The following is a 72,089-nucleotide window of genomic DNA, read 5'->3' on the forward strand; positions in this document are numbered from 1 at the left end:
TTGAAATTCTTAAGACAGCAGAACATTTAAATCATTTCAAAATATCCTAAAACATGTTTCAAAATAAAATAAAATAAAATAAAATAAAATAAATAAAATAAAATAAATAGATAAGCAGTCTTTAAATAAAGAAAATGAAAAATAATATTTCTTTTTGGATACAGAAATACTTACATAGACATGCACACCCTTTAAAAATATAAAAAAAAATTTAATTCATTTTCTTCATTGTTCAAACTGTGGGCACTAAAATTTCAAATGAACCCCTAATTAGACTTATTATCTTAAAACTTCAGTAGAACAGTTCTCATTTATATTAAAGAAGATTTGTGTTCAAAAGAAAACTCTTTGCAGTGAAAGTCATGGTCATTTCTGTCTCTTGTCAGAAATCAATCATATTTTACCATCATTAAGAACAGGCGGCCTTTTCAAGATAAAGGATGCAAACACCTTGTCAAGAAATACCACTACTGAATTAAAATACCCCTAACAATAGGATTTTATTTTAAATAGTCAAAAAACAGTCTTCCTTATGTTTCAATTTTACCAGAAGACAATGGCAATCAAGGGAAAATAAGACATACAAAGAAAATGAAACAATGGAAAAATATGGATATAATTTCTGACATCTCAATATTTTTTATGATGTGCATGGCAGAAAATGGGAGGTGATAATTTTAATGTAGGCAAAATTTATCACCATATAAAAAAATAATAATATCCCACCCTATAGTGGACAATATAAGTTTTTGAATTCATTTATTAAAGTCAAGAGGTCATGCACCTACATTTCCCTACAAATATGGATTTATCAGTAATCCAAGGACCCAGTGTCACCATGTGCTAAGATCATGAAGTCAACACATAATTCAGGTTGAGCAGGTGAACCTTGGGAGGTCTCTAGTCCAATATCATGCTCACATCAGGGCCAGCTCTGAGGTTAAACCTAGTTGCTCAGGGCTTTGCTAGATGGGTCTTAAAAACCTCCAAGGATGGAGACCACACAGCTTCACTGAGCAGCCTGTCCCACTGCTGGCCTGTCTGCAGAGTGAGGAAGTTTTTCCTTATATCCAACTGGAACCTTCCCTCTTTCAGTTTATGAGCATTGTGTCTCATTCGTGTACTACCAGAAAGAGCTTGTTTCCATCTTCCTAACAACCTTCTCTTGTCTACTAGTACACATAGGAAAGCTGCTGTGAGTGTCCTTGAAGCTCACATCCCTTCAGGCCAAACAAGGCCTGTCCATTTTGCCTCCCTTGGGAGGACACCCACCCACCCCTTGAGAATCCCCTCCCCAGGTCTCACACCACTGAGATAGTGTTTTTTTTCGTACCAGGGAGCCCAACACTGGGTGTCCTCCACATGTACTCTGTTGAGTGCTGAACAGAAGGGTATAATCATTTCCCTTGGTCAGCTGACTATGAGCTTCTGGCCGCTTTTGCTAGCTCAGGTGCAACTTGCTGCCCACCAGGTCCCAGGGCTTATTCCACAGGGCCAGTCCCAGCCTGTCAGTCAGGGCCCAGCCTGTGCTATTGCAGGGACTCCTCTATCCCAGGAGCACTTGGCACTTGCCCTTGCTCTATTTCACAAAGTGATTGTTGGTCCATTCCTCCAGTCTGTCCTTTCCTGCTCTCCTCCCGGACCCTTTTTTTTTTTTTTTTTTTTTTTATGGCAGCCTTTCCCCTAAGATTATCAGTTCCTACCAGTTTGAGATCATTCTTAAACCTGGCAAGGGTACTTTCTGCTTCCTGCAGGTCGGTGTTAAAGGTATGAAACAGGACAGCTCCCAGGAGAAACCCTGTCATTTCTCCAATTTTTTACTGATCTCCAGGCAGTGGCACGAGCCACTAACCACATCCCACTTTGCTGACAACCCAGACAGTTTTTCACTCATCCTGTATTAACTGCTTCCAGACTCTTTCTTCCCAAGAAACACACAATATGCTGTGGGAAAACATGTACAAAGCCTTGCTAAAGGCAAAGTAAACAACCTTAAAGATTTCATCCTTTATGGGATTTTTTCTTCTTATTTCACATTACAGCAACAAAACAGTATGCTAGACAGAACTTATTAGCTGTTGTGATATACAGCCAGAAAAAAATAATACAATGGTCTTTCAACAGAATATTGCTTCCAAAGCATCAGCAATGATGCAATGATACTAATGATACTGCTTTTGTTTCTTTTGCTTGGGGTTCTTCTTTTTTTTTTTTTTTTTTTTTTTTAAATAGCTAAAGCAGATACCATCTTCTCTTGTCCTTTTATTTTATTTTATTTATTTTATTTTATTATTTTATTTTATTTTATTTTTTTATTTTATTTTATTTTTAACTTAGGTAGATAGAACTATAGACATCACCCACCCATGCCTTTCCAACAGTGTTTCTTTTGGCTTTTTTCAGATGAACAGATGAAGTTATTAGAGGCAATATAAAAATCTGATAAAATTAAGTTATTCACTGAAGTGTATTGAAAAATGCTCATCTCTCTACATCTCTCTAGGCAAAATCTGTTCCTTTACAAAAACAGGAATCCACTGGAACTAGAACAAATTATTTTCTGATATAACACCAATTACTTTACTAACGTTTCACTAATTATGCTTATCCTATGAATTGTACTTCATGGCCCTTTCAGAATCTTGATTATTAAAATGGAAACAAAACAAAAATCTAATATGTAATGATATGTAGATTTGCATGAAACCAAAGAAACTTTAACTGCAGACTTCTTTTGCCCTCTGATGTTCCATCTGCAACATATTTCCGGGCTTCCAATAAGTAAATTGCCTGTTCTGAGCTGTAACCCAAGGTCTGAAACAGCTGGCTGTTTGTCTTTTGGTACCAATGGACTTAGGCCTAGATCTTAGACACGGAAAATCAGGTTACTAAATAAATGCTCTTTCTATCTTGCCCTGAAGGAGAACTCTACTTCCCCAGTTTGGTATCATAAATAAGAAAGTCAGTTATAAATAAGAAAGAGCACATAGAATATACTCAGTAAGTAAACTAAACTTATTTATATATACAGATATAGGTGGGAAATTCCCCTTCACGTCTCGTGTAGCAGTCTACATATGCTGCATTTATATACATCAGGAAAATACATCAGTAAGATGTTGGATGGACAGAAACATACATCTGAAACATACATCTGCACACACAGAACATGGAAAAAAGGTGTGTGCACAGTGTGCAACGCAGGAAGACCTCACAGCCCTTTGGCATGTGTCTGCTCCTTTCAATCTATATTATCTGCTTTGTGAACAAAACAAAAAGTCGGGGTAAATTCAAACGAGAGCAGATAAAATCCTAAATAAAGAAAGCAATGATTTTGCCCTTGATTTCCCAGGAAAATTGTCATTATCATTATCATTATTAACAAGCTCTAAAATGTTTTTAAAACTTCTGTCTTTATCTCTCTGTTGTTCTTTTTGTTGTTGGTGGTGGTGGTTTTTTCCTTTTTTTTTTTTCTTCCCAGGAGGAGGGGATTTTTTTTTATTATTTTTTTTACTATTTACTTAATAATTTTACCAATATAATTATAGATTTAACCCATGGTAAAAGGAAAATATAAGCCAGAGTGAACTGTATTCCCGTTTTCAGTATATCATTGACAACATTTCAAACTCATTATTTTCCCAGATATATACAGACTGGATGAAACAAACAAACCACATCTTAAGAATCCAAAGGGAGAACTGTTTAGGCAATGATATCCTATCTCCATAATAACTTGCGGTGAATGAATCTGTATCTATAAAACACTTTTTCTAATTAACAACACTTTGTAAGAGTATTTGGAGATTGTCTGTTCCTTTAAAGGTGTACAGTCAAAGGAACTATATACAAGAACATAAAGACAAAACTGATTGACAAACTATATGAATTTGTTGCAGTGATGTGAATAAACATGGTCATTAGTAGGTGTATGTGGAGCAACAGAAAGCTATTTTTTAATTTAATTTTATCTGTTTTAAGGAAGATTATAGAAACATAGAAGCATACAAGCATACAACCATTAAGGTTGGAAAAGACCTCCAAGATCATCTGGTCCAACCATCCGACTACGACCAATATCACCCACTAAACCATGTCCCTAAGCACCAGGTCCAACCTTTCCTTGAACACCCCCAGGGACGGTGACTCCACCACCTCCCTGGGCAACCTGTTACAATGCCCGACTACTCTTTCTGAGAAGAAATGTCTCCTCATTTCCAGCCTAAACCTCCCCTGGTGCAACCTGAGGCCATTCCCTCTAGTCCTATCACTAGTTATCTGTGAAAAGAGGCCGACCCCCAGCTCCCCACACCTTTCTTTCAGGTAGATATACAGAGCAATAAGGTCTCCCCTGAGCCTCCTCCTCTCCAGAGGGGAGGACAACCCCAGTTCTCTCAGCTGCTTGTGTTTCAGACTTGTGTTTCAGACCTTTCACCAGCTTCTCAAGTTCCAGGCACGGTCCAGGGCCAGTGCCCTTCTTGTACTGAGGAGCACAGAACTGAACACAGTACTTGAGGTGCGGCTTCACAAGAGCTGAGTACAGGGGGACAATCACCTCCCTGGTCCTGATGGCTACACTGTTCCTGATACAAGCCAGGATGCCGTTGGCCTTCTTGGCCACCTGGGCACACTGCCGGCTCATGTTCAGGCAAGCATCAACCAGCGTCCCCAAGTCCTTTTCCTCTGCACAGCGTTTCAGCCGCTCTCCCCCTAGCCTGTAGCGCTGCATGGGGTTGTTGTGGCCAAACTGCAGGACCCAGCACATAGCCATGTTGAACCTCATCCAATTGGCCTCTGCTCATTGACATATCCTGTCTAAGTCCCTCTGCAGAACCTTCCTACCGTCCAGCAGATAAACACTTCCCCCCAGCTTGGTGTCGTCTGCAAACTTACTGAGGTTACACTCAATTCCCTCGTCCAAATCATCATTAAAGGTATTAAAGAAGTTGGGCCCCAACACCGACCCCTGGGGAACACCACTCATGACTGGTTGCCAGCTGGATTTCACCCCATTCACCACTACTCTCTGGGCCCAGCCGTCCAGCCAGTTTTTAACCCAGCAAAGAGTGTACCTGTCCAAGCCATGGGCTGCCAGCTTCTCCAGGAGAATACTGTGGGAGACCGTGTCAAAGGTCTTGCTGATGTGTAGGCAAACCACGTCAACAGCCTTTCCCTCATCCACCAGAGGGGTCACCCAGTCACAGAAGGAGATGAGGTTGGTCAGGCAGGACTTGCCTTTCATGAACCCATGCTGACTGGGCCTGATGCCCTTGTTGCCCTGCATGTACTGCTTGATTGCATTTAAGACAAACTGTTCCATCACCCTTCTTGAAACCAAGGTCAGGCTGACAGACTTGTAGTTCCTTGGTCCTCCTTATGACCCCTATAGATGGGTGTCACATTAGCAAGTCTCCAGTCATCCAGGACCTCTTTGCATGACCATGACCGCTGATGGAAAGCAGCCCAGCAATCACATCTGCCTACTCCCTCAGCACCCTCAGCTGGATCTCATCTGGCCCCATGGACTTGTGACAGTCCAGGTGGAGCAGCAGGTCTCTAACTCTTTCCACCTGAACTGTGGTGGTTTATTCTGCTCCCTATCTCAGACTTCCTAGTCAGGAGGCTGAGTACTCCAAGGATAAGTGGTCTGGCTAGTAAAGACAGATGCAAAGAAGGTGCTAAGAACCTCAGCCTTTTCCTTATCCTCTGTAGTCATGTTCCATCCTGTGTCCAGTAAAAGATGAAGATTCTCCTTGGCCCTCCTTTTACCATTAATATATTTGTAAAAACATTTTTTGTTATCCTTAATCATAGTGGCTAAGTTGAGCTCGTGCTGGGCTTTAGTCTTCCTGATTTTTTCTCTTCATATGCTGGCAACTTCCTTGTACTCGGCCTGAGTTGCCTGCCCTTTCTTTCACTGGACATAAATTCTCTTTTTCTCCTGGACACTCAGCAAATGCTCCCTGTTCAGGCACGCCAGTCTTCTTCCCTGCCAGCTCATCTTATGGCATAAGGGGCAGTCTCCTTCTGCATCTCTAGGACTTCCTTCCTGAGGAGCATCCAGCCTTCCTGGACCCCTCTGCCCTTCAGGGCTGACTCCCAAAAGACCCTCCATAGCAGCATCCTGAATAATTCAAAGTCTGCCGTCCAGAAATCCAAGGTAGCAGTTTTACTGCTCGCCCTCCCCCTCACCCCCCCAACCTGACTTCACCAAGAATAGAGAACTCTACCATTTCATGGTCACTTTGCCCAACACAACTCCCAGTCACCACATCTCTCACCAGTCCTTCTCTGTGAACAGTAGGTCTAGCAGGGTATCCTCCTGGTAGGCTCACTCACCATCACTAATTATCTAAGAACCTTGCCAAATTGGATGATAAGAAAAGAGAGAAAGAACAACACACAGACCTAAAACCTGACCTGTTTTATTCTGTTAAAAAAAAATGCAGTAATGAAAACCTGGAAATAAAATATACCTATTGTGCATTTTAAATATAGCATCTCACTGTATGCAGTCTAACAGCTAGTGAAGGCTTAAAGGATCTAATATAAACAAATGTCCCTCAAATTGAACTCATTACTCCAGTTCTGATTCATTCACTTACATTAACAGAAATGTCAAGCTTTCATACAAAATTTTAAAGGCTGCTTCTGCTTGGTTTTTAAGGCCAAAGGTGATGACAGAAGTGACTAATGAGCTGATAAAAGTAACTGTTCAAACACTAACAGGGAAAAATATTCAAATACTACCCCTCCTGAATTAAAGGTATGCTTTTCTCAACATGGCCTCCAACATGAGCTTTTCTTTCACATGCACTCAAACATTGAGGAATACAACAGAGAGAACAAGAGCAATCAAGGAACATCTACAAGCACTGCAAGAAACAGATTTGTCATGTCCAAAATATCAAGGAATCAAAATTTTAATGTACCTTACAATACATCTTTGGCTAAAGGAAAAAATATATATTTCTCTTGGTATTTCTCTGAGTCTGATCATAGGCAACCCAGAGAAGAATCACAATATTACCTGAATTTTCCATACTTGAAAGTATTTTCTTGTTATTCTGAGATATCTCACAGAGAGGTTGAAGAAGACACAGGAGATGGGAGAAAAAAAGAAAAAAAAAAAGAAAAAAAAAAGACAACTATAAACAAAACCAGAAACAAAACAAAATAAAACTGAAATAATATGTTCTCAGTGTTATCAAGAATAGGATATTCTTTTTAGATTCATCCTTCTCATTTCAGTTCTATGTATAATTCAATTAATGTTTCGACTAGCTCTGATCTCATCTTCTGGGTGACAGGAAGTGCAAGTGCCTGAGAGCATTTATTTTTCACATTAAACACCATATTAACCATATTAACGTATTAACCATATTAACCAGGCACACCAGAGTGAGAAGAGGGAGGTGGAAGGGGGGATGTGTTACAGCTATAGAAAGCTTGAAGTATTTCATCCTTTTGGCCTTACACCCTTCTGCTTCTTCATCTGTTATCTCACTGACAGCATCTTTGAATCATCACTCTTAGTAGTCTCATATTTGAATGCCCTTCTCTAATTACAAGCAAACTGTTTCCCTCTGTCAAACTTTAAGAATAAAACGGACTTTTTTTTTCAGTCTTTCTCAAAATAAGTTTTTTGAACAAAACAACACGGATTTAACTGTCTAGGGAAATTTCCAGCTTTAGCATCTTGCAAGAAATTAGATTAAAACAATTAAAAACAAAAAACAAAAAACAAAAAAAACAACCCTTCCTTCTCTTTGAGAAATAGAATATCTTTTCTTTACAACACAAGTGTTCAATCTTATTGCACAATGTGTTCTTTGCCTTTGACATTTAGCAGCATGAATGATTGATAACTTAGCATTACTTAGGTAGGAGATTAATCTCTATGTAGATTCGAGAGTAGGAAGAAAGAAACATTCAAATTGTGAGTCTTTATACCTGCACTACTGTAAATTAGAAATGTCAAAAATGTAATTCATCAATCTATGTGCATTTTTTTTTCTTTAAAGGTATTACCAGAAAATGAAAGGACTCTTTAAGCCCAAATACAGACATATTGTTTGTATTTAAAATATATGCAATGTTCCTCATTATTAAAAACAAATAAATAAATAAATAAATAAAAATCTGCCATTTTCTGAAGAAATTTAATAAAACATGGGAATAGCCACTAGTATCCCAGGTAACACAGGAAATACAGAATATATTATGGTCATAATATCCAAAATGTGTGTGGCCAATTTAAAGCAATTCTATATCAAAAGATTGTTAGCTATTGTAGGAAAAAAAAAAATACATATAACAATATCAAGAAACTGAATGAAAATTTTTACTTGTTTTTGAAAGGGCTGAAATGGATACATCTCTATAGGCTATACTTGTGTCTCAAAACTGCTGATGAAAAGAACGACGGCAAAATGTCCACACTAGCTCAGCGTAATAGTGGTCATATCCTTTCAGCCAGACATGGTCTTCTAGTATAAGTAAGGGTTGAAAAGGGCAAGACTTCACATGCCATATGGCAAAATTGGACATACAGAAAGCTTTGTGGCACACATTTACATTTTTATTAAGATTTATTTTCTGCTTTCAAGGTGCTCCAGCAGGTCCAGAGGAGGCTCATTGCTTCATCTTTTGTCCATCTTCATTCAGGTGTTGAGGGATTTCTTCATTAGCAGGATCCCTGCACAGCATTCAAGAGCCAAACCAAATGAGGCCCTAAATGTGTACTTCTTGAGTATCCCTTCACATAAATAAAAAGAATATTTTAATTAAAAAGGGCAATGAACTTTCACATAAAATACATTTTAAAGACTGCCTGTTCTTTATACAAAACTGGGACAATAGTTAACTACCGTGTTACGGTCATCTAAATTTTATCTTCCACGCAGTTTAGCACTATAGAAAACAAACAAATTATTTTAAATTAAATTAAAACAAATAAATACAAATAGAAAGAATAAACTGATTAAAGCAATTCAAATTTCTAATTAAGACTTCAGAAGTACACTGTAGCTAGAAAACAAATTCTTACACTTAGAATGAAAAGCAGTCAAACAAAAACTGAATGTACTTATGTTCTTCACATGCATTACTCAGTAAATTAGTATATTTCCTTACAAATTCAACATTTTCACACACACAAAAAAGCTTGTAAAATAGTTATATACAATTCTGCTTAATAACTTTTTTTTGCAGATGAAAGTGTGCTCAGAGAGTTATTGTTTAAAACAAAAATTCAAAAGAATTGCTCCATTGTATCCTTTGAAAGGATACTTTACTGCTGTCTTGTGACAGCAATCTCTGAGAACAGGGATACTGAATCATAGAACATTTATAATTATTCAGAGTATCTTGATGCATCACTTCATCTTCGTTACTATGAAACAGTTTGGAAAGCCTTGCCATAATATAACTGTGATCCACTGAGTTAAGAATATAGTGAATTATCTCTTTTGAGAGCTGGAAAAAGACTGGTTACTGCAAATGATGGTCTCTTATTCCCAAATATGTAATGTTATATGTTCTATAACTAGAACATAACTATCTTTTAATATGCACAGGAAAACTATGTTAGAAATCGTAACTATCTCCAAAAAGTTGAGAGCTAGAGAATGACAGAATTGTACTCTGCCTTTTAATAGCTATGCTTTATGATGAAAGATTCAATTCAATAATTGAATACTATGTCACCAATATACTGCCCATAGTTAATTCTGTTCCTTGGATGGATAATACTCACCATGGACCTATTCAGTACTGTGTTTTTGTTTAGTTTTTGTTTGTTTTTTAATCAATCACAGTGTGGATCCATGCATAATATACTGCATATTATCCAAACTCTATACTGAATATAGAATCATTAATTATCATGGGGCTTTCATGTGGTTCTGCTACCACTATATTTGCCGCCACAATTCACATCTGAGACAAAGACTTCCTGTGATCATTACTAACTTTATTTTATGTATCGGGAGCTGACATAAATAAATAGGTGCTAAAATTGTTGAATATGTCTATACCTTTGAGCCCCCTGATTTTTTAAAGTTCTCAACAATATAAGAGATTTACAATATTCATAACACAGATCCTAAAATAGATTAATTATTTGTGCATTTTAGGCTCTAAGCTCCATAAAGAGAAATGTGGAAGACGTTACTGGCTAAATGCAGACACTTTGCTTAATTAATTTGCTTAACAACACACAGTAAATTCCCAGACACAGAATATAAGCAGTGATCCACCATTACAACCACAAGAACTTTTTAAATTCACTACATGACTTTTTGAACAGACCGAACAACATTGTTACTTCAGCAACCGTACTTATTACAAGTTATAGTTCATTTTCAGAGCCTTACTTATTCAGCAACAGTGTGAGACATAGATTCAAAGGAACAAGTAATGTGGCAATGTGGCAGACCCCTGTTTTCAATGTCTGTATTTGGTATCAATATTTGTATTTGTTCTCAGCTAAAAACAAACAAACAAACAAACAAACAAACAAAAAACATAATCAAAGCCCATAGTCTGATATTCTGCCTGCATGCTATATATTGCTATGTATTGCTTCTTTCAGTGCTTGCTGCCTTTCTGTCACTAGTGCAGTAGTGCACAAATATAAATTGTTGGAATCTACCTAAATATTATTTCTTCTAATTGCATTTACTGTCCATTATCACAAGTATGTTCCCTAATTTCTACTCAGACATTCATGTGAGATGGTGACTTCTATTGCTTCACAAAGCACTGTACAAAAGGTTGTTTAAAAATAAAATAAATTAAAATAAAATAAAATAAATTAAAATTAAATTAAATTAAATTAAATTAAATAAATAAAATACATTTCTTCTTTATTTAGCAAGTAGGAAATGTTATCAGGGTTGACCAAGTCTGTAAATTATGGAAGCCATGAAAATAATTCAACTGTACAATATTATTATAAATTTAAGAACATAATTACCCTAAATAACATAGCTACAGCTAAACTGGTACAAAGAACTAAGAAGGTTATCTGTAGGATGGCTATTCTTAGTTTCTGAACATCTGATTGTTATACAATTGAATTTTCATAGAACATCGGTTATAATTGGTTGTGGAATAATGTAATAATCACATTCAACAAGTCACGCTTACTCAGAAAAGAGACTATAACATGAGCAAACATCTGAGCCAACTTTATCACAAGGAGCTGGAAGAACCTACGTGCCCCTGAATCAGGTATTTTAGAAAACTCTTACAAACTAAAATTGATTCTAATAATATTACCACTTACATATCTCCACGAATAAGAAATTAAACATCTGAGCTTTCTTCAACAAAATTGAAACATTTATAGACCAAACACAGTGTTCAGGCACTGATAAAGACAATATAAATTGGTAAATAATAAGATAGCGGATATACTATAAAGAAACGGTAGATGAAATTGAATTTAAAGGTAAACATCCCTTAGTTCTTAGATAAAATAGATGGCTACTGAAATTTGCTACAAAAAAAAAAAAAAAGATTTATTTCCATAAATGTACATAAAAGTTACAACATTATTCTTTACTATTTTCCACTTCAACTACAAGAACATTTTTATGTTTTTAAATATAAAATAATACAATAACAACACAATAAATATAAATATAATTTATCTCATGCCCTTAGAATCCAGAACAACCCCTTTCAGAGAGTCGTGTACAGAAAATATTGTTTAAAGCCCAAAGTTTGGGATTTTGAAAAGCCTAATCTGTCTCTCTACCAGTAATAAATCTTTTAAGTCTTTGCTAAAACCATTTTGAAAGGATTACAGATGGTTAGAATCTTATAAAATAGGATTTGACAAGTTGGAAGAAGAAAATTTCTCCTTCTGCTGGAATAGTAACATAAGATATGTGAGTTGGACAAGGAATCACCTTCTTTAATGGCTCGATGAAGAAGTTTAGCAAACATTTTCCAGAGATAGATGTTTATGCTTGATCCTGACTTTCAAAACTAAGAAATGCAGTCATTTCTTGGCCACACTCTGTAAGAGTGTGTGTTCTATAACAGTCAGGGATCCAGAGAGCTTTTTCAGGAAAGGCACTTCAGCTCCAGCAAATAGTTTAAATACTTTGAATCAAGCCTACCCAAGTCATAAGTAAATGCAGAACATATATATATGAGTGTTTATTTTTATTTTATGCTTATCTTTTGTAGACAAAGAAAATAAAATCTTGATTCACTATATATACTAGCCTGAGCTTAACTTGGAAGTAAATCAACCATGCAATATGACATTCTCAACTTGCTCAGTAAGGATGATTATTAAATGGGACTAATACAGTCTGAAGATACAAGAAGGATAATGTAAGTATTGTGTACTAGGATTCTTGATTCAGCTATAGATTTGACGTATGATGTGGTGCCGTGTGTGATGAGAGATTCCCATGCAAAAATCAAAGGTGAGATGTATAATGTCAGTATACCAATGTATTCTTAAACTGCAGTTCCATTTCTGAGCTAATTCACAGAAACAGAATTACAAAGCACTGAAATATGCTATATAAATAACATTTGAACTGAGCAGGAGAGACTTTATGTATCACAATAAACTGGTTAGTCCAGGTTTCAGAGAGCATGGGAAGAAAATTAAACTGAACTTGAGGCTGCAAATCCTTTTCCTCCATAGCTATTATTGTTTTCAAGAAGCTAAGACAAAGCTTCTTTCTGGTATATATACATATCTAATATATATATATATATAAAATAATAATTTTTTTTAAAAAAAAACAGTGTTTGAAAAGTTCACCACACAATGTAAAGTACAACTGCAAAGAGATATGCAGATAAGAGGATACAAAGGGCAGTTCCAAAAGCTCATTAGCTTCTCTCAATAAGTAGGTCATAATTTATTTCAGTGTTTACAATGAGACTTTAACTCCTAGAACTAAGTATTTCATTTTAAAAATACAGTTTTATCTCCTACGTTATAACAATGTATTTGCCCATCTTACATACCAAATTTGAAATGTTTAAAACCTGACAAAGTCATACAAAATATAGTGTAGGAGACACAAGAAAAGTGTCAAGCACAAACATGAAAAACCAGTTGTCTGTTTGTACATACATCTACTGAATCTGCCTCAAAACAGTAACACATAGAAACCTGTAAAAGTCATCACACCACAGCACTGCCACAGTGGTGTGTTCTGTAAGCTGACTGCAAAAACTACAATACCCAAGTCATTTAATACAGATAAAGAGGAGGGAATGGTGAAAATGCTATTTCTCAGACCAAACTGACCAAAGAATGGGGAAAGTTGTATCTAAGTCTGCAGGTTCATAAAAAGAGCAACAATGCCAAAGCCTCCACAGGAACGTTCTCAGACGTTAGAAGTAAGGGCACACAAAGTATAGCTGCATCCCTGGGATGCTTATGTTGGCAATATCAGGTAGCACCTGGCTAACACAGGAGCATTGCCACTCTAGAGTGAATATTGCTAGCAGCTGGGGTATGAGAAAACCAAACAGATACAAGACAAGAAGGAAAAATAAAAACACCGACTAATCAGTAACTTTGTAAGATTCTTAAAAATCCATTCAATACTTACTTTTTTTGTTGTTGTTGTTAAAGCTTAAAAGTGCTTTAGAAAACTTAGACTTGTTACAAGAGGGGAGTAAGCAGATAGGTCCTGATTTACTACTTACATGAAGAGACTACTGCTCTGCCTGTTTGTTTCATTTGTGATTTGAAATGACCAAAGAAATTAGATCCATAGTGCTCCATACTGGCTATGGGATGCATGTTCAGCCGAGTGCCTGAGAACCTCTGCCTGTAGCCCTGCCAAGCACAGGAGCTGGCTGCATGGATCCACAGCTCTGTTTGAGGAAGAGAGGACTCAGAGGAGGATGAAGTCTCATCTCCAACACAGGGAGGACGTGTCAGCAATACGCCAGATATAAAGGCTGGTTTCCTGACTTATAAGAATAAGCAAAAGCATGTCCCCAAGCATGCAGAGTCTGCAATCCAGTAACAGCTTACTAAAGGGAGGTCTGTGAATAATGGAGGAGTTTGCAACATCAAGTAGACCTTATTACACCAAGCAAGGAGCTGAGCAGCAGTCAGTCAGAAAGACCTGAGAGAAATGGTATGAATCAAAATAAATCAAGATGTTTGTGATTTATGTTGGGCTGGAGACCAATATTTCTCTCAAATTGGGATCTATATTAATTCGCATGAAGAGTTAGCGATATAAAGCCCCCCCTGCAGCTTTTTTTGTTTTGTTTTGTTTTGTTAAAAAAAGTCTTGAAATATAAATTGCTGCTTAGCTTTGCTGCCATTTCATTAGTTAAGTAGTCAAGTGCTCAGGAGCTGAGGACAGTATTGCATATCTGTTTTTAACTTCATACATTTGAAAAAAAAAAAGCTCAAAAATTCTTGAAGCAACTCCTTAACACCCTTCTTCTTATCAAAAGCAAAGATTCTTTCAAGACATACTAGTTGATTTCAACTGTGAAATAATGAATGATCATAATTTCTCATCTTCAGAATTCATTTGAATACAAATTCCAACCATCCAGTTATGTACTGTGTATTTTCAGGGCTGCTAATAACTCTCATTGTTTGCATTTGTTGTTGTTTGTTTGTTTGTTTTCCTACTCTAAACAAAATGGAAATTTTTACTAATATTTAACAGAATTCTTTCCAACCAAAAACAATATTCCTGATTCTGTATCAATGTCCTGTGGTAAATGGAGCTGGAATTTATTAATATTACCCCAGGTATCTCAAAATATATGCGGTATCTATTTAATATAATATTGATTAAATATACCCATGCAAATTTTATATTTCACTATTTTGTTTTTCTTGTAGAGACCCAGTTAACAAACAGATAAATTATCTTATTGAAATGGAGAGTAATTTACATCTAAGAAAGTATATTTAGTGATATTCATAACAATCTGCAGGTTAAGATGCGTATCTCTTTCCTAATAAAACCCTGACTGTATTACTTTGGGAATTCTGAAAATATGTAGGATATATCTACAATGCATCTACCAGCAAAAATACAATAGAGGGCCCTTTGGCCACAGCAGAACTGATCTTTTTGAAGAAGTGCATACTGCAGGACATGGGATGAGGTCACAGAGATGGGAAGATATCTAAAGACACCCTAAAAGACATACAAATTGTTCTCTTTGCCTTTAGTTGCATACCTGGAGCAGTGCTGAGTATGAATAGCATACAAATAGGAGTATGAAGCATATGAATAGGAACATACATCACAAACATGAACATAAAAATTAGTTCCTAGGTCATGTATTCTCTCATGTTTTTCTTTGTCCATACTATATCCAAAAGGATATATCCCCCACCTTTTCTTTCCTTCCCTGTTTACTGCAGATAGGAAATGTGCTTGTGTTTCAGATGGGAATAATTGTATGGTTGGTGCTCAGCTGAGTTTACCAGCAACCAACACCTGCTTGAAAAGCAAACCGGAGCCCCCAGCTAGAGGAACTTTTTTCAAACAGAACCTCTCATATTTTAACTTTGGAAGCGATATCTCTATAGGTTACTCAAGACAAGTTTTTCATACCTCATCTCTAGTACAATTCTTTCAAAGGGACAAAGGCATACATTTTCTCAAGGCACTGAGTACCTAAACAGAGCAAGTTGAACATTGGAATTGGTCTGTTATGTGTGAATATGCCACTACTGAGAATGCACTCTTATATGCAATAGGACAATTTTACTCTCTTCTAGGGAATACTATCCATTGACATAAGACAGCATTTGCAGATCTATTTCTAATATTTCTAGACACAATCCTAATACTTCTGAACAAAATAGATTCTGTTCTCTAAGTTCATATCTAGTGGACATTGGGCTACATCTATCTTACTCAAGTAAAACCTGCAGTACTAAATTAATTGTACTTTCTTGAGCTCAACAAAGTATCTAGTGAACAGTAGGTCTTCCCAGAAAGGCACTACACATAAATCATCATAATTCAATGGAAAAAAAGAAATGTTATTGAATGAGGTGTTCTAAATTAATGGTGAGTCTGAACTTCTTTTAACGTCTAGAATAAATGGACATTTGGTCAACGCCCATGTTATTGTCAATACAATAGCAGAAGCTCTTTAAAAGTACATAAATTAAATGTTAAAGTCATTTAAAAGCAAGAGATCTCAAACTGATTTTGTATGTAAATTTTATTTCTCTTCCATCAAAAATATAAGCTCCAGTATAATTTTTGAATGAACTGAAAGCTATGATATTATTTTTATTAACATTATAGTTTTATTCATTTAGTAGAGCTTAGATATTAGACTTATTTATAGATCATAAGCTTTCCCAGGAGAGGAGATAATCCAAGCTTTGAAATTCTGTTCACAAAAACAAAGCTCATATGCTTGATCCCACTGTATCTAGTCTGTATACAGAAATATGTATTTTGTGATTACTACCGGATCCACCAAAAATAGTAAAATGAAATGTTTCTTTCTTTCAAATAAACAAATAAATGTAGCTATCAAAACGTTTTGTTCAAAAAGGCTTCTGAATAGCCAGTGAAAGGCAATAGGTAGCAGAATATGTAGGAAATAAATAAATAAATAAATAGATTCAAGTGCTGTTTGGCTGAAAAGGTGCCTTGATCTTTCTTGTCTTTTTGACTTCTGCAGAGGCACCTAGTACATGTGATGAGGGAATCTCACAAGCTGGAGGAATGCCAGCCCTACCCTAAAGCCTAAGGGTAGAGAGTCTCTTCAGCTCATCTCTTTACAGCCTTCACAGTTCAGTGCTGTGTGTGCTTTTCTGCCCAGTGGGCCACAACCAACTTCAGAAGACATCAGTCTGAACTTAAATGATGAGATAGAGTTGGAATCATTATGAGGACACATGTCTGTGTTCCGGGCTAGTGCATTGCTGGAAGTGTATGCAGTTTTGGACCTCCATAGGATTTCTCAGAAATGAAGGACCTCATTAGTGGTACGCAGGTGCTCCCTTGCTCAGTTCACCACCACCATCTCAATTAGTTTACCAATCTGATGACTATACTAGCCAAGGGAGTCTATGCTAATTCAACTAGTTTTCTCTCTGCTGGAACTGACCTTGGGCATTGTTGTAGTTTTTGTCTGTTTGTAGAAAACACTAATCAATTCAATAGACTTCTAATGAAGAATTTTAGCTTAAAATCTTACTTCTGACACAATATGCGCTCACCTACATTATTAAAATATTCTGTATAACAATATTATATTACATGTTGCATTAGAGTTATAATGAGGATAATGGAATTTATAAGCTAATAAATTCAAGAGTTAAAACTTTAAGAGTTTAAACTGAAACGTTTTTATTTCTTTTTCTATTAGTTCTTAATTTTACAAAGTTAATGCACTGTTTCAGTGTGGTACTCAAAGACCTTTGCAGCAATCTTCTACATAATTGTTCAGTCCTCCTAAATTTTGCTAATAGATTGCATTGGTTAGTAAGAACAGCAGTAATGTGGACTGTTCAGTACAATGATCATATCAAGAACAACAGTGAGGTAAGAGAATTCCCTTTGGACACGAATAACATAGGTATTAACCTTATATTAACAAGAAGTATCGATATAAACAACTGAATGAGAGCAAAAAATACTCTAATCTTGAACGACAGTCATTTATAACAAGGAAGAGCTTCTAAAGGGAAATCAAAGTCATTGCTTGGACAGGAGAGAAGCTATTCACAGAATCACAGAATTGTAGGGGTTGGTAGGGACCTCGAAAGATCATCGGGTCCAATCCCCCTGCCAAATCAGGTTCCCTAGAGCAGGTTGCTCAGGTAGGCTTCCAGACGGGCCTTGAATATCTCCAGAGAAGGAGACTTCACAACCTCCCTGGCAGCCTGTTCCAGTGCTCCGTCACCCTCACCGTGAAGTTCTTTCGCATATTGGTGCGGAACTTCCTGTGATCCATTTTTTGGCCATTGCCCCTTGTCCTGTCCCCACAAACCACTGAAAAAAAGTTGGCCAAACCCCACAGTCTCCCATACTTAAGATATTTGTAAACATTGATAAGATCCCCTCTCAGTCCTCTCTTCTCAAAAGAGGAAAATTTGTGACCTCCTCAACTGAGTGTCAGTATTAATCAGTTCAAATAACATTCGTGCCCCTTTTCTCATATGTGTAGTTTGATATGCTCTGCTTTACTAAAAGCCCATCCCCTTTTGAAAGAGACTGATCAAGATCTGGTCAAGATGCACACACTGGCCTTCATTTTTCTTGCATCTTCTCTAACCTAGAATGTCTGCATATAGTACATAGGTTTTTGCTTTTTTCCCTGCCATTAACAATTATATTCCAGCTGTAGAAATGTAAATATTGATACTTGGTACAAAGATGTGATACAAATGCATGTGTGCATTACATGTATATACATATATGTATATACATACATATGTGGTAGTGGATCTCTAAGCCTTTAAAACACTAAGGGACACTTCAAGGTCACTGGTTAATAAAGTTGGTCATTGTCAGATGTTTCTCTGTAACTGAAATACAATCTGTGGTACATCTTTACTGTACAAAGAGGCTCAATTAATTTCAGTGAAGTTAAAAGGAAAGCCCTCATTGTGACAATAGGATTAAGAACATTTCATTGCTAATGCAAGATTCACTTAGCACAAACACCTTCTTTGAAAAAGTACATGCGTCCAAAAAAACCCATATTAATCAGATGGCAGGCTTCACATAACAACCAATTTTAATTAAAAGTCTATCTCATCTGCATTCATTTTACCACTGATAGCCACCTATGAACCAACCAAGCAAGCAAACAACCACCAACCAACCTGATTTTTCCAGAAAGTTAGAGAAAGTTTGCCTAACCATTCATTACAGAATTTAACAGAAAAAAAACATACCTGCTATTAATGTGAAATCTGTGTTATATTTTGGGCAAACATTATATTACTATAGATTAAAATCATAACCAGTGTTGGATGACTTTTCATAAGAAGTGTTTGCTTGATTTGTGAAGCTGGCTGAGTGCATCTATGATGCTTCCCTCTATTATATACAGACTGGATTTCAATAAAATCCATGTAGTTTGTAAAACATTTTTGAACAGAACAACAGTTCCTGTCCAAATATTGTATGATAGACAGACATTTTTTATCCAATCAACAAAGGAATTCAATTTCATCACTGTAGTTGACTAACATTTTGACAAAGAAATATTGCCAGATGCTAAACAATCTGTCTGAAAAGGACAATGTGAAAAACAAGAATTCCATGTACTGTATAGTTGGTCAAATTTAATGGAGTGGAAGGAGATCCTTTTAATTACTATGACTACATCTATTCCAAACAGCTCCAGGTTGGTGGGATTTTTTAATATTTTCTTAGAATATCATAGTCAGTGCGTTGATTATGAGTGCTTTTGGAATTTTCTCCGAACAGCTCTGAGGATTTCATGAACTAATACCAAATAATCAGAACACTGAATGCATTATATATGTCAAAGGATGTTAGACTTGTGGTTTTATAGGAAGAAACTCCATTCAGTGAGAGATATTGACATCCTGTCTCAGAAGGAGATTAGTAGTTCAGAAAACCAAGTAAAACATGAACAGGACAATTAAAAATATCAACAATGAGACTGCTTGCCAACCAGGAAATTTACTATAATAAAAAATATAGTAAGAAATTTATGTATACATATATAAAGAAATGTAGTAATAAACATAGTAAAAAATTCTCCCCAGGTTGATTACTGAGTACAACTTTAATATCTTTAGCATGACTTATTTATAAACATTGTAAAGCTATGATAAGTGGAAGTGGTGCAAGTTAGAGTTAGTAGCTGTCATTATTTTTATTTTAGAATTTTTGAATTTTTGTTTGGGGATTATGGATCTTTCAGAGCTTGGTGATATTGAATGTAAATAAATATCTAAGAAGAATTCTAGCTGATAGCATTTTTTTTTTCCCAAACCATTTTCAGGATTTCCTGTGAAGTATCAAGTAACTAACAAGAAGAAAAAGTAAGCACTGAAACTTTCGATACAAGACATGTTTCTGAGAACCTTATGCTCACAGAATGAAAAAAAATAAAAAAAAAATAAAATCTTAGTAAGGGGATAATTTCAGTACAGGGTGGATGACAGGTTGACCATGAGCCAGCAGTGTGCCCTGGTGGCCAAGAAGGCCAATGGGATCCTGGCATGTGTAAAAAGGAGCGTGGCCAGCAGGTCAAGGGAGGTGATCCTCCCCTTCTACTCTGCCCTGGTCAGGCCTCACCTGGAGTACTGTGTCCACTTCTGGGCTCCCCGGTACAAAAAGGACAGGGATCTCCTGGAAAGAGTCCAGCGGAGGGCCACAAAGATGATACAGGGCCTGGAGCATCTTCCCTATGAAGAAAGGCTGAGAGACCTGGGTCTGTTCAGCCTGGAGAAAAGAAGACTGAGAGGGGATCTTATCAATGTTTACAAATATCTTAAGTATGGGAGACTGTGGGGTTTGGCCAACTTCTTTTCAGTGGTTTGTGGGGACAGGACAAGGGGCAATGGCCAAAAAATGGATCACAGGAAGTTCCGCACCAATATGCGAAAGAACTTCTTCACGGTGAGGGTGACGGAGCACTGGAACATGCTGCCAGGGAAGTTGTGAAGTCTCCTTCTCTGGAGATATTCAAGGCCCGTCTGGAAGCCTACCTGAGCAACCTGCTCTAGGGAACCTGATTTGGCAGGGGGATTGGACCCGATGATCTTTCGAGGTCCCTACCAACCCCTACAATTCTGTGATTCTGTGATAACAGCAACCTAGAGTACTCCTTGCATGATCTAATAAACACTTTTTAATATCCTTCCAAGCTTTGTACAATAAAAGTTATTTATTTACCTCAAAGGCTGTTTTGTTTCTAGAATATTTTTTTTTCATTTTAGTTCTTCAGCATCAATTTAATTTTATTTCTTTTTCACTTTTTCAAGTTTTACAAACAGATTTTTCCTCATTGGTGTACTCTGTCAAACTTAAAAAAAATGGAGCATTTACATCTGACCACTCTACTACACAGTTTGACTCCTAAATATGGTATCAATAATATAAAAGATCCTGAGATGAAGAAAAATAAAATAAAATCATTATATTGTTCATCACTGAAAAAAATGTAGATTTTTTTATAGTCTAGTTTATTTATCATTGTTTATTTCTACATAAAAGTGGTAATTATCTTCATAAACTAAAAAACTGAAATCACCTGAATTCTATGGCTTTTATCCACAGGAGTACCAGCATAAGTTATACTTAATTTTACTGTGATTTTACTCAAAGGAGGATGAATTGTGCAGTAATAGAGAGCCCAGTGCTACAGTTTCCATGTTGTCTCTTGTATTATCTACAGAGTGCTAGAGGAGCCTCCAAGTTTGCCAGAATCTGGAAGAATCTCTAGAAGATGTCTTTAACATAAACATAAGTCCAATAAATCTGGGGGCTACTTCAGACATCACTAGAAACTAGTTTCCAGCCACCTCATGCTCCTCTACATTAATACTAACAGCTTTTCAGCCAGATCAAATATGGGACCCTGAACTTAGAATCAGCTCTGTGTTTTTATCAGTTGCCAGGCTCTATTCTGAAACAGCTAAAACCAGCTCTATTCTGAGCTGAAAGACAGCATGCAGAACACCAGAGATAAATTTGTGTTGAGACTGCTGAAGGAAGGATTTTGAAAACAAAGCTCCCAACAGAAAAGTTATGTGACAGTTAAGTAAGAAACAGGTGTCTCTGTTCCATAACACAGTAATTAGCAGATGGGATATTTAATGGGAACATTGGATATTTAACATCATGAACCAACTTATAAAATTGATTAATTGAATATTCTGAAAAGGCTCTTGGAAGTACTCTCATAGTACTGAAATAATGATTAAATTCCTGGTTAATTCACACTGTCACTGAAGTTTAAACAATACTTGAAATTGTTAACTTGTAAATTAAACCTAAATATAAAAAGGTTGTTCATAGCTGTCTGACTTCTGTTTACTTCTGTTTTGTTTCTCATGAGCAGCATATGTAAAGATTAGATGATCTTGTTTGTTTGTTTTGCTACTCAATTCTAAACAAAATGAAAATTTTTACTGGTATTTAACAAAATTCTTTCCAAAACAAAACAAAACAAAAATATTCTTGAGGCTGTATCAATGTCATCAGAGTTATGGATAGACTCAGGAGAGAAAGAACAACAGGCCACATTAAGCCCCAGATGACTCCCTTTGTCACTGGCCTGGGTTACTGTAATTTGAAGACATAAGAGATATGTCAACTTTACCCAATACAAAGATTTCCAAAGTCATTCCAGAACCAGAAGATTCTGCATGTGGGTCCAGTTCCACATTAATATAGTTACCTGGTTTTCAGGCTGCAGAGTGATCATACCTAAGCAATGCAGCAAAGTTTGTTTTGAGAAAACCTGGGAATTTCTGCATGATAATGCATCACGCAGAAATAGATATATCTGAGGGAAACTGTAAACAGACTTATTGCAAAATTTGGACTCTTTATTTTCGTTGTCTCATTTGCCATTGGCAGCTAGCATGCTTGCATGAGAAATGATTTTGCTATCTTGTGAGAAATATTGATATTATAAAGGAAAATAATAATTAAAAAGAACTCCTCAAAAAAAAATATTTTAAAGATTTTTACTGATTTCAAGAAAAAAATAGTTCTAATAGTGTCAGTTTACCATTTCCTTTTAATAATTTCCTCCTTGTATTTACTATTTGAATATAAATGCATTTTAAAAAATGTATTTTGCATTTAATTAAATAATTGAAAAAAATAAAAGGGATATATATTTTTTTAAGTTTAGAAAAATACTGAAATTAATTCTATCATTAAAAAAATTAAGTTTGATGAATAACATGATAGCAACATGATATTAATTATAATAAAAAATAGTTTAGCCTGGAGAATAGTACGTTTATTAATCTTAATCACCTATGCTTAATATTTATCAAATTAATAAACAATTGAAAACATGTAGTAGCAATGGGAACAATTGAAAACGTTGTAGCAATGGGAACTATATCATATACATAACAATAACTGGTGGTATTTGTGAGCATATGTATTGTTATCTGTCTTTGTGTGTCTCAGAAATCAAGACCAACATTTACCCTCCAAATATATCATCTGCTCTCATTTAAGTTATATATTCTACCCGTCAAATTTTAATTCATTGGATACACATATGTGGCTGAAAGATCAGTTTCTGCTTTAAATAACATACTAATTATCAGATTATTTCAGGTCAGTTAAACAAACGTGAAAATGAAGCAAAGAAAAATGGGAAAAAATTGTAATGTTAGAAATAGAAAATCATAGCTGAAAGGGACAAAAAACCAAGTTGGCTTCTAAACCTTGTTGCAAATATTTTTAAGCACACATATCTAAACAAACAGGAGTTAAAATTTTAACAGATTTCTCTGAGAAGGTTTGCTAATATACTGTTCCAGATGGCAGTTTCCTAATAAGCTTAAAAGCTTTATGGATAAAACCTTGGACATCAGAACAGATAAATGAATTGTTTTAAAAAAGAGAATAAAAAAATTAAAGTTGCTGAGGTCATTCAGTACTCTGAACTCTGAGGTTTTAATCTATCTAAAGCACTGAGGACCATCTGCAAGCTAATTCAATTTAGAGATGGATGTGTAAAACTAATTTCTTGCTAGAGGCAGGAAAAGGTTTCAGTTTTCTATCTATGAAATAACTTGCTTTGTTCTTGAAAACAAAACAAATATTAAAAAAAAATGTAGAAGGGTACTTGGAAAGACTAAGATATAAAGAGAGTTAAGTAAAAAGATCACTTTTCCATTTCTGAGATAATAAATGAATTTGATGGACAAAATAAAAACAAGAAAATGGGTATTTTAAAGTGAACAGCATTCTGACATACTTACTGATGTACTATACTTTTGTACTATACTGATGTATAAGAAAAAATGCAATATATTTTCACCATAATTTTTTTTTCAGATAAATATGTTGAGAGCTAGATAGGATTAAAAAAATAATAAAAAAATCCTACTGAGTACACTAAGATAAAAACTAACATCAGTGTGGAGAGTAGAACTTGAAATCTTTTTGATGAACAAACAATATTTCTAAAATGAGGATGAAACTGAAGTAATGGCAGAGATCTAACATGAATTGTGATGACTGGAAACAAAAGACAGTTTACAGTGTTTTGGGGGGAGTAGGAGCCCCCTGTATTCTTGATATGACACTTGCTCATTTCATCAGAGATCATAATTGTGAGAGAAATATTTTATACATAATTCCGCCTGAATATATCTATTCCACAGATTTCCCTAGAAAGCTCACTGGAACACCACCAAATAAGGAATAATTTGGCATATGGCAGTTCTTGAATAACTGAAAAGAGTATGCTGCATTGAATCTATACCAAGAGAGCTCTCAACATTTAAAAAATATTCTCTGAAATCTTCAGTTTTTCTCTTGGTCACACTTAAATCACATTTCAGTCCATAAACACTTACTAATTAAGACCTCGACTTTTTAAATTGTTATTTATTATTTTTCATGAGATTATGCTTGTTTCCTGAATTACATGGCAATTAGAAACCACGTCCCCCCTGTATCATATGATCAAGATTAATAGGTATGCCTACAAATGATGACCATGGCAATTTCACAGATTTAATGAAAGTAGATTAGAGATTAGAAAGGTGTTTAAGCATTACAGAAAATTGTACATTTATGTGTAAATGTATAAGTATTTGTAGATTATTTCATCCTTACCCACAACCAATAATGTTTTTATAGCATAATTAAATTAACTGGGATTATGAATAATTCAGTTATACAGAGTGCTGCTGTAAAAAGTAGCATACCTGTTAAAATAAAATAAATAGGATGGAGAATGAGTGCTTAGGAATTATGAGATGTTCTTTATCTTTAAGATTCTGCAACAGCAACTCAGATGAAGCTTGTTTAATTGATGGCTACAGGCATTTTCCTTTAAAAAAAATATGAAATTAGAAAGTAAACCATTTGTAAGCAGCAAGAATTACACCTAAATAACCTTTTGCTTTCAAATACAATTTAAAAATGCATGAAATTTGGCTTTGAAGCTAATCATATAGCTGAGGTGAAACAAAAACTCTGTACTTACAAAGCAATCTTAATGTATTGAGGAATCTCTAAGTGTTTTTCCCATCAAAAACATAGGCCTACTATTGGTCCATATTTACTGCTAGTAGGGCAATAGATTGGGTTGATTATCCAACCTAACCCAATACAAGCAGCGACATCCTTCTGACTGAAACTTGTAATCAGAAGAAATCAGCACAGCTCTACGAACAACAGTGGATATAGATTTAAGACATAGAAGGTTCAGTCCATTCATCACTTATGTTTAGACTCCATCAGGATGGAACTCAGATGTTGTAGAGCATAGTTTGCTTCTCTCTTTTTTTTTTTTTTTTTAAATCCAAATTATCAGAGTCTAACAACCTTTTAAATTACAAGAATTATTCAATTCGCAAAAAGAGAATAATAGTGGAGGAATATTTCACAGGGCTTGTAATCTGCTTAATTCCACTTTGCACAGTTTGAGCTTATTTATTTGATATCTGAGCTACTGCTTTTTTCTTTTTACCAAGGTCATTAAAATTTTCTTCTAGGAAAATTATTTCAGAGAATCAAATTTTTGATAATGTAAAGCAAAGAAACTGTTCTCCATTTTAGACCATTTCTCTAAAGTGTTCATAACTCCCATTAGACATTGAAGAATGTTGAGTAGAAAAATCAACAAAAACTTTCTCCTGTTTAGAAAACAGCTGAAGAGATCCATGTTGCAGAAATGGCAGGAAGAATCCAACCAGTGTTAAACACTATGAAGGACTTACTGTTCAGGCAGGCAATTTTCTCTGCATGAATGTAATGTGATTACAATGGGAACTGCTGTAGGCTAATGAGCTCCTATTCACTGTTTTTATGGCATGAAACTCACGAAAGTGTTCAGCATTTCCCCCAGCACTTTCAAGCAGATGGCACTGTAGTAAGGCAGTGCCTTTCCGCAATACCCCTCACAGCCCGTGTACTGCAGCAACACTAAAAGCCCAGAGGTCTCTTCTGTATGTGGTTGTATGACATTTAAGATAGACTAGCAGAAACTCCAGCAGTGCAAATTGGTTTTATCGAACACATTTAATTAATGGGATTTGAAATACGTATTACCATAGTTAGCAGACATTTAGAACAACTTTGTTTTCTACTATGAACTAAATCACTTTTTTTCTTTCTTTGTTTTTGTTTGTGTGTGTGTTTGTGTGTGTGTTTGTTTGTTTGTTTCAAGTGTTGGTGGACAGGTGTCACCTTAAAAAGCTCATCAACAAAAATAACCAATCTTGGTTGTATGAAAAAAAAATAATCTTTTTATTTAATACAAAAATTGTGTTAAAGAAAATTCTGACTGAAGAAAAAAAAAGTGATTCATTTGTTAAAGAAAGATAATTAAATCTTTCAGATAATATTAAATTGAATTTGAAATAGAAATAGAGTCTCCTTTTGCATCTACTTTTCAATATATCATTCATTATTTGTATCATCAGGTATTGAGCATTTTAGGACTAAATACCATTAAATATTGGTAGTATAGCACTGTTGTTATAACTTTCAAATTTAGACATTAGACTATTTTTGACTATAGGGTACGAAGCATTTAGATTTTAAAATACTTTGCCCAAATGTCATCTAGCAATTTAAATGTTTATAAGATACCTTGGCAAGTGTTTTGTGATTCAAAACCAGGACATTCAAACCCTACAAGCTAAAATTATTTTGAAGAGAATTATCACAGTACAGAAATTACCTCTTACCCTAAACTGATTAGTTGAGAAATTTTCCCTAGCTCTGACCCATTGCTGTTCAAGGCCATCAACTGTAGGGAAAATAAATAAACAAGTAAAATCTATTTTCAAGTTATATTGAAGTAAACATCAGGCTCAAAAACTTTGAACTGATCGCAGGTATTAACTGACAGTGCAAATAAAGCACAGGGTCTCAGTACTGTGAATGGCATTACTGTACTGAAATCAGCAGAATCATTCAAGTTTACACAGGTGGACAACCAGATACAACCAGACACAAGATAAGGAGATCACCCTGTCTGTGCTAGCAATCATTTTCAGACTCTTCAGATCAGGACTTACCTGTTTTGTAAGACTAGGTATTGTCACTTTGGCTCAGAGACGAAGCCCAGATAACCTATACAAGGATCACATATGAAAGAGCACAGTGTAGTCTTTTTGCCAAATACACTCCTGAAAAAGATTTTTCTTGTTTGATTGTTTTGTTGTAGTTGCTGTTCATTCTTGAACCAGGTTTCCTTTGCCAGTTTGAGCAAAACAATAACAATCTTTCCTTATTTGTTGTTTGGCCACAGAACTAAAGAATAATTGACTACCTCGAGTTCAGTGTGAAAGTCTTATTTAATATTGAAGAAACATGTTTTCTTCTATTTCTCAAGTCAACACTGAAGCTCACTAGAGATGCATTTATTTCCTCTCTATGGAGCTTTTATTCTGTTTTCATTACAAATGCTGCGGGTGATCATTAAACTCTATTTGAAGCTCTGTGCAAAGAAATTACACAAGAGCAGAGCAGGTGTTCAGACTGGCTCAGAAACCACAGAAAGCAAACTGACTTCTGCACTGCTTATCTTTCATGGCTGCTGCTCTCCCAAGAGATATCGTTATGGTAGAAAAATGAAAGAAAGATTAGTACGTCTTACAAATCTTGCTTTTATTCTTGATTATATAGCTTGTCAAGACTGATCCATTAGCTCTTTGAATATTACAGAGTTGTGTTTTAATTAACAGTATTACATGCAACTTGTTGATGGGAATGTGGGTATACAAACAAGACATCTGCTGTTTAGCTTGTTCTCATTTCAGACAGTGGTTGTGATGCAGACACCTTTCTCACTTCAAGAGCATAGCACTGAATGTAATTACTTGTTTAGAGAGAGTTATTACAGCAAGTTATTCTTCAGATAGTAGATAAGAGAAAAAAAAAAGGACCAATCTACATTCTGGGAATTGGTAAAAGTTGCCCTTGACAAGCTAGGTAACCATGCTTTTGAACAAATCCAATATGATATTTTTGTGCCCTGCACCTATCAAAATTTGTTTCTGAAAGAACAAAAATGCTAAATATCTGTTCACACTCTGAATTACATTTTCATATGAACCCTTTGATTATATCCAGGACACAAAGAAAAGATAAGAAGTTTGTGAATAACAGCTTTTTACCCCGATTGTGCCAGTAAGTCTCTGTCTTTCCTCATAGAGAAAAATTAGCTCTGGTTTCACTAATTTGCAGTCTGCTATTAATCTAAAAGGAACTTGGGGTTGTAAAGCAAAATTTGGTTTCCAAAGTAGTTCTTTTCCTAACTTGAAAAATCAACATGGAAGAACACCATGACTACAGCTTTTAGGAGTAAAAGCATTTTAATCTCAAAGAGCATTTTGTCAATGCACAGATCCATATAAAACATGTGCTTGCTCTTTCAGTTTACAGTTACTACAACACAATTTCCTTTTCATTTTTTCAAGAAACATGTTTATGAATCCATGGCAATACTGCTAGCCTGTTTCAAACAGTTCTATTTCCATTCCATGATGCCTACATTATAAAGAACAATATTTCCGTCATTTCAAGCAGTAAGAGGAACAGTGAGTGTTGATTAGAAGATGCACTGATGAACCATTTTCTTGCTCTTAAATATTTTTAAATGATGAAAAGCATAAAAAAAAAGATGACTTCTCATTCTCAATAATAAGGTTTTATTGCTTTTCTTGAAGAAATCTCAATAATTTTTCAAAATGTAAGGCAGTAATGTTGGGGAAGAATCCACCACATTAGTCTATCCACATCTGAAGAGTTTTAAGGGTTGTCTCCATCCTTCAGACTGAATTAGTGTTAGCCCTCAGTAGATTGACAGTAACCATACCTGATACTCTTTAGTCACCAGTGATAGGACCCGGGAATGGTGTCAAGCTGAGGCAGGGGAGTTTCAGGCTAGACATCAGGAAGAGCTTCTTCACTGAGAGGGTTGTCACACACTGGAACAGGCTCCCCAGGGAAGTAGTCACTGCACCAAGCCTGTCGGAGTTTAAGAAATGTTTGGACTGTGCACTTAGTCACATGGTCTGAATTTTTGGGTAGACCTGTGTGGTGCCAGGAGTTGGACCTTATGGGTCCCTTCCAACTCGGGATATTCTATGATTCTATGATTCTGATTGTCATGATCATGTCACTAACTTCAGAAGTCCCAACTGTTTTGACTGAAGTAGGGATTAACACAGTGTTATCCTAAACAGCTGATGAGAATGCTATCATTTATTGAGATAATTCAATTCTCTTGTGATTGTTTGGAGAATGTGTTAAACTAAGCAAATAAGGCACTATATTTGAAACTTTGCAATATGTCAACACCTGGATACAAACAGTGTTTAAATGCCTCCAGGGGCTCATTTGTGTTGAACGAAGTTAGACATAAGAGATGAGGTTCTCCTTCACTATCATGCAGTATTGTTGCTTAGATACAAAGAGTGCATTTTAATTTGTATTATGCAGAAGAGCTGCAGCACTACCTTTAGCTTTGCTCCTACACTCATGCAGCTCTGCAATTGCCCAGCATGGCACAATCTGTCCCTTAACGTGACAAAACAAACAAGCAAGCAAGCAAGCAAACAAACATTAAAAAAACAAAAGCAACAACAATAAAAACAAACAAACAAACAAAAACCACCATGCAAAAGGTCTAAACACCCTGGGGTTTGGTATATAGTAATGTAATAAAGTTGAAATTACTTCTCCAAAAACAAAAGATAACTTTAACAAAAGAGACAATGCATTCTGTCATGCTGTTAAAGAAATATACTCAAAGGCAAATGAATATTTCAAGACCTTATTTTCCTGATTTCAGGTGGGTCATGGTTTCATTATTTTGTTTCAAAGACACATACAAAAACAGACTTATACATTGGAACAGTAACATCAAAAGCTACATCCACACAAGCAAATAGCTTTGGCTAAGACCTATTTTTCAGTGTTAAGGCAAATTTTCCACTTCAAAACAAGGTGGCTTTATCTTGTCCTGACTTGTGGATGTCCCAAACTATGCCTGGTGCTCATCTAGAATAATAGTAGCTTAGTTATCACACACCAAGACTATGTCGATGACTGTGCTAAAAATAAGCCTTTTCAGTGACCACAGTACTATGTCTGTAAAGTTTACTAGTAAATGAATGATGGTAGCTTTCAAGGACTGTGATTAGGAGTACAGAAAGAACATACCATCAAAAGTTAAAAACTATCGTGCAGTTCAGAACTGGTATGTAATGCTACAACACACATGGTTTCTTGTATAAAAGCAAATGTAGTAATTGTCAGCATTCATTGAACATACAAAGAGAAATACTATAAACACCTGGAAATTAAGAATCTCTAAAAGTCATTTCTTTAGCACAATGGTAATTTTGAGGTGAAAAAGGAAGTTTTAAGAGATTTTAAAAAGTAGAAAATGTCAGAATCATACTCTACAACTCATATAATAATAATAGTAATATCTCCCTACTACATTTTATTGCACAGGATTTCAGTCAATCATCTGGAGTTGATTCAGGATTAAAATGTTCCAGAAAAACTACCCGTTAAACACAAAATATAATGTCTTATCATTTGCACATTCATGCAGTGCCAAGGAGTCACCATTACAGTCAAAATCTGCATGATGATTTTGATGTAAACACACAACCAAAAATAAATAAATAAAAGTCTTTGGATTCCCAACTTCAATTTAAGATTTTCATTGAGATTTCAAAATCTGTTTCATTATATATCTATACAGCTAGCAACAAGACAGTTGTTTAACACTATTATTTTAACATTTTAAAATCTATCTCCCCAACTTTTGTTTTTTTACCTATACTTTATTTCGTGTGTGTGTGTAAGATTTTTAAAAAACTTTGAAAAAGGTCCTTACTATAGTAAAGTTATTTCCATCCTTTCCATACAAACTGCTACATTTTAGTCATTTAAATTCAACTTTTGAGTGAATACTTTCTTGCCTTGAAATGACTGTTTCTCACTTTTTTTCTGCACCAGTGTAATCAAACAAATATAACATATATCTATCAAGTCCACTCTGTCAGCAGGTATTTATTTCCTCTGAAATGCTCTTTTTGCAAATTGCAATTTAATAATTTTGACATTTCTTTGAAGTTTAGGAAAAAATATGCTTTAATGAGACCTTCTGGGTAATTTTATTTTCTTATGTCTGCAAAGATTCACAATTGCATCTCTCAAATTGAGCTTGCACCAGTATTGACAATAAACAAATCCATGAAATATTATTTTATTTGTTTGGGGGTTACTAGTTGTTACACTGTAAATTAAGGAGTCTTTAAAACAGTGTATATTTGATATATGCCAGAATGGCAAAAGTTGGAAGAACTGAAGTAGAACTACATAATTCTAAAAGAGAAAGCATTGCTCTTGAGATTACTGACAGAACCAACTACTTTTGATCCAAGTAAAATGGTATCTTTTTCATAGACCATGATGCATTTCCTCATTGAAAAAAAAGAATGTATGTTCACTATTCTACTAGTGACAAGTAATTACTTGCATTATAAAAGGTGAAAGAAGTATCTTGCTATCATGAAAGTAACTGCAATATAACAACATTCATTTGTTAGGAGTGGCTGAAGAATATTCTGAGATTTATTATTATTAATAATTATTGAAACAGTTGCAATCAGTAGGACAAACTCAAACCCAACTTCAGAAGGTAAAATATCCAGGTTCATATTCCTACCACCTGGATTGTTACAACAGTAAATACTAATTAAACTGCAAGTCTAATAAAGACTTGTTCTTAGAGCTATATTGTGCTGTAATCTGAAGAAAATAACATAAAGCAAATATATCATCCTTTCCAAAGACAGATATATTTGTGTATCAATGAAACGTGTGTCATTTCTGCCCTTACGCAAGCAATACTCTCACTGACATCTAGTTTGACTCCATCATCTGAATTATGTTATTCACTATTCTGCCCCAGTGATTCTCTAGATATGGACTTTGTTAAGTCCAAGAAAAAAGCACAAAGATAAGTAAGTCAAAACACTTATTAAACATATCCCATTCTTGCAATTAATGACAGGAAAGAAATAATACATGTAAGAGTCTATTAAGACAGAGGCTATAACTGCAATGAAGTGAATTTATTTGTAGCATGTTGCACTCTATTTCAATATAAGCAATCATGTACATTACCATTTGTAGATAGATGGTCAGTACTCAAGACTGCAAGTTCAAGGAGTGACTCACAATGAGGATCTTCTCTTAGGATTGATTTTCAAACTGGAGAAGAACAGCTTGGATCTGTAGAGTAGTAGAAAATAAGAATGTGAAAGAAGATGGATCTATCATTGTATTTCATATGTATGTCATAAAATACCCTTCTCCTCTTCCTTTAAGAGGTAGATTGCTCTGCTGCTTCTCTATACCAAAATGCATTTCATCTATCACAATAACCAACTGAAAGGCTAAAAGACTATATACTTGGTCATCAGTGTGCACTGAACTTCAGTGTGCACTGAACTACAAATACTGTTATAATTCTTCTATGTCTAAAATCCTATACATTTCTGGTATGTAAAAGAAGTGAAAGGAAGAGAGAGAACAAGCCATTTCATTTCTAACAAAGAATTACAGACACTCTTACAAAACTAGATATCAAACGAGTCAGGTTCTAGAGGAAGAAGTACTTCTCTCTTTCCTGTCCTATTACACTGAACTCAAACCATCATCTCTTGGTCAGAGATGCAAGACACCTGACAAATTCTGAAAACTAATTTTCTATTACACTATAAAACCCTTAAACTGTTTAAACTCTTTAAGCAGCCAAGGTTTTCAAATTGTAATTGCCATCCAAATGGAGATCTGATATTGGTCCCTTCTTGTTAATTGCAAATGTGTTACAGATGTGGAGAATTCTGTTAAGGTTGTGCTGCGCTTGATGAAGATATGCTCTGTTTGATTTAGAGTTCCTCTGCTCAAGACAAGGACTTCTGGATGAAAGATGATTTCAATCAAAATAATCAGTCTGTATTCAGATCATTAATTATGTTTTTATGACATTTATAAAGAAGTCAAAAAACATGCTAATTTTCTAAAATAAAAATGAATAATATTTGCTAATTTGCTGTGGCTTAATTAGTTCCATTACCATACTGAATCTATCCATATCAAGCTGATATATGTCCAGACAGAAGTATTCCTTTTCTTATAAAAACAAGTTTGTTTCCAGTTTCTATGACCCTTTCTTAGTGATTTATAATAAAGTATTGATGAACAGTCATCTAAACCAATGTTGCACTTCAGTGCAAGTAATAACAAGAGCTATTAATTTTGTAGCAGACACTTTGACAAGTAAAATGGCAAGGAAGAAAAAAAAAAAGGCAGAAGCAGTGAAGAACAAGTATAAACATCCCATCTGTAGGATTCTACACAGCAAATATTCTGCTAAAAACAGTCCTAGTCAAAATGGTATCAACTAGAAAAGGTCATTAAAAAAAATGTCCTAAATTTGTGCTACAGACATCTTGAATATATTCTCATCCTTCAAACTCTTCCCTATATCTAACATTCAAATAAAATTGTGTAGAACTTTTCAGCTGAACTTAGTTATTATGTGAATGCTCATATTAATATTGATCCAATTATAGAAATGTGAACATACAGGTATCCTTGTACTCATCAATCAAGAAAAGATTATTTCCAAAGTTAAAATCAAATCCACAAGATCTGCAAATATGTTAGACTGATTCCTACATACAATATTATATCATATGATTATGCAAACTAAAACATCTATTATCCTGAGAAATTATGCAAAAAGGATGACAAATAGATGTCTGTTGCTCATCCTTTCTTTCAATAATTTCTAATATTCATTAATGCCATAGATCTCTAGCTGAGAGCCATTGAAGAGGACAACATAACAAACAAACAAAAAAACACAAACAACAAAAAAAAACAAACAAAAAAACCAGAAGTTACATAGTCTTTAAATTATCTAGAAACATCTGAAAAGCAGTTGCTGACATGCTGAGCAGCCACGAGATCTTCTTCTTCCACCACATTTTTGACAGGTGAACACTGCATGTGTGTATAATAATGAAATATACTTAGAAACTGAATACTGCTACCAAACCATGTAACGAGTGCAAGAAAACTGAACTCCCCTTAGAGGGTACATTTCATCAACCAACTTTCTTAGGAGAAATGGCACTAATGGAAACACAAGAACAGAAGTGCTACCTATAAAAATAACTAACATCCATGGAATATCATATTCTACAGTCATAGAAAGACTTGGGTTGTAAGGGACCTTAAAGATCATCTAGTTCCAAACCCCCTTCCCCTTCCCACGGCAATATTATATTGCCATCTTCTATGTTCTCTCAAAAAATATAATTTTAATTCATTTTATGTCATTAAGAAACACAAAATGTATGAAAAGTTGGATGTCATTCTATAATACTGTCTTCAACAAGTATAGATAGAGAAAGCAAAGTTAACACATTGTTAACAACATGAAGTTAGTGCACACATTTCCTTATACTCCACCTGTCTCATCACTATGTGATACATAAAGTTAAATGAAAACTCTGGATATATCAACATCCCACCAGTCACCATTCTCAAGCTACACAAGCAGATTTTTAAAGTACTGTTAGCTATTTAGTTACTAAATATGGTCTAGGATAAATGTTGCATATGAATCCAGTCTTGAGCAGTTTATTTGCAGCACACGCTATCAGCAATGAATGAATTTTTCTCGTCTGAAAACCAATTTCTAATGCAATAGGAATTGGATATTAGATTGCAGAAGTGACTGAATTCTGTTATAGAGGAAGAACCTACTCAATATTTTTTTTCCTGAATCTTACTACTGAAACTTAAGATTTAGCTAGTTTTCCTCTTTTAAAATATCTCTGTATTATATTTATTATATTTAATAGATTTTTTTTTTTTGGTATAAAAGCAATTAATTTTTTTGCTGTTATTATGTTGACTTTTTTTTCCCCTTAATATCACAGTTCAATAATTTAGAATCAAGCTCCTAGAGATCTTTGGAGTCTTTATTCCCTATATAATATGTGCTTGACTTGGATATGCTAGTTCAATTACATTGAGGTTTGGTTATAGAATATCAAGAATAAAAATGCTATGGCCCTTCAAGATAGTTTTAATCTTTAGGTTAAAAAGATAAATGGGCAAAAAAAAGACAACAGAAGACAAATAATAATAATAACAATAACCATTATAACAATAAAACCCTTCTAATTCAGGTAAAAAAAAAAAAAGTCATCAGCCAAGACTGCTGACAAGAATACCTCATTCAAAAACTTTTTTTAATTCTAGGTTTAACACAGAATTTCTATACATAAATGTCCCTATCTGAACTCCTGTCAACTAATAAAATTATTGTCTGAATCAAGCTTTTCCAAGGTACTACAACTTTCCTCAGTTTCCTTAGTGTTTCCACATTTTTTCTAATCTGATTAAATCTTTGATCTGTGGTTCAGCAATATTTTTTGCTGTCATCATTTGTGATATTCTCTTTATTTTTTTTAGGAAAACATTTTGATCAGGAGAGATTTCAATTGAGCCTTAATAATAAATAAATACAATTTAGATGTGCAATATTAATAAATGTTAGTAATACTAAAAGATAGCAGTGCATATAACTACTCATAATAATGACTACTCATAATACATATGTAGCCATAGATTACATAGAATACAATAATTAAAGGATTGATTTGTAGCTTGAGAGACTGAATGACGAAATAGGTTTGTAATATTGTACTTGAATGGTGGCCAATAAATAAATAAATAAAGCACCACTTTTTCATTTTTCATATAGTTTAAGACTTATGTAAGGATGTAAATTGCTCCAAACTCTATGCCACTCCTTTGGTGAATCAAGTTTGAATCTATAATCCAAAAACATCCCTTGATAAAGAAAGACACTAAAGAAATTTGCACTTCTAAAGGTCTGTTGTTATGCTTTCTCACAGTTCTGAAATGCAAATTAGGAACACTTTACAGTTTTTATAATGCTTACTAAATTTAAACAAATCCAGGGACTGATTGAACCTGGACTTGCAAAAAGCACCTTTATTACTGTTCTGCATAATTAGCATATAACCACGATGCACTATATGATCACATTTATTACAGAAGTGCCTTCAGAAAAGACTGAAGTCCTGTTATGCAAACATGGGGTAGTAGATCAGACTTTCTGCACAGAGTTTAGCACAAGGTGAAGGATGAGACACTACATATAAATATTTGGTGTTAGAACACCAAATATCATATTAGTTCATGTTTATTCATATTCTGAAGGTGCTTCAAAGACAATAAAATATTGAGAGACAACAAACATGAAAATGGACTGGGGCAGCATATACAGGATGAAATGTGAAGTAAGGAGAGGAGAGAAGAGAAAAAGTAACGTAAGAAAGATACAAGTAGTAATGAAATTGAGGTGGAAGGAAAATAAATAAATAAAAATAAATAAATAAACCAGGGTAGCACACGTCAGCTCCTACACATGGCTAAACAACTGCCTGTAAAAGTTCACATAGGCCGTATTGGGAACAACATACCAGTAGCAATGACTTAGGCCAGGAAGGTTCAACAAGACTCTTTAATTTACTTGCCTAGTAGCCTGAAAGTCCATAGGCCTGCAATTTAGCAACCTCCATTCCACTGGTTTCTCTCTTCAGCTTTCACTCTGGCCATAAGGCAATGAGGGTGGAAGACCTTTACCACGTGAAATGCTATGCATCTTATGGATCCTGGGCACAGGATGTTTGCATCAGTAGCTCATTAGATCTGCTCTGTATTATGCGACATCTCCTATTCTCTTTCCTCCTACATGTGCTCCTGCTCATATTTATACAGTCGAAGTCATTGGATTTAACATAGCTAGCCAAAAACCACAATAATAACTTACTGCAAAAAGACAGAATGTGAATAAAATCTCAGTGCACAGCTATTTGCAGGGCTACAATTTGGAGAATCCAACAGATCTGCATAAATTTAATAATAATAATAATAATAATAATAACAACAACAACAACAACAACAATAAAATGCACCGACTAATTAAAAAAGAAAGAGCACTTTTTCTCCTTGTGTTAAACCCAAACAGAGAGGGAGAGAGGACCTCTATAAGCCTTCAGAATTAATAAAATATAATAAAAAGAATTAATAAAAGAACTAATAAAAGAATTAAAGTAATTCTTTTATAATTGAAGCAACATGTAGGACTCAGTTACTCTTAAAATGTTTTACTGGAAATATTATTTGGTTTTAGACTTTAGGGAGGAAGGCTTTTAAAAGTGAATTTATAACAATTTTATAACAATCATTCCATGGTTTTCTGCATGTTTCATCAGCCGTCTCTGGCAAATCAGCCCACTTCAATGCTTGTCAAAATATCTGCATTCTAGATTAAAAATAAAAGACATGGGTACTTTTTTCTTTTTTTCTTTTTTTTTTTTTTTCCTAGTTTTAGACCAGTTTTCCTATTAACCCTTAAAAACAGAGCCATTTGCACAGACACTTACTAAAGAAATCAAAACTTCCTATTTATATTCTAGGGCTGGGAGTGCCTTAATTTTCTTATTTGTCATTCCAAGAGACAGGTACTTGGCTTTTTTACTTCAGGTTCAATTGATATTTCACATCAGAAGGGAAATACCACATCCCAGCAAAAACTGCAGTGAAATTAGAATGTCCTTGCAAGATCACTAAATGACATCACACCAACAAGGTATTATAGGCATCACGCTCGTTACAGTTTCACCAATTCTCCCCAAGTAATCTGCAAAAACTGCATATTTCACAGATTCAATTTCTTCCCTCTATAATATTAATTTTTGGTCATAGGAAGTTCTTGGTTTAAAAGGAGACTATTTACTACTGTTTGTAATTATTATCAAGTTACTAATTATTATGAATTATTATTATAATTACTAATTATTATGAATTCTCTCCAATACTTCATTGGAGCATATATATCTCATCTTACCCAAGGAGAGACTTTTGCATGCATTTTTCCATAACAGTAGAAGAGTTATTCATGATCCAGACTTCATTTTTACTGTTTGAGTTTATATAAATTTATCATATACTTATTAATTGAAAGCATAAAAATAAAAAAGCAGAAAAGTGGGGAAAACAATTCAACTGTATTTTGTTGCCGGTAGCCAAAAATCCTGTACGTGCCCATTGACTAAACCTGGATGTCCTTAATGCATCATTTTAGTGCTAAGCCTCCTAGAGGTCTGGAGTCTGCTGAGAGCTACAGCACTTCTTTCTGCAGCCTGTGATTATACATCATAGCCAGGCATATTGAGCAGCAGGACAGGAAGACTACTTAATTCTCGGTTGAGCTGGACACAGCACACCTTTTCAGCAAATGACTCACTAGAACAGGAAAGACTCAAGTCACTAACAGTTAAGAAAACCATTCTTTAAACCTCATAGATATATGAACTTCCAATTCACATCTTTGATAACAACTCATCACAGTTCTTATTTAAGAGTATGCAAGAAATGCAAGAAATGTCCAGTTAGGACTTTTTTTTTTTTTTTCAATGAGAAAACAGTAAAGCAAACTTCAGAGTATTAGAATTAATAAGTATCTTTTATCAAAGAAACTAAACATTTTTTTTCCCTCTTAATTATATACAACATTGTAGATATTGCTGATTGGTAAGAACAAAATGATGGTCATAAATGCCTTAGACATCATTACATAAAAACAGCTTATGCACCAAAGAAAAGTTGATCACGGTACCATTGCCTCCTGTGAGAAAGAAGCAGAGAAATTAGCCTTTTGAAGTTCTGGTATGGCATAGTAACACAGGGGAAGACATCTGGACAATATGAGCCAAAGCTCAGACATCTCCATACTTCTCCAATACGAACAGCTTGTGTTACATGGCATACACAAAAATCTGCTAAACACAAAAGACTGGTTTAGCAGAATGACTGGATTAGCAGTTTTGATGCACTGTAATAACTCAAGCTATTGCATTCTTATAGGCCATAAAAAGAATAGATTTATTAGACTGCACATCTCTGATGTTTTACAGAGTTTTCCTGCACATTTTTATAAAGAGTACAAAGTAATGAGAAGAAAACAAAGTGTTTGGCAACTGGCAAGTTGTTTTCATTAAGCATACTGTACAGTGAGTTCTATACCAAACAAAACAACAGCAGACACCAAGCTTCATTATCAGTTCTGACCTGTAAATTCTTCAGTGTGTATGAAGCTTTTATCATTTTTAGAGGTTTCACATAAAAAGAACATTGGAAACATTCATGATAACAGACTCCCACTTTATAGCATTAAAGCATGAAATTGACCTTCTCTTTTGCTGGTTTCTGAATGATGCATATTATTAGAAGTAAAAGCATACTGCAGAAAAGTCTCATGGAAAATAATTATAGGATTTAAAACATGTTGGAAATATGGAAATTTGGAAATATTTAAATAATGATATATAGAAAATTTTAACAGGAAGAATGAAAGATGATTGCTAAGATATTTTCAGATAAATGTGTCACATTGCAGTTATAGCATCTACTCATTCTTCAGCTGACAAGAAAAACATCATGTATAAGACAAAAACATTTTCCCATTGCCATCTATTGGAAGTGATAACTTCATCTGTAATCACGTTCGTTATAGAAATCTACTGTTAGAAATAAAGATTTTTGTGTGTTGCATTAAACAGTATTCAGTTATCCAAAAAGTGAAGTTCAACTGTGAAATCATCAGTGGTCAAAACAGGCCTGCTGATTGCACTGTGCTATGGAAACACAGAGTTTTTAATAAGTAAATTTTTTAATAAGTATTCCAGAACTTTTCAAAGGAAAAATAATAAATTTATTCTGGGAGTTTGACGATCTTATGTTTATTCCTGGATACTGTGTTACCACAATTTGATAAGTAGCACATTTTATGTAGAAAAGTGTATGAATGATCCTTCAAAATAAAGTGAATATTAAAAAACAGATGAGTTCCTGATGAATATCTAGAACAAGACATCTGGAAACTATCTTAGAAAAAAACTACTCAAGTCAATAAAATGTAGTAGTAGTAGTAGTAGTAGTAGTAGTAGTAGTAGTAGTAATTATTATTATTATTATTATTATGTTATACTTTCATAAGTTACAGAAAATAACTATCCTGAATAAAGCTAAGAAAATCTGGACATCAATCTTACATTGGGAGAACCAAAAGTACTAGAGAAGATAGACTTCACAAATAAAGCACAGAATGAACAATGACAACAAAATCCTACTGTTTGGGAAAAGACTCAAAAATTAATATAAATATATATGTGTGTGTGTGTGTGTGTGTGTGTGTGTGTGATTTTTGAGAATGCCAGCACAATGTATAAAGAATGAGTTAAGAGGATAACAACAGCTATCATTAGTTAAGATTAATGGCAAGAAGTTACTCTGTACAGAATAAGTCTTCATAGCAACAGTGCAGAATTAAAATAGTTATACTGAAAAGTATATATATTTTCATTAGTCTAGACAAAGTCCAGTGGGTTAACACAGTGATAAAAACAGTGATATACACATGAGGGAGGAAAATGTGAACGAGAAAAGGAGGTAAATAAGCCAAGTTTAGAGACTTTTGTATACGGAATATGTAAGCTAATTGCATAAGTATCAAATACATACTTTATTCCCTTTGCATTTGTAAAAATCACAGGTAAATTTTATTTTATTCCTCCACAAACTATATTATCCTAAATATGGAGTCACACCTCCTTGGAATTATTTTAATATATTCAGAAGTTCTGTAATACCTATTTATGAAAATGTTACTATTTGACATTGTTAGTAAGATTACATTCCAGAAAGGATATATTGTCTTTTAAAATTTTAAACTGATAAAATAAGAAAATGAGATTGCTCAACTTTCAAATCAATGCTTTTTCCTGTATTAATCAGCAGAATTAAATACAAATTAACTACATAATTGAATTTAGATATTTACGTATCTATTCCAGTATTGCAGTATTTCAGGATCTAATCATTTTGAATTTTTTTTTTTTTGTCTCCATTTGAAGCATTACTAGCTACATAGAAATATTCTACACATTTGTAAAGACAGATCAATAAACGTGAGAACTTTAAAGAAGCAAATTGCAGCAGTATAATATGACACAAATCTTTTGTTGGTGTACTTTTTATTGACTTGGTACCTGTAACTGTACTTATGACTTGTATCAAAAACCTAAATTCATAACTAGGGTATCTTCACTATAAAATAATTTGGTTTGAAGTATGGTTATTTGCAGATAAAGTATTAACTACATAAAAAGGACTGCTTTTATGCCTTACTAGAAGCTTCCAAGAAGGTGAAGAAAACATTTTCAATCTTCATTTTTCATACTCTGATAAACCAAAATAAAAGTCTGTTCCTTGTCTCCACCAGTTTATTACAGTTGTCCAGATGTAGTGACAAAAGAAGAAATAATGGAGGAACTGTCATGAGTTCACATGTCCATCCTACTTTCTTGTAGAAGATCTATAGGATCAATAAGCACAATGAGGCAATTAGAGAATTGTACCATTTCATTTGCATATCATTTAGTTTAAACATCAATTGCTTCAATTAATGTAGCTACAAAATGAAGAGGCTCAACATCAGAGTGATACAATTGAAAATTGAAGCTCTTAGATTAGGTAGCAAGTTTGTGAAGAAAACAAAAATGTGGGGTTGTCCTTGGGTTTTATTTTTAAGCACTTTAAAAAAGTGATTTTAAAATAGATTTTAAGAGATTTTAGGCACTTAATAAATAATAATAATAAAAAATAGAAACTGGTTTGCAGGAAGCTACTGTAAAATAAATTTCAATTGATCCCTAGTCTCACTAGCCAACTATGTCTCAGTTTTTTATTTTTCCATTGGGTAATTCCTATATGTATTTATAACAGCACATTTATCCTTATAATCAGTCTAATCCAGTGCTCAGCTATTCAACATTTTTATTAGACAGTATATTTTCTGCCCTTTTTCACCTGAGTCAACAATTTAGGCATAGTGTTTGCTGGTCATCCAGAAGATGTATCATCCATGAAAATACCAACAATAAATAAAATATATAAATAAATTAAAAAAAAAAAATCAGGTCACACACCTGCAGAATCACAGGTAGTTGTATACTTCCAGTCTTCATTTTGATATCAAATCAGTCATTATTTCTCTCCTGGAGTGGTTTTCCAGAGCTGTGGATTTACTCTGTGTAACACTTTTTTTTCCAGTCTATATTTCCCCTAACTGGTTCATGAGAAAATCATGACAGATTATCAGGCAGCTAAGTCAAAACGTTCTGTATCTTCTAGCAGTATATAGTCCATAAGTCCTTCTCCTTTTCATGGAAGAAAATTAGATTTGTTTTTCACTGCCTGGTTTCCTCCTCTATCATTTCTATCACATAAGTGCACACACACATCGGCACACAGTATTTTATTGCCATTCCTCTCACTGGACTTGCTATGACAGAGTTGGGTCTTTTTTTTTTTTTTTTTTTTTAATAACAAGGTCTAGGTTTAGATCTGTTACAAATTCACAATACCAATTATTATTATTGTACATTCCTACTGGATTTTCAGGCAATATATTGCTGTTGAGTCATAACAGATAGACCTCTATAAATGAATAAATAAATAAATAAAACAAACGTGCAGTACATCAAGAAGTGATACCTAAAGTGATCAGAAATTTAAAATTGAAAGCTTAGTGCTGGGAACTAAATGATTGTTTGAGTGCTTTGATAGTACTTACTGTAAAGGAGAAAAAAACATACTCTGCCACATTCTCTGACAATTCTTTATGAAATGGCATTAACACTTTTCTTGTATTTATTGCAACAATTCATTGAGAGACAATCTGTTAATCAGCACACTATACAGACAATCAAGTAAATGTTTATTCATCTATTGCAACTACTGCTCTCTCCCTTTCTTCATAATCTTCCTTTACAAAATACTTTTTCAGTTGGTCACAGCTGTTGTGGATTCAGTAAATACTGACTTTGCTTCCAAACATTTTAAAAATTATAAAAATATTATTTTGGGGAGGAAAAAAAAAGTGATGAAAAGAACTCATTTAAGGAAGTTGGAATTTCAGAATATTCTTATTCAATTGCGTGAACAAAAGTGGATAAGATGCTTCTTCCTAGCTATTTGTACCTCCAAAGGGTTGACCTGTGCTTGTTCAGAGAGAAAGAGTGACGATGCACAGAATACAGTAAATAAAAAGAGGTCACAGTTCTCTTACTGATGCTCAGAAGTGGATTTAAACTTCTTGGAGAACTGTCAAAGAGATCAGTTTATGGAAGTCTCTCTTCTCCTTGACCCATAAAATCAGAGTACTTCAATCTTGCTATTTAAATATCATAAGGTTTCAAAGAGCCAAAGTTTTCCAACCTGTTTTACATTTATTTATATTTATTTAAAGTATGAATAAAAAGTGCTAATGTTTTGTGTTATTTGTGCCACAAATAACTCTATTCACTTTTCCCTCTTTTAGGTCTTGCAAGATCAGATTCAGTTGGTAAGAAGAAGATTTTTCCATTCCTCTAACCATAAATGCTCATAAATTTTCTCAGGACTCTATAGTGGCAAAGTCCTGTTTAACTATTATGATTCAATCGCTCAAATTTGCACATTGACTAAGCAAACCCTAGGTCAATATCTACTGTGAGGTCCAATATATCTTGATACTGATTGAAACATTGGAATCAATGCAATTATAATTGAACAGAACTTACTACTGAAGACTTGGAAGGCTTGCAAAGTAGTTCAAAGAGGTATCATTGAAATTTCTGTATCTAGAAATATGCTGCCAATGATTATTGACTGATATCCCAGACTGTAGAGGATTTATTATTTATTTATTTATTTATTTATTTTTGAATTTTGAATGCCTGTCTTACACTGACTAGGCATTTTAGAAAATGGTCTAGGGCAAGAGTAAACAGAGTTTATTGTAGCAAAGAGTTGCTCGGGATAAAATTAAAGTGCTTTTCTCACAGGATTCAATATAAACAAAAGCCTCTTTCACAAATCTGATTCATGCTAGATACTAACACTCCACCAATAGGTCTTCTGTGACATAGTACAGGTTCTAGTTATCCCATACAAATGCTGTTAACTTAAGGCATTTCAGGATGATTGATTATTATGCTGTGGAAGTGTGACTGAAGAATTACAGTAATTGTCATGGCTGTGTGCTAACTTTGAAAGCAATGGTACTAGCATGTTATTAAGAGAACTTTGAGGCAAGCTGTTTTTTTAAATGCATTAGTATTCTTGGCATTTTTTTTTCATAGTCAACGAATCGTTGAAAAAAAAGACCTTAGTTTTCTCTTGTTCTCAACAACCAAACACATTTTCATACATTTTTCTTTTTTTTTTTTTTTGTTTGAATAAAAACAATAACACAGATATATGCATATAATCTCAGGTTCACCTACATTCCCATCCATGCAAGAATTTTATTAAAATGCTGTCAAAATAAATGAAATCAAGGATGAAGACACATTCTTAGCTAATATAAATCATCTAGTTCTGCCAATTTCAGAAGAGCCATCTGGGTTGTGAATATGACATAACTGTTTACTGTTTGATGTATGGCGTTATTTCTCCTTTAGGGATAACTTTAAATAAAGGCTAGATATCCATGGCACTTATCAACTCTAAGTTTCTTGCAACCCACCCTAAAGCATAAAGAATCCACAAAATAGACACATGGTACTATCCCACCCATTGTAGAACAGGCAATAAATTCTATTCCGCTCATACTGTCATGGTTTTGACAAGAAAATTTTCTTCATGTTTATCTTTCTAAGAAAATTTACGTGGAAAAGCCTTGCTTTCCTGGGGAGTGGCTGAACACCTGCCTGCCCTGGAAAGTTGTGAATGAATTCCTTGTTTTGCTTTGCTTGATTGTACAGCTTTTGCTTTACCTGGTAAACTGGCTTCATCTCAACCTATGAGTTCTTGCGCCTTTACCTTCCTGAATCTCTCCCCCATCCCACCAGGGAAGAGTGAGAAAGTGGCTGTGTGGCGCTTGGCTGCCTGCTGGGGTTGAACCACAACACATAATGAAGACATAGCATTATTTCCAAGAAGAATAATTGCTGCTGTATAGAATGTGTTGACAAATACATACACATAGTCTTTCAGCAGAGCTTCAAAACAAATAATAGTTCTGAACAGGGATTTTATTATTATTATTTTTTTTTTACTTTTTTGTCTTCTTGAAAAGGAAATAACATTACAGATTTACAAAATTGTAATAAATCTTCTAAAGCAAAGCATAACAGAATACAAGCTATACATGATTTCAGCATGTCTTCTGAGGAAGAATATATATTTCATATTCTATCTAGCAGAACTAAACACATTCTCACATTGGGTTATGCAGATGGAGTATGGAGGTGAAGCCAAGAAGGAAATCATCATTTTAATGCCTACCTGTCTTCTTCAAAGCAATATAATGAAATTTCATGTTAAAATAGACATACAGAAGTATGTCCTTCATACAGAAGTCACTTGTACATAACTATACTAATCTGAAAGAATTTAAGGTGGTTAAGAAGGGTGTAAACAGAACTTGAAGGAAAGAACCTGAAGGAAAAAGCATTCAGTTTAGATAGCATATGAGATAACTAGACCTCTAGAAAGCAAAAGAAAGGAGAAGGCTGAAAAGTTTGAAAGCCATTCAAATTTAGTTTAAAATGGATTGTTGAGCTTTTTAAATTTTATCTTTACATATCATCTTTTAACTTACAAGAATCCCTCTGTGAACTTCTTCTATCTGCATGAGTACATTTTGTGCTCTTAGAAGTCTTTCATAATTCACAAACAAAGGTTTCAAAATCCTGGTTTCAAGATATTTTTTTATTTTATTTTATTTTTTTTAATTCATGTTACGATTATAAAATGTGATGAAGAATCGTATACAGGGAAAAGTGCTGAAGGGCAATTACATCACCAAATATTATATTATAAATTCAATCACCGCATAAAGTTGTGTTATTAGCCTAGATTCAAAAATGCATGGGACAACATTTATGTAAGTTCCAAATACAGTCAAAATAATATTAGTAATTAAATTATAAGCTTTACCCAGATATTCATTATGTCCTCTAATGACATCATTGCTGATAAGTAATCATATCTACAATATCTTGTCTAAGTTGTGATTTTATATTCCACATTACTAATGCAAAATATTATACCACTATCTATATACTAAGCATACTGGTTTAGACAGTAGTTTCATATATATTCTCTACCAACATAAATCATCTCTGTAGAAAGAGAAAGAATTATAAAATATTTTCTCACTTCTTTTAATGGTGGCATCTTATAGTGAGTATATCATCTGTTACAATGATCATGCCAGTACAATTCAAATCTTTTGGTGTCAAATCCATCAATTCAAACTGAATAATTAACTTTGCTCCCACAGATGTTTAGGGTGCCTAATTAACTTGATACAACATTCATCCGGTTAACAACCAAGAAGAGTAATTTGCTCACGTTGTCATTCCCTAAACATTAATGTGACACTTGGAAAAAAAAAATGCAAAAACAGCTTCTTGAAGCTGTTAGGAAGAGTATTTTCCCTAAACACTACATTTCTTTCTCAATAAAACATTATTAAAATTATGCAATGCTTCTGTCATATTATTATTGACTGAAATTATTCAAATTTTACTCAACGATGTGTTTTATTCCAGATATCCAAAGCTACAGTATCATCTGACTCACTAAAAATTCAGACTGCCTCACATGTTGTGTCCAGACAGGATGTCTCTTAAGATTATTACCTGGAAGGCTAGATAGATTAAAAACATTTTTTTGCTTTTTTGTTTTCTTCAGTCTAGAAAAAAACATTTTCTTGTTTATGTTTGGAGATATTAGAATCTTTTTTCAAACTGCTCTCAACTGCTTCTGTAGTTTATAGGCAAAGATGTTGACAATAACTTTCACAGAATCACAGGATCGTCTAGGTTGGAAGAGACCTCCAAGATCACCTAGTCCAACCTCTGACCTAACACTAACAAGTCCTCCACTAAACCATATCACTAAGCTCAACATCTAAACATCTTTTAAAGACCTCCAGGGATGGTGACTCAACCACTTCCCTGGGCAGCTTTGTTTCATGGTTTCCATCTACTCCCATAAGTCAAAGCATCTTTCCAGAAATGACTAGGGACTTCTCAGTACATGCAGATTTATCCCCTTTAAACAACAAGACAATGAAGTCATTAACTGGGTTGTAAGATCCCAGGGGAAATAAATAAATAAAATAAAATAAAATAAATAAAATAAAATAAAATAAATAAAGTGAAGTAAAATAAATAAAAATTAAATTAAATTAAATCCAAGGGTATTAACAAAGGTTGGCATTTATAGTTTATAATCTTTAGACTACTTTTCCCCTTCCAAAACTACTGACTTATTGATGCTATGCCATAAAAATCAATTTAACTACAGAAAACTAACATTTAACCACTTACTAAGTTCAGTCTTGTCTTTCATCATTAAAAACTACTTAATTTCATAAACCTAAGCAGGAAGCTTCTCTGGAAAAAATAATAATAATAATAATAGTAAGTCCACACATTTGCCCTGAGAAGGATTTTAAAAGGTATTTCATATCTTTTTTGGATTTAGTGTGGTAATTTTCACTACAAGAAACTGCTTGATTTCCCATTAGGCTCCTAAGAAAACTGTGAAAATATACTTCTAGTGATTTTTTATTTTTTTCTTGTATCAAAGATACATTATTTTTTTCATATGTCAAAGGCAATGCTGAAATTAATTTGGGCAAAAAGTTCCTATTCCATTCCATGACCATAGTTAAATCAGTATAGCAAAGAGTACTGTTTTATTTGACATAAACAAATAAACCAGGTGTACGCAGGGTGCAATATCCTGGCATCTGGCTGCCATCCAGCACTTTTGGCTGAGTTATTCCAAAACATCTTAGACCTGTCAGGGTTGCTGCACACATGTGCTGGTCTGCACAAAACCTGAAGCATTTACTGAGGTCACACCTGAAGAGCAGGTGCATATAAGAAAAAAAAAATCTTCAGGCTAATTTTGGAACAGCTTCAATAGATGCTACAGACTCACTTGCTGTGTCTAATTACCCTAGGCAGGAATTAGATGGCAGCTAAGTAAATTGTGCAGTGTCCTTTTTTCTACCTTCTTCATCAGTTTTCTGGAGATCCACAAAGGCAACTGAGTATTACACTGCAGCACATGCAAAGACAACATCCTGACTGAGCGTAAATGTTCCTTGCCATAAAAGAAAACAATCATAAAAACACTTTGTTTCAGCATACTGTAACATGACATTATCAGGTATTTCATGTAATTTTACTTCATTCAATTTAATAGTTCAACACCCTCCATTCCACCCTTCATCACAACCCTTCTGATTTCAGAACACGAAAAAAGTATCAGGGCTCTATTTTTCTGGTCAGGTTGGCTTCTCTTAAGTCATTCCTGATGGTGTCCACTTCTGTAACAATTTAAATGATTCCACAACATTTTCAGCACAAGTAATAAATAAATAAATAAATACATAAATAAAAGTACTAATTTAGTCTGTCAGCATCTATCAGTTCTGTTCCATGAGACCATAATGTACAGACTTGTCTGCGGGTTTCAGGGCAACCTAATGAAAAAAAAAAAATGTGTATGAGCCATTTGTAAAACCTGATAGTCTCCACAGACTCCAAGTCCAGTGGATGAGAGCTGTGCATTGCAATTCAAATCCTTGCTCTAAATCTCAGAGAAAAAAAATGGACCCTCTTTCCCACACACATGCCATGGACCTTCCCTTCCCTTCCCTTCCCTTCCCTTCCCTGCCCTGCCCTGCCCTGCCCTGCCCTGCCCTGCCCTGCCCTGCCCTTAATGCATTAAAAACTGAGCTGAATCATAGAGAATACCAAGCTGAGAATGCTCAATTGTGTAAACTGAATCTGACATACAAATTGGAAACAGCTTTTGAAAAACATCAAAACAAGTCCATTCAACATAATGGATTTCCAGAATGACTCACCCATCCACCACAGGTCAAACTGAACCAACCAAAACAAAACAAAAATTTAAATCCATAGAAGCCTGACTTTTCCAGTTATTTTAATATTGTTTAGAAAAGATTTTGTCTGAGAATGGCAGAATCTAATATTAACATTGAATACTTTCATAAGCACAGAGAGATTCATTGTGGCTTCATAATTCTCACCTTCACACAAAATTTGTACCCAATATAAAATTTTCCAAACTATTCAAAGGGTTTGAAGAACACAATCCATTTTTGTTGCTGTAAATTTGCTTCCAAATATATATATATATATATATATATATTTGGTTTCGGTCTTTATCATGATCTAAAATTTTAAAAACATTCTCTAACATCAAATGAAATGCAACTTTTTATAGAGATTGAATATTAACCTTCACTAAAAGTATTAGAAAAATACAACACAAAACTGATAATAATAATATTTTCAAATGAATAGAGCATTATTTCAAAGCAAATCTCTGTTGTCATTGCAAAACAAAAGTCAGAGGTCTTAAAGTAGCCTACAAGCAACTATTAAAGTGATTTAATGGAATTTGTCATCTTCAATTCAATTTATAAAATAATCAGCATTTTAGAGAATAAACCTTTTAGAGAAGCAACATTTTTTCAGCAATTTTGAACTGAAATTGTAATTAAGCCTAATTAACTTCAAAGGGATTATAATTAGAAACTCAAATTTCCAGTATGGTAATGACTTTGTATGTGCAAATGACTGAATTGAATCTTTACTTCCTATTGAAACCAGAAGTTCTAGAAATGGCAGTTACTGTTTTTACATAGTTCTGACTGGAAACTAACTTGGTGAAAACTTCATTTCTAGCCACTATGTTATGAGGTTAGAAATAAAATCAGGAAAATTCAAATACAAACTGAATAACTGTAACGACTAAGTGGAGAGTATTTTACACTCCAGTGGGATTAGGGCTAGGTTTAGGGCCAACACACAGAAAAACAAAATAAGAACAAAATTTTCTTCCAGAATCAATGATATAAAACACTTCTGTCATCATCCTGCAGTCCTTACACAGATTACTTTCCAGTTCTTATTTTAGCTAGTTACAATTTTGAAAAATCTCCAATAAATTGTTTCATTTCATATTTTTAATACTTTAATGAAAGAAGGCATTTTAACCACTTGAAAAGAAAACAAAACAACAACAACAACAACAACAACAACAAAACACAGTTAGTTTCAGGAAAAAAAATCAGTGAAAAAGTTTGTTTCTTTTCAATGTTATTGCCTAAGGATTTACAGACATTTCAAGTTCAGTTTGGTATTGTAACCACTGATGAAAATGTTATGAAACAATAAGGTATGCCAAAAAAAATAGGGATAACTTTATAACTTAAAAAAAAAAAAAAAAAGTTGTAAAATAAGTTTTCCCCTTCTTTAAGGAAATGTAAAGCAAAGGGTAAAGAAAAAAAAAAAGTCAAATGACAATTAAAAAAAAACATTTTATTTATTATTTACACAGATACAGAATGACTTGATGACTTTATAACATCTTTTGAGATTCAAATCTTTCTTAGCAAACTTTTCAAATATTTTCCTCTGCTGCGTGTAACTCATGAAAACGTGCAGGATTGGACCTACTTGTTGGAACATTTATCCCAGATGTAAGCAGCTGTTTCAAATTATTTTTCACCTGAGATGGTTCATGCCTCTCAAAGCAGCTCCCTAACTATCAAGACTAATTTGAATAAGAGCCATGCTCCATTGCCCCTGTGGAAACTGAGCAACTGTGCAGAAAAGAGCACAAGATTCATTGACTCAGGGAAGGAGGAGGAGAGGAGAAGGATGATGGGTGTGAAGATGCTGCAGTCATGAATAAAGCTCCTAAGTTTTAACATGTAATATTTAAGCAGTGGGAAAAATATTATAAATCTCATGTAAAAATGTTCAAAAAAATGCACGGTTGAGTGACTCTCTCGTATGGTCATCATCAACAATGCTTTCATTATTTTGGATTATTCTGATTAACAAAAGTAATTTCAATCTAATCAGAAGAGTATTATTACTATTCAGATTTATTTTAATTAAACCCAAGAACATGGTCCCCACAGAGTGTGGATATCATTACATTCATATATCAATATTAACATGGCCCTTGCAGCTCCATTATAGTCCATTCCTGGCCAGTTATCCCTCTGCATTGTAAGAGTTTGCTGTATCACTTTTCTGAAAAATAAGACAAATTACACTGTTGTTGAAAAGACCACATGCAATGTAGTCTTTTGTATTGGATCAATAAACATCAATTAATAGGTACAAGCCAGGAAGATTTCACTCATTTGTCTTGTTAAGGGAAGTAAAAACCCACTATTCATCATCATAGCTATAAGTTCGGCTAGCGCATAATATGTATCTGGACCTTGACTGTGGTAACTGAACTTCAATACAATCAACAAGACATATCGACAAAAGAGTGAACAGTGCTTCAGCCATCCATCATGATACTGCAGGTCCTGCTGAATCATAGATGGCAAAGAGCTAAGTGTCCTGAACACCCAATGTTATTAGAGGACAAAAGTGATATTTACTTTCATTGAAAGTGTCATTTTCTATTTAGAAACAGAAATGATCTCACGGGAGCTTGTGTTCCTTACAAACTACATAACAGAGGATTCTGGAATGTAGTTTGATATTTTCTTCCATATTACAAATGGTCATAAGAAGCAAAACAACATTTTTACAGTTAATTATGAACAAGACGCTGAACGGTATATGCTATCTCCTGTGTTCAGGTAAACATATGTAAAAAATGCAAAAAGTATAGCTGAATGTAAAATATATAGACTAGGTATTACTTGTTCTGTCTACCCAGCCTCTTAGAAAAAGACTAATCACCCACCATAAGAATGAACAAATATTGCATCCTATGATTCTGCTCTCCCTGATAATAACATCATTTACAGTGCATAAATCTGTGAAACTGTTTGGGAGCCACTACATTGTGCATAGATACATCCTAAGAGGCATGACTGAAAAAGTCAAGCAACTACACAAAACAAAACAACAAAACAAACAAACAAAAAGAACAAGAACAACAACAACAAAACCACATTATTTTTGTAGAAGGCTGAATTCTACCTGGTAGCTCACCTGCATTTGCACTGTGGGAAGTTTTTATAACTCTTACAGAAGCAATATGCTTCATTCTTGTGGGGAAAATCATAACCCCTACAATGCACATGGCTGCAGTGCATCATAATTTTGTGACATCAAATATCTGGCTATACGTTTTATAAAAATGTAGTTATTTTTTTCTTGATGCCAGAAACTAAGTGTTTCTAAAGATGGCTAGATGAGTAGGTTACGGAATATCTTTTGTCCCTAACTATCTGCATAGGCAGGAGTAAGATTTCATAAGCAACTACAAAGCAAAGGTCCCCAAGATACCAATAGAGACATGCACAACCTTCTGCATTACTGCAAAATAGCATGCGAATATATGACTTTAGATACTCATACCAATTTAATCATGTTAATAATACAGACCCCAAAACTAAGAAATTCAATAGTTAACATAATTAAGAATTTCCATAACAAAAAGCACAAGAACGAAGAGAGTACAACTTCCCCAAACTAAGGAAAACAGGAAATTTTGTTCCACAGCAGAGTTTCTGTTGTTTTTTTCAGTTCAGCAGTACTGAAACCTTCATGTCCTAAATGCAGACCAGAAAGTAGTCTCAGGAAATAGGTTACTGAATATAATATATATTTCAGAAAGCCAGCAATTATGACAATACAGCCAAGTCTTACCAGCATTAATAGTTGCTATCAAGAAATGTTTTTCTGAGAAGAAAAAGGTGTCCACATGGTTTCTCTAGCCCTGTGCATCCCCAAGAGTCTTCCAGTAATTCAAATAATTAAAGTTAAAGACCAGGAATAGAACTAGCACTCTTACATTATAATGATATTTAAGAAAGAGTGAATCCTGTCTCTTTAAGAGCTCCTATGGCTAGTGAATTTAAATGCTGGTGAACTGAGAGGTTTTGAAGTTATAAATTAAACAAAATAAATAAATAAATAAATAAAATAATCTTTTATATTTTCCTATTGTCTTAATGAAGAATCTCTGCAGCAAGTTTTTAAGTACTTTCTCAACTATGAAAGAGCACAATTTTATTTCTGCCGTTTATTCATGTGTAAGTATTTGTTCTTTGCTTTTTTTTTTTTCAGTAAAGACTCCCTAGTACTGTTTGTTTCCCATCAAAATTGATGTAATTGTCGTAGTAAAATCATGTGATATCATTGTAATATCAACTATTGAACATAAATTTTGAAATAATTTCCAGAATAAGATAACAATTTAAAATATATAACTGAAAAAAAAAAAAAAGACTAGTTCAAAGACAGTAAATTAGGTCTTCATAATAACTTTAAGGAAAACAGGTCTAATTAACATTAAAGGCATTTTGTAAAGCTTCAAGCCTAGAAGTTTTTTCTGCCTTTTAGTGGGAAAAGAATCAAAGAAGCTAAAGATTCCCTGCTGCAAGTCATACTTCCTTCATCCTCAGAAATACCCTAAATTAAATAGAAAAGGAAAAAAAAAAAAAAAAAGTTGTTATAATCAAAAAGGAAAATATCTCATCAATGAAAGGCTATTTTATAAAAAGCCCTTCCAGTATGGGAGATCAAGAATTGATAAACAAGTTTGTTTTCTTTTATGCAAGACAACAAACCATGTCTTCATGTTTAACAAATTACTCAGCTTATGGCTATGCATGGAAATCATTACTGGTACTTTACTTGTAGGCAAGTTCAATCATTATTGCCACTGCACTTTGAAAAAAAATAAAAATTAAAAATCAACTTTTATATCCAACTACAAATATGCTTTTGGATTTACTTCCTTAAAACAGATTTCTAAAGTCACATTTGAGTACAGTTACACCATATGAATTTACTGCAGAAAGTAGCAACATCTGAATTGGCTTGTTCTTAGGAAAATTACCAATTTATTTAAGTATCAGTAAGCTCATATTTGAAGGTGAGAAGCGTACACTATCCTTCTAAGCAAAAGAAGTTGTGGATTGTAATACTGAAGAGCACTAAAGTCATGAAATAAAAACATTTTGTTTCAGATTTTTTTTTTTCCATTTAGAATAGTTTGTTGTTGTTTTTGGTTTTTATTATAAAATTATAAAATATCAGAAGTAAAAAGTAAAATATTTGTAAGTAAAATAAGAAAATTTTGTATAGGGAAATTTCAAGTGTGTTTCATTTTTGTTGTTTCCCTTTTGGTTTCTTTAAATTGCTTCAATTCTTCTATAATCTTTTTTTTTTTAAAAAAAAAAGTTGACTTTTGATACATGGTCTATATGAAATTTAAGTAATACAGTTGACATCCTTTCTTATACTTGCCAAGAATGAAGAAATGCATAGGTAGGCACATGTCTTTTGAAGGATTCAAGAATGAAAGAAGGAATGATCACTTCCTATCTCATCAAGAACAAACTTGATTAGCAGCATAGGCTGATCATCTCCTACCTGTGCCTTAAAGATATTAGATGTGACATCTGATCTTCAGAAATATTCTGTCTTTCTTTTGAGCTAAGTGTACCACTAGGAAGCTTTTGAGATATTTGTACTTCTGGAGAAAAACAAAAACAAAAACAAAAAACAGTATTTTATGTTAGAAGAAAAAAAAAAAAAAGGAAATAAAGGAGAAAGAAAGAAGTAAATGAGTGTTTCAGGATTTAAACAAGTATCTAAGACAAAATAAACTTTATCAGCAACTTCAAATGCTTGTTTTTTTTTTTTCTTTCCAAAGCCAAAGGCTGTCCTTGGGAAAAAAAAAAAAAAGTTTAAAACTTTGTGATTAAAAAAAAATTATAGAGCATAAAGGAGGAAATTAAAAAATTATAATTGTTATTCAGGGAAAACAATAATAACTTGTGCAAGTGGGAAGTAAGAAAGTGAGAAAATGTTAGGAAGAGGTTAACAAAGCTTTGTTTTAATATCTTTTACACTAGACAGCTTGACCAAATGCACTCATCATGACAGAAAGCAATTCTTGGGAGCTCAGTTACCTGAATTAAGCGTAAACCACACTCTTTACAGAATCACTATCAAGATAGAAAAAACTCGTTTGTGTACTTCATTTTAACATCCTTTAACTGTCATTTTCCTTTCAGTTTTATTCCTAGCACTATCAATTTGTGGCATGTTTTTTCACTCAGAGACTTGAAAAAAAGGTTTCTTGTTGCAGCATGTTAAGTGATATCAACACTAAAATCAAGCATACCATAAATGTTTCCAAGATCTAGGGACAAGCAGAGGAAACAAAGCAATGCAGGTAAACTAAACACTGAACACAGATAATGTGAATTAAGGAAAAAAAAAAGGGGGGGGGGGAGGAAGGGGGATATCTCTTTATGCAAAGCTACTTGCAGGTAAATTTGTTCACTTGAAGGCCAGCAATGTGGATGTGTGTTCAATTAAACGAGGCATAGATACAATGTTACCGAGTCCATCGATTTACCCAGTGGCTTTAGGTTAAGAGCCAAACTCTTTCCAAAAAATGCATAGTTCAGAATGGGATATATGTTCAACAGTACATTTTATGCAATTGTTTTTTCTTTGCGGATGAAAAATTTCTCTTCCAGTCTGAGAATTATCAACCAAAAAACATCTTTCACATTCTTCTTCCTTTGTCACTGATGTGACTTCACAAATAAAGAAACAAATGGAAAGTCCATGTTAAACAAGTTTAATGAGGCACAGATAACGTAAATGAGTGTTTCCTCAATGGTTTCCATAATACTTCTTGATAGCAGTGGATCACTGATAATACATTATTGTCAGATAATCTTTTTTTATTATTATTTATTTATTTATTTATTCGTGCTTTAAGTAATCCTTTCAGAGGAAATATATTGGTACAACAGAATAGGAGTAATGGAAAGAGTGAACTTAAATGACCAGAAATATTTGGCTGGATAGACTACTGAAATCTTTTGATTTAAAACAGAAGTTATACATAAATTAGAAATTTATTTGCTGTCTTCATAAGAATCTTAATATTCAATGAGCTATGCTAGAAGCTGCTAAATCAGAAAATTTCTCCTTATTTCTCTTTCAGATATGAACTGTGGTGAGGTCCAGTGAAGTGAGAAGGGGAAGCTAAAGAAAAAAAAATATGAGATGAGTATAAGTAAGCACTTAAAGGAGACCACAATCAGACCAGAACAAAGCCTTTATAAAACAATTAGAAAGCATATAAGTTTTCAGATGTTTCAGAAGTTCAGACTATGCTGTAGTTTGGATTTTTGATGAAAATAGTGATGATAACACACCAATGTTTTACTTGTTGCACAGCAGTGCTTACACAGAGCCAAGGACCTTTCTGCTCCTCACAGTTCCCTACCAGCGAGGAGGCTGGGGGTGAACTGGGAGCTGGGATGGGACACACCCAGGATAGCTGGCCCAGGCTGACCAAAGACATATGGTATTGTTGTCCCATACCATATGACACTCTGTTCAGCAACCAAAGCTGAGATAAAGACGAAGGAAGAGGAGAAGGCTGGAAGTGATGGTATTTGTCTTTCCAATAAAACATTATGTGCCATGGGCTCTGCTTTCCTGGGGAGTGGCTGAACACCTGCGTGCTGATGGGAAGTCGTGAATGAATTCCTTGTTTCACTTTACTTGATTGTGTGGCTTTTGCTTTATCTGGTAACCTGTCTTTATCTCAACCCATGAGTTCTTGCACTTTTACCTTTCTGATTCTCTCCCCCATCACACCTGGGGTGAGTAAGCAAGCAGTTGTGTGGTGCTGAGCTTCCTGCTGGGGTTAAACCATAACATTGTGGATGAAACTCGTCATAGGGGACTTGATAGTGGTCTTTTATAAAAGGATGCAATGAGTGAAAGGGAAGAATCACATATTTTGAAGGGCAGCAACAAAAGTTACTACTTTTTTTTTTTTCATAACATAGTGTATGACTTGTCATGCTGAACTGTATCTGAACAAACTGTTTTGCAACATACTACCTGTTGATTGAGATTCTTTGGTCTCACAGATTTTTTTTAACCATGGAATCATAGAATGGCCTGGGTTGGAAGGGACCTCAAGGATCATCTAGTTCCAACCCCCATGCCATAGGCAGGGACGCCACCCACTAGATCAGGTTGCTCAAGGCCTCATCTAACCTGGTCTTGAACACCTCCAGGGATGGGGCATCCACAACCTCTTTGGGCAACCTGTTCCAGTGCCTCACCACCCTTTGAGTGAAGAATTTCTTCCTAACTGCTAATCTAAATCTCCCCTCTTTTAGATTAAATACATTTCCCCTCATCCTGTCAATATCTCATTGAGCAAAGAGTCTCTCTCCATCTTTTCTTAAGTCCCCTTTAAGTACTGAAAAGCTGCAATGAGGGCACCCTGGAGCCTTCTCTTCTGTAGGCTGAACAGCCCCAGCTTTCTCAGCCTTTCTTCACAGGAGAGGTGTTCCAGCCCTGTGATCATCTTAACGGCCCTCCTCTGGACCTGCTCTAACAAATCCACATCCTTCTTGTGCTGGAGGCTCCAGACCTGGATGCAGTACTCCAAGTGGGACCTCACAAAACCAGAGTACAGGGGAGCAATCACCTCTCTTGACCTGTTGACCACTCCTCTTTTGATGCAGCCCAGAATACAGTTTCCTTCTGGGCTGCAAGTGCACCCTGCTGGTTCACATCAAGCTTTTCATCTGTCAGAACCGGCAAGTCCTTCTCTGCAGGGCAGCTCTTAATGAGTTCTTCTCCCAGTCTGTACTCATGTCGGGGATTGCCCCAGCTTGGTTGCAGCACCTTGCACTTTGACTTGTCAAACCTCATTAGGTTCACATCGGCCCACTTCTCAAGCTTGTCCAGGTTCCTTTGGATGGCATCCCTTCCTTCTGTTGTATCAACCACACCACACAGCTTGGTGTCCTCTGCAAATTAGCTGAAGGTGCACTCGATCCACCGTAGACAGTGCCCACTGTCTATGTCATTGGTAAAGACATTAAACGGTACCAATCCCAGGACAGACCCCTGAGGGACACCACTTGTTACTGGTCTCCACTTGGACATAGAGCCATTGATCACCACTCTCTGGGTGCGGCCTTCAATCCAGCTCCTTACCTTCTGAATGGTCCACCCATCAAATCCATTTCTTTCCAATTTGGAAACCAGGATGTCATGTGGGACCATGTCAAACGCCTTGCAGAAGTCCAGGTAGATGACATTGATTGGTCTTCCTTTGCCAACTGATGCAGTCACTCCATCATAGAAAGCCACCAGATTGGTCAGCCATGCTCACTGTCTCAGATCTCCTCTTTGTCTTGCATCTACCTTGACATTGCTTCCAGGAGGATCTTCTCCATGATCTTTAAGAGGATATTAAATTTCTATGCAATCTGTAGTTCAAAAGTCCACAAAATGTTCTCTCTCACTGTTACTTGCTAACATCACAGATCCTGGGAGCTGAGGCAAATGTATGTAGCACATACGACAATCAAAAAGACTGACTTTTAATTAGCACTCAAAGGCAAGCAAGCAGAACAGGTCAGACAAAGAGAAGGACTCTAGTTAGATTTTCAGATTACCCCTAGTTACCGCAAAACTATATAAGGAATTTTCCTGTAGCTATATTTTACCTAGCTATCTCTGATGAATCTGCTTATCAAAGCTTATTTGCAAAGCAAATAGGTCTGTGCATTAATTAGTATTCTTTTCTTTTTTTTTTTTTTCCTCCAATTTTCTAAAAAGACAGTGGAAATAGAGGATGGTGTATTCAGAAAGGCTACAAGTAATTTTCTTAGGAGACTTTCAGGATGCAGATAAATTCCAGGCACTGTCATTGAGCCAAACTGAAAGATGAAAAAATTCAACTTCCTACATGGTAGGATTTCCAGAGCAGGTAAGAACACTGTGGGCTTTAAGATATAAATGGCTTGACGGAGGCTACTGTCACATAGGGATCAGCACAGAACATGTTCAATGCCATCCATAATCCTGCACTGTACAGAGATGTTTAAAATGGTTTCGCATGCTGAAAATAGTGTAGTTGTATTGGCACGGTGCTTTAACTGAGCTACGTACTTAAATAGGTAGGAGGCTAATAAACCAGGCCGAAAGCCACACTGGAATGCTTCGACTTCGAGCTTGTTCTGTTATCCCCCAATGGAACTGCCCAGTATGTTTGGACTTGAATGGCATGAAGGATTAAAATAAAATAAAATTTACAAAACATGTAGGTACTTTTTATGTCTCAGGCAAAAGAACTAGGTAGACACCGCCTTTCAAACCATATTAAAAATATTCTGGAAAACTGAAAAATACAAATGCAAATAAAGAGAAATTAAAAAAGCACAAAGTAGCTATAATAATTATATGTATACATAAGTGCATACATGTATATACATATATATATATAACTGGTGTTGCTGACAAAAAAAAAAAAAAAAAAGATTTCTAGGGGAAAAGTGGATAAACTACTCCACTTCATTCTACCTCTCTTGTACTGACCATCCCTTCTTCTACCCCTAAAATCCAAACCTGATCCATGTGTTTTTTTGTTTGTTTTTGGTTTTTTTGTTTGTTTGTGCAATTGAAAGGAGCAGGAAAATGTTTTTCATTTTTGGTGCTGCAATCTTTCACTGAAACATTTATTGATTGAAAAAAAAAGAATAATCCCATTATCCTAACATTTTTTCCTGGGAGTGAAAGGGACAGGCTTTCCTGTTTCATTTTATGCAAAATTACAGTAATTGGGATGTGACCTTGTTGGAATAGACTGTTAAGCTTTACACTGCTGGATTTTTTTCATTGAATCAATTATTTAAATTATGGATATCTCAAAAGGAGCAACAGGGTGCAAACAAGAATAGAATATTTGAATGAAACCAAAAAGCAATTCTCCTCCACTACTCCATTAACATAAAACATGTTATTAGATGAAAGCCTAACCACTGGAGGCTTCTAACACTTGGATTAAAATTTAGCTTTTAAATAATTAAAGTAAACCAGCATAAATAAAAACGACATTTCTGAACACTTAAAAAAAATCATTTCTAAATAAAAATGCAAAGAAGGGAAAATCAAAAGCTAATTAATAAGTGAAAATATAGCTCAAAGAAGAAAAAAATGTTATTTTTAAATGATCTAAAATAAGTTACTCAGTACACGCACCCATTGGTTTTTAAAATGAAGAAAGAATAGAAAAAGAGGGGGAAATCAGCAAATTGATTGCAAGCTCAAATATTTTCCAGAACTGTCACCACTAAAGTCATCCCCAAGTAGTATCACAGAAACAGAGTCTTTGTTTCCTAATCCAGATAATCAAAGAAAAGGGCAACAGAATTGATACTCATATGGTATCAATCCAACAGAAACCAGTTTGGGCACAATTTTGTAGAAGCTACTTCAGGCCAAATTAATCTTAAACCACTACTGAAACCTATTCAAGTATATCAGTTCGACCTTAAGTGGTTTAAAACCACTAGCAGCAGAATATGTTATTCTTATCTCAGAGATAAGGATATGTATTCAGGATAAGATCATTTCCAAATTGCCTACTGAAAGATCAGATAGTCACCACAAATTAGTAGTGTCAGTATCTCTAAATCATTTGCAGTAAAGAACTTTAAACACAATAATCTGGATGTAAATTGTTAATGAAAGCTTTCATGTCAAACAACTTTTTATGAAATTTCCTACCAATTGCAAAAGTTGGTAACCTTTACATCAATTCAATAAATAGTTATGGAAAGCTAAAAGAAATAATGAACCTAGATTCTAGACCCAAACGAAGGTATATGGGGAACTCTTATACAAATCCAAATTCAGTTATGCAAGGAAAGCTATTAAATTTCTGAAGTTATTTGAGAATGTGTTAACTTAATTTACCTCATTTTAGTGAGAATGGGTCTTAAATAAAGTGAAAACTATTCAGAAATCCTAACAATCAAATACCACTTATCAGATACAACTGGTATCTTAGAGTAATTTCATAAATTCTGTCTGCTTTCAGTCAACTTCAGCTCAAACTAATACAGCCTGGGTTAAGCAGTCATTTAAACTACTTGCTTTTAATCCAACATGGACTAGAAATGCTTACAACATGACTGTCATGTCCCAGTAGTGGGGTGGTCACTATTATTGCAATGTGCAGGTTCAGTTCTAGGACAAAAAGCTTTTTACTCCTACAGTCTCTCTCATGCTGGACATGCTCTTCATATGCTTAACTACAAACAGACTAGTAGCATGCCTTACATGAAGTTTGCAGAAGGCATGTAAGAATGTTCTAGACTGAAAACCACACAAAAAATGATGTAGAAATAGCCTTAGGAGTTTTAAGTATTATTTCTTGAACAGATTAAAAAAAATAGGGTTTGGGGGAGGTTATTCTAGTAATTCTGTTAAAAAAGTTCTGAAATCCCAAAAGCTGGATAGAAATATATATATATATATAATATATATGTATAAAATTTGCTTCTTTACAGTCCCTGAAAATTTAAACTCATTTATTTATTTTATTTATGGTAACCACTAGCCTGGAAATAATTCAATTTCCATGCTCAGTTCTATTTTGTTTTCTATTTATGATTTCAGCTTTTCAATTTCTTAGTGCGAAAACACACAGAAATGTGTGTATAACCTTTATCTTTCAAATACAAGATTTATATTTAGAAATTAGTCTGCTGTTGCAAATAACCATAAGTAATCCAAATATTTAGGAAATTAGAAGTAGAGTTTTATGTGTTTGTTGTTGTTGTTGTTTGTTTGCTTGTTTGTTTTCTTCTCCGTTTATTATATTGATCCAAACCAATTTCGCAAGGAATTAGCAGTGAGTAGAAAAACACTAATCAAAGAAAGGTAATTCAATTACGGTAGTCTTTTAGAACTGGAGAACAGCTTTAGAATAGCTTTAACATACATGTCCTAATACCGTATGGTTTCCACTAAAAGCATGTAGTGTAATTTTGTAATGGGAGGGCAACTTAGAAATGACAGGAATATGTTTTCATAGTGACAGAAATTTGTTTTCATAGTGTTAATGGTACTGTAATGTTAAGACATCTTTTACACCATCCAAGGTAAATATTTTGCATAACTTCTTAAAATAACTGTTCAAATCTTTGAAGCATTTTTCTTCATCTTCTGGCCTTGGGAAGGACTACTTATATATGTGAGGAATACTAAAAGAACAAGAAAAAAACTTGTATATTGACAGATTTGTGGGATGGATAGTGCTCTTCAGTGACCCATAAGGTGACACATGAAGAGGCAATAGTTCAAGATGATCTTTTGCAGCTGCACTAACACTGACTCAGGGAAAGAAGATCAAGGACGATTTAGTAGCTTGGCTGCCTGCTGGCATTCTGCTTTAGAAGCTGTATAAGGACAGAAGGATACAGAGTAAGAACAAGCATTCTTCCTTGAGTTATGTCAACATTTTGTACTGCTTCCACGCTAGGATCATGGCTGCTAGATGTATCATAAATGCACAGTGAGACAGTAACATCTAAAGACTGGAGAGAGAGATGAAGGAAGATAACCGTGGTAGAAATTTGTTCTGGAGACAGTCACACCTCTCACCTAATAATCCTTCTTAGATTAACCACAACTGTGGAGAGTCGTCAGCATCTGCTGCTTCCTAGCTGCAGAGAAACAAGACCCTGTGGGCCACAAAAACAGTGCAGCTCTACAGGAGTTAACTTACCAGCAGGTCTTGGTCCTTTGCAGACAAAACCATGCATTCACAACTGCAAAGAAGCACTGAGGCACCATTACTTGTACTGAAGCATATTTCTTAGTGTTGGACACTCATGGGACCTACTTTTTCACACACTTCCATCTGTTTGACCCCTGCTGATATTTACTGGTTCTGCTTTTTCCTGTTTATCTGCAGTTTGTCAACTGTATTGGCCTAGCTCAATTTAGAAAACAAAAGTAGATGTGCATTATAGACAACACAACTGTGTGCACCATTCTCAACAAAATCCTCAGACAGTCTCTTCTGTCTTGAAGTAGTGTCATGGACTTTCTTGTAAGTCCCACTAAGCCCTTCTTCAGTCACTACATGAGAGCCAACCACTGCTTCAGGAGACACTGAAAAGGCAACCCTCTTCCTCAGGAAACAAGTAACCAGTGTCATCTTCATGAAAGCAATGTGTTTACAAAAAGTGTATTCAAGGAAAACTGTTCTTAAGACAGTATTGATATTGCTTAGCAGCCTATATTAGAGAGCTTGTCACAAATATCTCCCTTAAGTCCTCCCCAGCTTGTGGGAGAACTTCTCATTTCTGTTAGAATCCAATACATAAACACACTCACAAAACAAATTTGCACATTCCTTAAAAGACATTAAAATATCCCTGGACACCATTGTCCTGCAAACTTACTCGTGAGTTCACAGGGTTTATATAGCAGAGAAAGTGTTTATACTAAAATTTTGATGTCATAAACTGCAATTTCTATAGCCAGAAGTACCACCCCTCCACATTTATTACCTTTTTCTTTGTATCTCAGACTTTGAAACCAAATCAATTGCAATAGTTTTACCCTATTGACTATGTCAAATGTTTTGTTTACTATTATCAAAAGTCAGTTGTTGTTATTTGGAAAGAGAATTTTCTATCATTCCTAATAAGGTTGAATATAAATAGGATCCTTCCACCAATAACATCTAAAAATTGTGTTCTCAGATTATCATAGAATCATAGAATCATTAAGGTTGGAAAAGATCTCCAAGATCATCTGGTCCAACCATCACCCTACCAGCAATATCACCCAGTAAACCATGTCCCTAAGCACCAGGTCCAACCTTTCCTTGAAGAACCCCAGGGACAGTGATGCCACCACGTCCCTGGGCAACCCGTTCCAATGCCTGACTACTCTTTCTGAGAAGAAACATCTCCTAATTTCCAACCTAAACTTCCCCTGGCACAACGTGAGAGGCCATTCTCTCTAGTCCTATCACTAGTTATCTGTGAAAAGAGGCCAACCCCCAGCTCCCCACACCTTCCTTTCAGGTAGCTGTAGAGAGCAATAAGGTCTCCCCTGAGCCTCCTCTTCTCCAGACTAAACAACCCCAGTTCCTTCAGCCATTCCTCATAGGATTTCCAAATCCTTCACCAGCTTTGTAGTCCTTCTCTGGACACATTCCAGAGCCTCGATGTCCTTCTTGTACTGAGGGGCACAAAGCTGAACACAGTACTTGAGGTGTGGCCTCACCAGAGCTGAGTACAGGGGGACGATCTCCTCCCTGGTCCTGCTGGCTACACTATTCCTGATACAAGACAGGATGCTGTTGGCCTTCTTGGCCACCTGGGCACACTGCTAGCTCATGTTCAGGTGAGCAACGATTAACACCCCCAGATTCTTTTCCTTTGCACAGCTTTCCAGCCTCTCTGCCCCAAACCTGTAGCACTACATGGGGTTATTGTGGTCAAAGTGCAGGACCTGGCACTTAGCCATGTTAAACCTCATCCCATTGGCCTCAATGGCCTCACAATTTATATGTAAAATGTCATTTCCCAGCGTTATACTGTTCGGCAGTTTATCTGCTAGGGCACAATCTCCAAGCAATTAAACCATGGAGTTTATGTGAATTCATTTCAATACCTAAAGTTATTTAATTAATCATATGCTGAAGCACCTAAGAAAGAAATATAGGAAGAAATGTGCCCATCTGTCTGCCACTTATTTGCCACTACAGCAACAACAAATCAAAAAACAAAATCAGATGCCAAAAATGAGATGGTGACCCAATACTTTGTTCACAAGGGAAAAGGTAAGTAGTTTTGTCACAATCACTTTCATCCCACTTTGTAAGAGCTTGCTATCAATCTTTGTATGGGCATTCATTATTTATAGCGACTCCCAAAAGAGCTTACATTCTGTGGCATAGCATTTTAAGCGCAGTGTGAAATCCGTGTGAAACCTAGCAAGACAAACACATTCTAGTCTCCAGTCCGGTAGAGTTGCAGAAGTATATTACTCCTGCCATTACTCATAGCATATTTTACCGCAAAAGTCTGAGTTAAACAAATGTTCAGCTTATATCAAAAAGCCTACTTCTTTCTGTGGATTATTCAAGACCTCTTGTACTGGGGTATCCAATGGTCAGTTTGATCCCCCAAATATGCTATTTTGGATTTTAACATAGAAATCATCAAGTTACTGAATTAAGAAAAAACTTTGAATTGTGTATATATTTAATGAATGAAAAGAAATCTAAGTTACCTTCAGATGAAGTCTGTAAGTAAGCTCAATTTTTTATCTTATTTATGACTTATCAGAAACACATCTTCAGAATTGTGTGAATTATTTCTTTTGAAGAAAGATTTTTAATTTTTTTCTTTTGATTGAGCAGTAGTAAATGGTCTGTGAAACTCAGAAATTACATTAATCCCAGTAATGTATTTCACTCTTAAAAACTAGATAGTTTGCAATGCAATTTTTTATTGTTGAAATTTTAACTTAAAAAAAAAGCAATATCTTTAAGATAAATATTTAAAAACTGATGTCAAAATTTAGTCTCTCTCATACACTAAGAACATGTCACTTCATGTAATTTTGATATATAGTTTCTTCTACTTGAACACGTTTTAGTGTTCTATCATAGGAAGTCTTCTCTAAGACTCTTAAATTAATGCAAATTATTCGTTTCTTAAGACTGATCACTTGTGTTGTTTCAAAACACACAGTTCAGCTTTACACACAACAAAACTGTTTTCCTCCACTGTCTTCCTCCATAATTTTGTGTTATTTTTACTTTTATAAAAGTCTTTAATATTCTTATTGCAGTGTCTTTTAAAAAGTCTAAGTATTGTGTAATTGCATAACTGATTGTAATCGCATACGAGTCAAGTTCTCATATACTATTTTCTTGAAATTGGAAAATAAAACTTACAACAGTTATTTAAATTAAAACCTTTATTTAAATTAAAACCTTATCTCACTTGACAACTATAATGAAGTTGAAATAGAATATTATAATATTAATCACATTCACAGTATTTACATTTTTTGCTTATTGCTTATTACTTATAAAGCGCTACTGTATCATGTTAAAGATGCTCTACTGGCATAACAAAAAGAGCTATATTCTTATGAGAAGCTTGCAACAGTTTAGATAATTGAATTGCTGATTCTCATTATTTATTGAAGATGCTCATTTCATTATCTTAAATCTTTAGACACAGTAAATCAAACCTTGTTTTAATTATATTTTGTGCTCAAGAATTTCACAGTAAATTGCTGTTTTGAGTATTATGATGCATTATTCTCTTGTTCATTCTTTTATACAGAGCAACTAATTTGCCATCTTCTGAGGATTTAGAGTTCTTTTTTGCTGTCTTATTAGCTCAACTAGTAAAGTTATAACTTATGCTATAAATTCTTTTTTTGTTGTTGTTATTTCAGTTTTAAAGAAAATAAATAAAACAGTTTCCTTCTCATGTTATGTCTCAATGTTTGCCCAAAAGTTCTCTACAATATTACTCTAGATTATCACAATTATTACTAAAACAAACAGTAATAAGTAATATTTTTAAATATTCCAGAACTAGTAGTATGAAAATCAACTATTAACTAATGCTAATCACTGACAATCCCATGAAAACTTTTTAAATCTAAATACAATTTTCTTTCTATCTATGTTTTTGCTTACATGTCATGCCTCCTCATCATTGAACAGTGTAACTTTAAATCCCCAAAACAGATTAATCCATATAAATAAGTGAGTAAAAAGTGATAATACTGCATTTTAAGTGTTAAACTACAAATTATCTGCATTAAACTACCAGGTACACAGGTTTCCCAGGGAAGTGGTGACATCACCGTCCCTGGGGTTGTTCAAGGAAAGGTTGGACCTGGTGCTTAGGGACATGGCTTAATGGGTGACATTGGTAGTAGGCTGATGGTTGGACCAGATGATATTGAAGGGCTTTTCCAACCTTAATGATTCTATGATTCTAATGGGTCACTTGATGATTCCTGCCATATAATTCTCATTCTGTCCTGGGTCTACTCAAGAGAAGGACAACTAAGAGATTAGTCTCCTTGTGACAGAAAAACTGCAATGCAATATTTAGTTTGTGAAAAAATCACAGCTATAAAAAAAAAAATAATCTTCAAGTTACTTTTACTTTTTGAAGATTTGGTGTTTTTCACCAGTTATAAACAACTAAATTAACAGGGAGGAAGGTGATTTCAAATGAAAAGAAGCTCCTACTTTTATTTATTTATTTTTCCTTCAGCAGGCTGCTCTTCATTTGTAAGCATATGAAGCTTTTCACCCAGATATATATATTTAGCTAATTATTCTGAGCGTCTTGAAATAAATTTCATACTGGTATAATTTTACTCTTTAGTGAAGTTGCTTTTAAATCCAATATAAATGTAGAGTAGACGATATTCAGCTGATGTCACCTACAGAGTATTCATTTTTATCTTCAGCTTAATTCATTTACTTTTGTCTGTAGAATTCCAGAATATTGAATAACAATAACTTAAAGCCACCCTTTGCCTTGCATACCCAGTTGTATATATAACAACACCAATATACACCTCCTGTATTATAGCAGTTGCGTTGCACTATCTTATTTTGAACAAATGGGATACAAGCTTTAAGATTAATATCTAGAAGGCTTGTTCCAGATGCTTCAGTATATGCAAAGAACATGTTTTGCATTAATTCAAATAATTCCCAGGAGCAGTGCAGAATGGAACAAAAAAAGTTCTTAATAAAATAAAAATTCTGATGTATGGCGTGACATCATCATCTTTATTTATGTTTTCTCCAAATACCTTGGAAATGCTGTTACATTAATTCCACATGTCAGATCTGAGAAACTGAGAACTAAGTATGCAAAATCAGTCTGAGAGTAAAGTATTTAATTACTTTGCTCCTGAAGGCATTTTTTCTTAATAGGGCCTGAGTCAGATGCTAGGTTCGTCTTAATGCTCAAGCGCTTTTCAAAATTATGTAATATTACAAGTTTCTATTCATGGGATGTTCATGATGGAAAAAGATTTAAGTCTTTATTTTCCATTAATGATGTTAACTTCCCTCTCTGAGAGGAGAAAATTTAGGGAAAGAGAAATAAGAGAAACACAAAAGAACTAATTTTCTGACTAGCACAAGAATTATCATTTTTAGGACTTATGAAAAAGCATATTTCGACATGCGTTGAGACAAACATCAGGAAAAATATGACTAGTAGTTCTGTATCTGAAGTGATTTCTAAATGCAGACAGTTCCAATGACTAGCCAGATTTTGTATTAAAACACATTAATCCCTAGGCTGTCTATAACATGAAGATCCATCCCAACACTGCTGCCTCCTTTTTAATGGCAGGTAAAGGAAAAATACATAAGCAGGTAACAGCATATAAACAAACAATAATAAAATCCAACTATGTCTGTCTTACTAATGAATTATGTGATATTGTTCTCATTTTTATCTTTATTTTTTCCCTTTCCTTTGTTTGTGGTCTGTTTTGGTTCATAATTTCTGTTCAATTGAGGTTGTGCTCTACTCTCCTAAAAGACTGTCTTCACTTGCTTTTCTTGTTTTATCAGTCTATGCACTAGAAAATTAAGAATTCAAAACGAAAAAACACACACACACATACACACACACACAAAAAAAAGCCATGAAATATGCCACTCAGATTTTTTTTTTGGGGGGGGGGGAGGGGGAGGAAGGAGAATTCAAGGAATAACTGTTAGAAAAGAACAAAAATAAGGAGAAAAACATTAACTGTTTCCTTTTATACAGGTTTCCCTTCTGGTCTAATCTACATATTTACCACACCAACATGCTGGTTTAGAAAAGGTGCAATATGTTGGTGTGCAAGATGAAACAGAGTTATGTTACTTTTCTGATGCCTCCAATATCAAGTAGTATTTGAACTTATGCATGATCATATTCATCATTCAAAAAGGATTTGATTTCTTTACCATGACTCACTCATTCACATAAATAACTTGCTTTGCATTATTTTCCTACTAAACAGTATTACACAAATTTCAGAAACTGATGGAACTATAAATTCTAATGTGAAACTTATTTCAGTAGAAATATATTATCTTTCTCAGTTATGCCTAGACACCTGAAAGACTGCTTTAAGGCTAAGATTTTTTTATTTTATTTTTTTTCTTCTAACTCTCAAAATTAAGGTACATAGAACCAAATTCTTGACACAGACTGTATAAGACTTTTGTTGTCATACTTTAAAATCCTTTTGTACAATTAGTGTGTGTAGGTTATCTGGAAGCAGTATAAAAGATATAAATAAATACAAATACATTAAAAGAAACATTAATAAACATCACCATGAAAAGACCTTGGTACTTACTTTCACTTGTGTTGGAAGACATATTACTTCTTAAATTACTTAACATTACACAGGATAAAAAGCATAATTATATTGATGTTGAATCTATATAATACTTCTTAAATCTTTCCCCTTTTATAATAAAACTACAAAATTAGAATATCTTACCCTTCATGAATCAAGCTCTAAATTCCTACACTCTCACTGCCTTTGTCACTGGTTGCCTACTGACAGAGAATAGTATTTTTCTTAATGTCATTTCAACCACTGGAGTGAAAGCAAGAACTGGTATGAAGCTGAAAAGAATTTTCACTTTCAACTATGTGTCCACCTGCAATTGTTAATAAATAAATAAATAAATGAAAAAAAATGAAACAAAAACCTCTGAATGACCCCACAATACTTGTTTCTATTCACAAGGAAAGCATGCCTCTTTTTATTGTATGAAAGACACTGTGATATACTATACACTGGAACCAGTGCTGTGCAGGCACTGCAGTATGGCTATTTGAACTATTAACATTATTTCTGACTGTGTCAATGATGCACCATATTAAAACAAAGTCACAGTAATGTGCTATATAAAGTTCTATTTTAACGCCTTCCTGGGGAAAAAAAAAAAAAAAAAAAAAAAAAGCTAGAAAAATGTGCATTTCCATCCTGGGCTGCATCAACAGAGGAGGGGCCAGCAGGTCGAGGGAGGTGATTGTCCCCTCTACTCTTGTGAGGCCCCACTTGGTGTGCTTCATCCAGGTCTGGGGTCCCCAGCACAAGAAAAATGTGGAGCTGTTAGAGCAGGTCTAGAGGAGGGCCACGAAGATCATCAGAGGACTGGAGCACCTTTCCTATGAAGAAAGAGAGCTGGGGATGCTTAACCTGAAGAAGAGAAGGCAGCAGGGATACCTCAGTATCCCTCAGTATACAAAAAAAAAAAAAAAAAAAAAAAAATCGTGTGACTTTTTACTTGGTTTTACTTGGGCAGATAGAGATCAGACAAGGGGGAATGGTTTTAACTTAAAAGAAGATTTAGATTAGATATTAGGGGGAAAGTCTTTACTCTGAGGATGGTGAGGCACTGGAACAGATTGCCCAAAGCAGTTGTGGATGCCCCATTCCTGGTGTTCAAGGGCAGGTTGGATGAGGTTTTGAGCAACCTCATCTAGTGAGAGGTGCACCTACCCATGGTGATTAATCTTTCCGGGCAAATATAACCAGTAAAGTGACCTGTGGAAGAATCATTTCTGAAATGCAATATTTTTGTCAGTTTTGCAACCTCCAGAAGAAAAGGGAAAGAGGAGGCAAATAATATGATCTCCATAAAACACTGGGATCGTTCAGAAGATATCTGTATGGGCAAATATCAAACATCATTCACATAGATAGAAGGGATAGATCTTTCTTAATTTAGTCATTTAAAGAATAAGCACTAATTTCTAATTAATGCATTAATACTTAGACAACTCTGAAAAGAACATGCTATTGAAGAACTATTTAAAAAATTAATAATAACAACAAAATAAAACAAAACAACAACAACAAAAGCAGCACACCAAATACTAGTATTGGAAGAGGGTACAGGGTTGCTGACCTCTCCCTTCTGTCACTGCCACCCCACGCTGCCTTTATTTCTTGATTAAAATATAACATAACCTGGTTTGATTTTTTTTTTTTTAATAAAAAGCTAATCAACCTCATTTAAAAGACGTGTTAGAGATTATCTTGGCAACTCGAATATTCGAAAGTATTCCTCAAAGTAAATGAATAGAGAGCATATGAATAAAGCTATTAAAAATATAAAGATAAAATTGAGAAAGAGAACTTTAGAATAGAAATAAATGCTTATATTAACTGTATCAGGGGAAACAAAAATATAGTGTTTTGTGAAATCTGTTGCAAAGCAGTTGGCTCCTGGTAACATATCTATAGAAGTATGGTTTGTATTTTCACTAAATTCATAAAAGTTTTGCATAATTTATTAGAAACTAATTTAGTCATGAATATATTTTTTGGCAGTGGGAAAAATATCATTATTATGCATATTTTGCAGCTTAACTTCCTCCTTTCCTCATTAAAATATGCTGCTATGGCACTTTCTTACATTACCTTCTAACTGTATAAATTATAAACCAGCAGAGACCATTAAAAAAAGCCTCGCAAGATGCATGCTTGTGATACATATAGATAAGGACATTTTATTCATTAACTAATAAGATATTGTAGTAAAATTGTAAAATTTTCCTTTAGGTTTATTCATTATCTCAAGTTCTTTTATTCATCAAGATGTAGCTTTATGGCTTGTTGTGAAGAAAATAGATTTTTTTAAAAAACCAAAAGCTTACATAAAATGTGATTATAGTTTTCAGTTATTTTATCCTTCTATTATTATACATCATTATATATAGGGAAAAGAACTATCTTCTTTACTAACAGCTCTTGACTCCCCATTTTTTAGGAAAAAAAAAAAAAAGGT

General features: G+C 34.4%; 1 long non-coding RNA gene across 1 annotated transcript; it reads right to left on the bottom strand.

Moving 5' to 3' along the window:
• Positions 1-8,574: 8,574 nt before the first annotated feature.
• On the bottom strand, positions 8,575-43,282 carry LOC310893719. Its single transcript, XR_014579241.1, has 6 exons — positions 42,323-43,282; positions 41,523-41,709; positions 32,346-32,453; positions 29,014-29,165; positions 24,890-25,014; positions 8,575-8,758 (listed from the first exon to the last, which is right to left on the bottom strand). It is a non-coding gene; the product is annotated as an uncharacterized lncRNA (long non-coding RNA).
• Positions 43,283-72,089: the final 28,807 nt, after the last annotated feature.

This window comes from Anser anser, assembly GCF_964211835.1.
Source record: "Anser anser genome assembly, chromosome: 2".
Lineage (NCBI taxonomy): Eukaryota > Metazoa > Chordata > Aves > Anseriformes > Anatidae > Anser > Anser anser.